This window comes from Panthera leo, chromosome A2, assembly GCF_018350215.1.
Source record: "Panthera leo isolate Ple1 chromosome A2, P.leo_Ple1_pat1.1, whole genome shotgun sequence".
Taxonomy (NCBI): domain Eukaryota; kingdom Metazoa; phylum Chordata; class Mammalia; order Carnivora; family Felidae; genus Panthera; species Panthera leo.
The window spans coordinates 155,360,260-155,430,111 of record NC_056680.1 but is presented as its reverse complement, the minus strand read 5'-3'; the positions used below and the strand labels follow the sequence as shown (position 1 = coordinate 155,430,111).

At 50.1% G+C, this 69,852-nt stretch overlaps 2 protein-coding genes across 4 annotated transcripts; one reads left to right on the top strand and one right to left on the bottom strand.

The window, feature by feature from the left end:
* The first annotated feature begins 10,902 nt into the window (after positions 1 to 10,902).
* Positions 10,903 to 24,774, top strand: TRPV6 (transient receptor potential cation channel subfamily V member 6). The gene is made up of 15 exons (XM_042926896.1): positions 10,903 to 11,151; positions 18,717 to 18,814; positions 18,964 to 19,086; positions 19,402 to 19,539; positions 19,837 to 19,935; positions 20,038 to 20,213; positions 20,585 to 20,731; positions 20,814 to 21,026; positions 21,341 to 21,427; positions 21,527 to 21,603; positions 21,816 to 21,981; positions 22,356 to 22,422; positions 22,795 to 23,063; positions 24,058 to 24,164; positions 24,457 to 24,774. Exons 1-15 carry the CDS (start codon positions 11,024 to 11,026, stop codon positions 24,734 to 24,736), a joined length of 2,175 nt encoding a protein of 724 aa, XP_042782830.1. The 5' UTR covers positions 10,903 to 11,023; the 3' UTR covers positions 24,737 to 24,774.
* A 122-nt stretch (positions 24,775 to 24,896) lies between these two features.
* On the bottom strand, positions 24,897 to 40,731 carry EPHB6 (EPH receptor B6). Of its 3 annotated transcripts, none has more exons than XM_042926894.1 (18): positions 40,654 to 40,731; positions 32,668 to 32,739; positions 32,172 to 32,371; positions 31,833 to 31,897; positions 30,892 to 31,645; positions 30,004 to 30,159; positions 29,271 to 29,627; positions 29,024 to 29,148; positions 28,734 to 28,896; positions 28,351 to 28,465; positions 28,051 to 28,103; positions 27,714 to 27,833; positions 27,351 to 27,598; positions 26,912 to 27,085; positions 26,533 to 26,682; positions 26,080 to 26,273; positions 25,804 to 25,959; positions 24,897 to 25,695 (listed from the first exon to the last, which is right to left on the bottom strand). In XM_042926894.1, exons 3-18 carry the CDS (start codon positions 32,269 to 32,271, stop codon positions 25,587 to 25,589), a joined length of 3,039 nt encoding a protein of 1,012 aa, XP_042782828.1. In that variant the 5' UTR covers positions 32,272 to 32,371; positions 32,668 to 32,739; positions 40,654 to 40,731; the 3' UTR covers positions 24,897 to 25,586. The 3 variants fall into 3 exon arrangements, with proteins under 3 accessions (XP_042782828.1, XP_042782827.1, XP_042782829.1); XM_042926893.1 differs by lacking the exon at positions 40,654 to 40,731 and adding an exon at positions 39,491 to 39,606; XM_042926895.1 differs by lacking the exon at positions 40,654 to 40,731 and adding an exon at positions 39,491 to 39,606 and having other exon boundaries at positions 29,024 to 29,136.
* Between the last annotated feature and the right edge of the window lie 29,121 nt (positions 40,732 to 69,852).

Here is a 69,852-nt window from a genome sequence, read left to right as displayed (position 1 = left end):
ATGTGTGTGTGCGTGAGAGAGAGGGAGAGAGGGAGAGAGACAGCGTGAGAGACAGAGAAGAGAGAGGGAAGGAGGAGAAGGCTGGAGGAGGAGGAGGAGGAAGAAGAGATGCGGAATATCATAAGGAAGAGAGAAAGGAGGGAAGAACCCCAGCAGCAAAGCTCTGGAACAGATCTTCCTGAACCTCTCGTGTGTGGTACCCTGTAAAGGAGCATTCGAGGTAACAGACAAGATCCCACACCTGCCCTCCGGAGCCCAGATGAGAAAGGAAAAGAAACACACACAGACATCATCATACCAGCAGATGCAGCACGAGAACTGTGTGCTGAAGGGTTAAAATAGTTGGTGGATGTTTTGTGCCGCCAGGCAGATGCCAGCTTTATTTACGGGGATCCAGAGACAGGGACGGGGAACGGGGCGAAAGGAACACTGATGTTCCTGCCTCAGGAGTTCTTTGGGTACCCCGGAACCGTGACCGTTCTCCTTCCCGTCTCCTCCCCGCTGGCTACTTTAAAAGACAGAAAGCAGAAAACTCTTGCTCCTGTGTGCGCCTCACAGACCAGAGGCAGGGAGGCACGGGAGGTTTTGTGCTCCCAGGGATCACTGGACTTCAAAACTATGTCCCCACCCAGCCGTTGGCAAAGTGTTTTTCTGACAAGTTTCTGGGTTCTGGTAAAGAATGGTGGTGTAGCCCCTGAGGGTTGGCCTGCCTGCAGCCTTGGGAAGGAAGGGCAGAGGTCGGTGTCCCTCCCTCGCGCTGCGCTGGGGAAATGCAAGATAAGGTCTGGGACAGAGACCCAGGAGAGGGGACAGCAGAACGGAGAGATGAGGGTAGTTAGCGCTGGCTCTGTAGGTGTCTGGGCAGAGACGCGCAGAGAGACGGAGCTGGACGAAGGGCACACTATGGGCCCTGGCACATCCGAGACCTCTCAGTGGACGGGGTGTCAACGGTCATTGTCAGAGGCTAATGAAGGAAAAATGAGAAATGTGCAAGGAAAGGAATACTTTGACCAGTACACTGAGTGCTGTCACACCGACAGGAGAGGCTGGGTAACGTGGCCCCTCTCTGCTGGGGGCAGGGGGGTGCAGCCAGACAGGAGCCACCTGGGGCAGGACTGGACACACCCGCCTTTGTCTGTGCCACCTCTTTGTTAACCCTGGCACTGGGGAGGCGGCAGTTATGGCCATGAGGCCCCAGGGAACGAGGCTTGTGCAAGGCCAGGCTGCAGCTGGAGGGAGTGACTGTGGGTCCCTGCTGGGGTCAGTGCCCTGCTGGGCTCCTTGGAGGGGGGATCCGTGCGTCTGTGGGCGTGCACATGCGCGGGGATGGCTCTCAAAGCACCACTCTCTACCAGGAGTTTTTCGTCCCTTCCAGCCCTTCTGTTGGACATGCTCCCCTAACTGCTTCACGACCAGGCTGTGGAGCCCTTTAGGGATGACATGGGCAGGTGAAACCTGATTTCAGTTCCCCCTCCCCGCCCCCCGCCCCGCTGCTGGAGTATTAGCTGATGACTTGTGCCATGTCCACCTGCCATGTCCCTGACAGTAATATCAGCACACATAGGAGAGCGCGTGGCTCACTAAGATCTTACTGCTGTCACGGGTTGTCACGGCAGTATCCCTGCCTTCCCCTAGTTCGCTTCTCCTAGGCTCTCGCTCCCTCTGCTGTTCCTCCACCCTAACTGAGCACCTCCTTCCGATTAAGAGATAACAAGGTCAGGGAAAGAGGCAGATAAACCAGTGACTGTGGCTCCATGAGGTGACCCGTGACCGGGTCCTTAGAGGTTCTCTCCACCCTGGGTCAGAGGGCATCACCCCCAGATGGGTGGCTGGGCCTCTCCTCCCAGGGACTCCCAGACTCCAACACCTGCTCTTTCCGCATCAACCAGGTGCAGAGAGGACAGTGGCAAATTGTTCTTCCTTTGCTGGCAGGACGAGGAAGTGTCTGCCTCCTCACCTTCTCTCTCCCTCCAAGCGTGAGCCTGGTGGGCAAGAAGACAGCCCCCCGGGGTCCCAGTGGCCTCTGTCCCAGCACCCTCTAGACCTTAGGTCAGGGGTCACCGGCTCCCCCTGAGTCCCAGGCCAGCTGGAAGGGGGCGCTCAGGGTCGGAGGGAAGGGCTTCCCAATACACACCACACCCTCCCCTTCACTCCAGCTGCTGACTCCCCACCTTTTGCAGGCTAATGAATCTTCCAAGGGCGGAAGTCATTTTCTCTTTGTGTGTGTGTGGCGGGGCTGGGGTTTAACAAACACCCTCCCTCCTCCCAAGACACACACATACACACACAGGGTTCCCTGCCACATCTCCTTGTTCCCTGGTCACCTCCCCGGCCCCTTTCTGCACACGGACGGACCCACCTCTGCCTTGGGGACCTAGAGATAGGAAGTGTACCCACTAAATAGCTTGCAATTTCCTTGGCACAGATCATTCTCCATAAGACACAATTCAGCATATATTGTACCCCAGGTACTCCGATGGGGAGAAAGAAGACACGTTGTGCTTTAACCTCATCCTGTGGGCTCTGCCCACAGGGGAGACGGGCAGGTGAGGGGCCGCGTGGATGCAGCACCATGCTTTACACAAGGGGATGAAGACCGGAGATGGAGTGGAGGTGGGACCGGCCCTGGGAGAGTGGGGACGGGCGCAGAGCGAGGACAAGAGAATGTGATTTTGAGTTGAGCTTCAAGGGATGAGCGGGAACCTATGAGCCGGATAATTAACGGGAAGCGTCCTCCCCAGCTGGGGCAGGACTGATGCGGTGACAAGGCCTGGTATAAGGGAGATGCCACAGACCCTGTTTCCTCCCTACTCAGTTCAACGGTGAGCAAAGGAGTTCCACGGAACCGTCTCTTTGGGAGGGCCGGGGGGTGTGGGGTGAGGCCCATGGGATGAACAGCACAGAAACCCACCCTGTGCAGATGGCAACAGCCTGAGGTTGGATCTGCTCTGGTGCCCCAGGTGGAGGGGGGGGGATTTGCCCACGAGAGGATAGGCTGGCGACTGAAAGGGCTCCCTGACACAAAAACAGCAGAAGAGAGGGACGAAGGATCAGGAACGGAGGCTATCACCATGCATTCGCCGTGGCCGGGAGCCCCACCGGGCTCACCCTGTGCTCACAGGGAGCCTGCATGCCAGCTCTTGTCAGCTTGTTACAGACAGGCAGCTGGGGCCCAGAGAGGGTGAGCTCCTCACCTAAGATCACATGAGTATGACTGTGCTCACTTTGTGGACGGGAGACCGAAGCTCAGAGGGGTGGACTAATTTACCCAAGACCGACTGGTAATTAGCAGTCTGACTTCGAGTCCAGACGTATCTGATCTCAAGTCCTATGCTCCTTCCGCTAGGAGATCCAGAGCCCCTGAAACGAGAGAGTCGACCGTTTTCTACTGGAAAGTTATTTCCTGGAAGTTTTGATATCAAATGCTCCCACCCAAGCAAAGATGATAAAGCAAATGACTTGCATTCATGCGACACCGTAGGGCACATAAAGTCCTTTGCGCCCATTATCTTCTCTAACCCAAATAACAACCCCTGTAGAGTAAATAGGGCAGAATTACTATCCTCATTTTACAGATAAGGAAGCCGATTCTCAGAGAGATTGTATGATTGAGGTCACAGATCTCACCAATGCAGAACAGGACAATAACTTGGGCTTTTGGGCTTTTGGAGAGAGCTGTCCTCACGATAGCTCCCTGGCTCACCTGTATGGAGAGATGGGCAAATCCAGACCTGGGGTGGAGGGGGGGAGGGGCGGGGGGGGGCGGGGCACCACCCTCTACACCCGGTCTGCAGCAAGGGCTGACTCAGAGGGTAGAACTCAGAGTTACCCGGGTGTGATGCTAGCTCATGGCACTTGCATACCTATGACAGTAAACGTTTTAGTACCTCCATTAGCCCCCCTTGACAATGTGCGCACAACCTTGAAGAACACGCTAGCACCTTCGTCATAGACTCGACAGGCAGCCCTGTGCTCTGCCGTCTCCTGCACTCTGGTCTGTGTGTAAGGATTTGGGGCCCAGCCCTGTCTGGGTGATAGTTCCTGGACTTCCCTGTAGCTTGGGGACACATCAGAGTCAGCTCTTGGGAGTTGGGAACCTCAGCCAGGCCTGAGAAGAGGGACGGGTGAGGGAGGGGAGCCAGTGATCTGAGAAGGGCCCCCAGGGCACAGTGTGAGGCTGGATCCCTTGCTAATTCCCCTGGGCCAGTGAGCAGCTCCCTATCAGGAGATTCCACCAAGTGCCCCCATACACGTGCCAGTTACCAGTGCACTCGCGTGTAAATAACTCCCACGCTCCCACGTGCACAGGGTCCTACACACAGAGGGCACCATGTGGGGGGAAGCCTGTGCCTTGTGGGCCCCGGTGGGGGCTGGGGGGGGGTACACAACAGCTAAGATCATTTTATTTGCCAGTCTCTCTTATTGTAGTGGCTGGCTGACCAGTGACCTCAGGCTCTTGGTGCCTAGGCAGGTCCAGTATTGCCTAAAAGCCTTCTGGAGAATGTTCTGTTTGGCTTCAGTCCCTCCCTTGTACCTGCTGGCCCCTGGCCCCCATGTCCCCACCTTGCTCCCAGCCTCCCACCACACCCTGTCCAGGTATCTGCCCCAGAATCTGCCTTGCCATGAGGGGAGGCCTCCCCCCGCGCCCGTCCCCGTCGCCGTCCATCCAAGCCCAGCTTTGGGAAGAGAAGCCCCAGTTCCTGCCCAGGTGTGCCTCCCAGTGTCCTGTCCCCGAACGTCAGCACATTTCTGCTCCTTCCCAGCTGCTCCTTGAGTCCTCTGTCCTGGGCTCTCAGACCGGCCCTCGGGAGGCAGGAAGCAGCCAGCTTGCTCCCCTCCCGGTGTGCGCGTGCCTGTATGCATTCAACAATCGTCCCGACTTTTTGAACAAGTCTGGCATTTTGCTTGGTTTTTATGACGGAGGCGCTGGGGCGTCTGCGTGAGCGCTGGAGCTAAATAAATAGAATTTGAAAGAGCTCTTATCACGGCCTGTTGCCCTTTCACTGAGTGTGTTGGGGTGGGGACAGAAGAATAAGAGGTGCAGGTGGGGACAAATCGGGAGAAGATTGCTGATTAAGGGCTACCCCTGAGGGCTGCTGCTGGAGAAACCTGCTATGGCTTCCAGGTTGAACCCAGGCTTTGGGTTTGGGCTTTTCGTAACAGTGATCCGATTTGGGATAATGGCTAGACCCTTTCTCCTGAGCCTTAAACCGATGCTGTTTACTCTGGGCCTAGTGGCCCCACAGCTCTCCCACCCCCAGCACGCCCCGAGCCCAGTGTGGGGAACATCACCCAGAATGCAACAAAGTGGTGGAGAGAGCCAGCCCCGCCCCACCTTGGCAGAGGACCTCAGCCTCCTCTCTGGCTGTCGGCGCTCAGGAAGTTGTCGTGGTGGGGGAGCTTGGCCCTCTCCCCACCTAGAACGTTGGGGATCCCAGGATCCTGCCATTTGTAGGGCTAGAGGGTGATCGGAAGCCAAGTGGCCCCACGTTCTGCCTGCTGACCTCCTCTCTTCTCTGCCTGGTGGAGCTTCTGCCCTAGTGATTCAGAGACAAAGACGGACACGTTCCTCCTGAGAGATAGGAGGTTGCTCTGAGCGCCACGCTTTCTGCACCTGGAAGCTGACGGGGAGCTGTCTGGGGGAGCAGAGTGTTGAAGGCAACAGGAAAACCTGAGAACTTAAGAGTCCTTTTTGCACATCGGGAAATGCAAAGGTAAGTGACTTGGCCAAGGTCTCACAGTGATTTCTGGTCCAAGTGGGGTTGGAACGCAGCCATCCTGGTTACCCGTCTTGCTCTCTTTCACCTTTTCCAGAAACCAGCCTCATGGCACGTTCGTCATATTTGGAAAGGTCTTTGAGGGCTGTATACCCTTCAGCCTCTTTCATGGTTGTCTTTAGTACCTGCTAGAGAGGAGTCCGGGGCCAGGTAAGGTGGGGTGACAGAGGGCGGGGCAGGTGGCTGAGCAGAGGGGTCCGGCTTTGGGAGGGAGAGGCCTCGGGATCTGGGGAAGAAGGAGCAGGAGGCTGGGGCAGTGTGGTCAGCGGGAGGGCTGTGGACTTTGACACCCTCCTTCACAGAGCCCTATCTCCGGAGCATCTGGCCCAGGCCATGGGCCACAGGACTCCAGCCTGTAGAGGCCTCAAGAAAAAGTTAGAGGCAGGTCAGAGCTTGGTGGGGCTCCTTTTAAAGCTTCACCTTCCAGATGGGGGGTTAGGAAACCAGATGCTCTGATGGGTGGGGGAGGGGCTGTCAACCAGGGAGACCTCTCGGGGCTGGCTCAGAAAATCTTCCATTCGAGGCAGGGTGGGAGGGGAGGGGAGAATGGCTGGCCATGGAGGCACATGCTCGGGGGTCGAGGAGGCTGCTTCCCCACAGCCCACAGCCCATATGCCCACCTTTGCCCTTTGGGCACTTTCTGCAAAGGGGTTAGCATCCAGGAGAACCAATGTCTTTGAATTTGAAAACCTGCAGACTTGTAGGAGATGGTCAGAACATATATGCACACACCATGACTGCTCTAGAATCTTGCTATGACATATTGGTTCATGTGACATAAATATTCCGTGCAGAACTACATGTGCAATACCGTGCAAATGCCTGTCTGAGGGGGTGGGGCTGGTGGCGCCATCCCGTTGGTCCTGGCCTCTGCCCTCTCCCGGGGCCCCCTTTCTACCACCAGCTCTGTCGTCCTCGACCGTGTTCCTCTGGGCTCCAACCAGATGCCTTGGAGCAGCAGACAGAGGCTGGGGGTCCTGTGCAGGGTCCCCCGTGGTGTGAGCGTTTAGGCCAGCCGAGGCTGGAGGGTGTAGGAAACAAAGGCAAAGGGTTGGGGCCCCACTTAGCAATGGGGGTGGGGGAAGGGGGCTGGGGACGAAGGCCACACTTTGGGCGAAAGTATGACCTCCTGACCTATGAAAGCTGAAGGGACTGTGCACCCACAGAACCACATGTGACTCCACTTCGTGCAGAATCACAGGACTTTTGAGTTGAAAAGGACTTTGGAGGGTTTCAAGCCCAAATCGCTGCCCAGACAGCCCCCCATCCAGTACCAGAACCCAGTGCTCCCAGCGGGGCAGGCGGCTCGACAGCCCGTCCTCCACACCCGCCAAGTCCCTGGGTGGTGCTTTGTGGTGCATGGCTCTGTGTGTGCGTGTGTGCGTGCGTGTGTGTGTGTGTGTGTGTGTGTGCGTGCGCGCGTGTGCACCTGCTGACCTGCCCTCGCTCTGTGCAGGCTTTATGAGCTGGCACACAGGGCTTGTGAACCCAGTGACTGGAACAAACTCCAAGCTGAGTGAGCAGCGGCTTTGACCCCGCTGCCCTGTGCTGGCTCTATCCCCAGCCTCTCGCCTGTTTGTCCCTTGTGGCCAGCCCTGCACACGGCAGCAGAGCCCGGGAGACACCCTCCCAAAGGGCACCGGGAGCAGGGATGGGGTGACGCAGTCAGCTGGGCCAGGAAACAAAGAGCAGAGATCAAGAGACAGAAGGAAAAGAAACCCAGGGTTCCACAGAGAGACCACTCAGAGTCATGGTCACACACACACACACACACCCCCCACACCATACACCACACACACATGCACACACACACGGACACCTTACATACACATGCACACAAATGCCACACATTAGCACACAGTCTAAGACCAAGGGAGCAGATACTACTGCAAAGAGAGCCAACAGGAGAGGAAAAACAGAGGGAAACACAGGAAGGCAGAACAAACAAAAAGAGGGACAAAACCAGAAAAAATTAAATGTATATTTTTGGCCCTCAATTAGTGGTTCTTGATGGAGAGTGATCTTGCCTCCCCCAAGGAAATTCCAGCAGTGTCCAGAGATTTTGGCTGTCACAGCTGAGGGAAGGGGATGCTACGGTCACCCAATAAGTGGCAGCTAAACATCCTGCAACGTGTGGGACAGACCCACACTAAAGAATTATTTGTTCCAACACATCAGTATTTGCAGGTTGAGAAAGCATTCCTGAAATGCACACATCGGCGGCATGCGGTGGCTACGGTCCCAGACAGGGCTCTGCTCCAGTCCTGCACGTACTGAAGCACACGTCATCTCCCTGGCCACCTCCAGCCCTGCCAGTGTGGCCCTCGGAGGGGGCTGGTCATCCCCTGCTTCACCACTGTCCCTCTGTTGAATCCTGAGGACCTAACACGGCTTCGAGTTCAAGCTCGGCCTGAGGCAGGAGAACTGGCTGGAAACCCTTGGCATGTTGTCACAGGCCAAGTGGAGCCTCCTTCCTGTCTGTCCTCGTCTCTCCCACCCCATCCCCCCGCCATGGGCCTTGGCCTCTTCAGTACCCACCCCGCCCCCCCCACGCCACCACCCCCAACGCCCTGGCGAGGTTGCAGACCAACTGCCGTGAGGCCGAAGGCAGACTGGAAGTCCATATGCTCATCCTCACATGGGACCATTGAAAGGGACAATGACTTGCTGGGGTCATAAAAGTCTCCCTAAATTTGGAGTGTAGGCAAAAGGATTTGAGAAGATGTGATGGCAAATCTCACCAAACGAGGCCAGCGGCTGTGACCACTCTCCCGTGAGCTCTAGTCTCCCTCTCACCCCCTCAGCCCCTGCATCTATAGCCTCCGGTATTCGGACACTTGAGTCAGGGATTCTGGGCTGTGGAACCAACCGCGTCCTCATGGAGGAGTTCCAGGGCGACCTCACTGCCCCCTCAGAGCCGCAATCCCTGGGAGGAACAGGCAGCATGGCTTCAAGATGTGAGTGGGCCAGCGTGGGCAGCGGCACTCAACCCTCGGCCCACCGTCCCCACGGTCCAAGCCCACGGTGCTGCGTCCAAGAACCGAGAGAACACTGCTGGCAGAAGCTTGCACTCGGCCATCTGCCCCCTCGTCTCCCTGCCCTGCGTGCCCTTGTGAGTCTGTTCTCCCTGAGGAGTCGTGGTGACCCAATGCAAAAAGGCAGCAGCAGGTGGAGAAAGCGGCGGAAGGCAAAGAAAGTCGGGAATGACGGTGTCCTCCTGCAGCCTCCACAGGACAAACACCCCTCTGTTTCCCACCAGCGGCTGGACTGGGGTCTTTGCCTGGAGCCCAGCAGTAAAGAGAAGGTGGGTGGGTCCGCCGGCAGACACACTGGCTTAATGGGCACAAAGGTCCTGGTTGAAGGTTTGGGTCCTAGCGCCTCCCCCCGACCCAACCCGAACCCACTGACCCCTGGGTGGGTGGGGAAGGCGGCTAATCAGACTGTGCTGTTTGCTCAGGGCTCTATGTCCTGGCCTTGCGCCCGACAGTAGGGACAGGAGTGCAGCTTTCCCTTCAGATTTGAGGGTGGCCCTCCTACCCCCTGCCCACAGAGACACCCCACCCCTGCGCCTACGCTTCCCCCCCCCCGCCCCCACACATACAAACCCATGCACACACGCGCACACAGGCGCATACCACACACACACACACACACACACTCCTCGCTGAATCAGAGACACGTAGGAAAAAACAGATTCTGAAGCTAGGGAGTGACCCACACATACCAGTGGCTCTAAGTGCCCAGACACCCATGCCCCAGGCCATCAGGTCCCTGCTTTGCCCCTGGACTTTGCATAAGCTGGGACTCTGGTCTCTTTCCAGCAGAGGGTTGAACTAAATGCCCGCGATGGCTCCCGGCTTGCTCCTGGGCAGTGCGACAGGGATGGGCTGCGCTCTCTGTCATCTATCTTCCCTGCTGCAAACCACCTCACTGCCCTGGGCCTCCATCCGCCCATGGGGGTGTGGGAGTGGGTCTCAATCTGGCCGCTGCCACCAATTGGCTATGGGATCTTGGGTGATTTACTTTGCCACCTTGAGGTTTATCTTTGTTTTTGTTTTTTAATCTGTAAGATGTGGACAAGAATACCTGCCCCACAGGTTTGCTGTGAGTTTCTGTGGGCCCAGAAGGCAGTCACAGTGGATAGAGGCTGCCTCTACCAGAGGTGGCCAGAGAACAGGCTTGCAATACTGGGGGCTAAACAAAACAAAACAAAACAAAAAAAACCTTCATTGTTTACCTGAAATTCCAATTTAATGGGGGCGTCCTGTATTTATTCCGTAACCCAATACATATGTTGGGGATGGGTTCTAGGACTCCAGAGTAGGAGTCTATGCAGTCCAGGGGGGCCAAATCCTGCCCACGGCTGCCCACTTTTTTGCCCTGGCCTGGGAGCTCAGAATGGATTATCCATCTCTGAGGGGCTATCGGAACAAAACAAAACATGGGTGTCAGAGGCTACATGTTTGTATGTGGTTTTGCCACCCTTAAAATGCTTACATGTACTATCCGGCCCTTTACGGGAAAAGTTTGCCGGCCCACACTTGGTTTTCATGTTTACATACCTATTTGGGGCCAGGCTAGAGATTAAAGTGGAAGAGTGAGAAAAAGCTGAGTCTCCAGGAGGGAAAGACACAGAAAAGACCCTGGGAGAGAGGTGGGCGCTACTCATTCCCTGTGGGGCCCGTCAGTCCCCAAGGCCTGCGACTCCTCCCCTCCTCCCTCAGGCCTAGTCTCTCAGGCTAGTCTGACCTGTCCAGGCCTTTCTATAAAAGGTCACCAGGTGTCCCAAAGTCCAAGGGAGGCCTCTCCATTCTTTGAAGGCCTCCCCTTCCTGGACTGGCCTGGGGGCAGGGAGAGAGACCCAGGCGGGCAGGGAGGGAGTTTACGCAAGGCCAAGGCCGCAGATGGAAGGCAGGTCGGCTGGCCTGTCTCTTTAAATCTCAGGTAATTTGGGAGGAGGGTGGGAGTGTCTGCAGGCTCGCTGGCTCCCAGGAGGAGCTCCCGGGGAGGAACCCAGCCGAGGGAGTCCCAGCTCTGCCAGGTGTAAGAACCTCAGAGCCCTCTGGAGTCGGGCTCTGGAGCCTCGGGGAGACTCCTCAGGGAGGTAGGGACCAGGGAGGTAGGAGACGGGACCTCTACAGGGCGAGGGCAGGCCGGCCCTTGGGGGTGCTGATGTGGCCCCAAGGCTGAGTCCTCTGGGGGTCTGGCCTCGGCCTCGGCCCCCCAAGGAGCCGGCCCTACACTCCATGGGGTTGCCGCTACCCAAGGACAAGGGGTTCATTCTCTGCCTGTGGAGAAAATTCTGTAGTTGGTTCCAGAGACGGGAGTCATGGGCCCAGAGCCGAGATGAGCAGAACCTGCAGCAACAGAAGAGGTAAGCCTCAGTCTGCTCCCTCGCCCCTCCCAGCCCTCCCTGCCCCCCACCCCCACCCCCGCCTTCCTCCCCCTCTCCCCCTTCCCCTCTCAGTCTTTGTTTGGCACCTCTATTTGTACAAACTGTGCTTCCAGGCCTGGCTCCTGGGGAGCATTTTGTCTCAAAGGTCTTAGCCGGTGGGGCTAGCTCCCCTGGACGCCAGGTGGAAGGGGAGGGAGCTGGCATGGGCACAGGTACCACCGGCTTTAAGATCCAGTCTAATTATGCAAGCCCTTCGCACTTCCCTAAAGGCCCGGGCCACCTTGCCGGGCCCTGGGAAGATGTGGCATCATGGAGCCGCCAGCACAGAGGTGCTGGTAGGTGGGGACAATGCCGGATGGCTGTATTCCCTGGCCCCAGAGCAGTCTGTCCTGCAGAAACACGTAATGCAGGCACATGCACATGCGGGGAGTGGATGGATGAATGACTGAATGAATGAGGCAGACAAGGAACTGCAGGCATCAGTGACCACAGAAGACAAGAGGTGGTCACGGCTGCCGTTCCTATGCATTATCGCCACCAGCAGGCATTGACCAAGGCTGAATGCCAGACACGGGGATGATTTATAACCAGAGCTGGGACCCAGCCCTGGACTTCCTTACCCTCTACGGGGGAGAGGGGTGTGGATGCTTGGCTACATACCAGATGTGCGTAGGACCCATGCTCACCTGAGAGGCTCTAAAGTTTGAGTCCCTGAAAACTTCCCTAAACTCTGATGTCCCCACCCCCTAGGAGAGAGAGGAGAGGAGACATCCCTGCGTGAGATGTCCTCTCCAAAGTGTCCGTGGGTCTCCCTACCCAGGTGCTGATGCCCTGGAAGGGAGTCCTTCTGGTGGGGTGGAGCACCCCACCAGAAGGAGCACCTTCTCAGGGTCCCTGAGAAGGCAGTTAGCACACGTCTCTTCACAGAGGAAAGCCCAAAGGTTTTGTATCTGAGGGTCTTTCTCCATCTCCAAGAGCAGAGGCCTGCCTGAGCCTGCCAGGGAGCGCCTGTGGTTTTTCTTCCTTTGCCCCAGGATTCTGGGCTGGGGGTGTGTTCCTTTTTGAGCTTTGGCTTCCCCTCTCTCACACCAGCCGCCCACTTCTCTCCCCCGGGCCTGGGAGAGTAGGGGCTGAGCGCATGTTTGACTGATGACATCTTGAGGCACAGAATGGCATTGTTGTTGGAGAATAGGCCGTCACTGGTTCCGCTCTTCCCTACCCACTCAGGACCCCGGGGCTGGGGGAGCCAGACACAGAGCACAGAAAGGCCTGGGGCTTGGAAGGGGTGGCAGAGTCGTTCTGCGTGCCAACAGGGCAAAGCAGAGGCAGGGACCACAGTCTGGCTGCTTCCACTCATCTTTTCGGCCTCTATTTCTTCTGAAGACCATCGGTGGGCCTCCTCTTGCAGCCTTGGGCCAGGAGGGCCTGATGTCACTTTGAGGGATCCCCTCCTTTCCTGATCTCCCTGCCTGGTTCCATAGTTTCTCAGCCCTCTCCTTCCCACCCAGAGCCTGGAGTATTGATTCCCCTCTGGGTGGGCACTTCCAGGAAGGACACTGAAATTGCCGGAAAGGGAAGTGTCCTAGGTTTTGCAGTCAACCGGCCTTAGGGGAGACCTGCCCATAACTGGGCAATTAGGAGATGACCATGTAAGTGGGGACAATATGACAGGTGAGGAGGTGGGCTGATGGCAGAAAGCAGCAGACGATGTAATGAGTACCTATCTTGTCTTCTATAACCCCAAACCTGTGGGGGGCAGTGCCAGTATCCCCTTGGGAGTGAGGCTGGCCCAAAGCGAGCAAGTGGTGAAGTCAGCTTGGTGCCAACAGCTCAGAGGGGCCTCTGGGTGGGGCTGGCGGATTCCAGGGAGTGGAGCGTAGTTCAGTGAGAGGGAAAGGCTCCGTGGTCTCCCCAGGATGACCAGGAACCCAGCATTCCTCTCTCTCTAGCAGATGTGTCTTGGGTCTTGGTCCCACTGCCCCCTCTGCTTAAATCCACAATGCTGGACCCAAGCTGAACCATTACCTTTTTCCCGTTTCTTCTTCGTCATCTCTCCCTGGACCTTGACTTGTCTTGTTTCCTGAGATTCAACATACTAAACCCTTATGGAGCATAAAGCACTCTGCCAGACTTGTAGAAAATGAACATGACCTCCCTGCCCTCGAGGAGCTCACGTTCTCATGGTCAAAATGCCTCAGGATGCCGCTACTTGGGTGACAAGTGAGCTTGGTGAGTGTCCTAAGAAGGGCATAAGCACGTGTCATGGGAGCAGAGAGGACGACACTGCGGTATCTGATTCTGCCTGGTGTCGGTATGCTGGGCAGCTCCCAGAGGCTCTCACATGACCCCGTTGCTGGCACTTTCTCCCTCCCACTAGATGGTGGCAAGGCAGTGAACACGGAAGGTTCTCCTCTGCTTAAATAGATAGCTGTATAAACACGTGAAGCCATGGGTCTGTGAAAAGTAAACTGGGCCTCTCCAGTGTGTTGGGACTCCCTGCCTCAGGAAGCACAGCAGACATGCATGTTGCAGGCACCTGTGCTAAAGCTGCAGGACTTGGAAGGGCGGACCGATTCCAAGTCTGCAAATAACCACTTTTCTCCCAGCTTTGGCTTCCTCATCCACTCGCCAAGAACCTGAGCGGGAGGGAGACAGCCCACAAGTGGCCAGCGTATGCACGCATGCTTCCTCCCCACACACGACTGCCTTCATCTGTGGTCACTGCTCTGGGCTGACCCCCTCCCCCTGAGAGAAATCAGGAAGAGCCATAAAACTAGAAGAACCACATAATTTAGCGGTGAGAGCCTGGGGCTAGGTTCTTGGTCAACCGTTCTGCTTTTAACTCTGTGTGATCTAGCCACAATCTGGTTGTGCTGCCTCAGTTTCCTTTTCTGACAAATGAAAGACTCATTCAGCCCACGCCACAGGGTTGTAAGGAGCAAACGTGATCATATCCTTACGACCTCTATACCCTTTTGGAAGCTGAAAAGCACATTTAACAAATGGGATTACTGTGATGAAAAAAACCAAAAATACAACAGTCAAAGGCAACACCCAACACTGGCAGGAGTTTGAGGGGCTGGGCACCTCCTTTCTATCAGGGCTGTATCCTCCTGGGAACCTGTACGCTGAGCTCCACGTCGCGTGTGCCCTCCCTTTCCCAAATGGCGTGCTCGTCTGACAGGGTGCTTGGAGACAGACCAGTGGGACCCATGTCTGTGGACATGGCTCCTGTGCCTCTAAGCCCTCTCCAAAGCCTGATCCACAGAGAAGAGGGATGGGGAAATGGCCAGTGGGGTCCCAGTCCCAGCTCTGCCTCTGACTTGTTTGGACAAGTCACCTCGGGACTCCAGGCTTCTTTCTCCATCTGTGACATGGACAGATAGGTTAGATTTCTAGCAACTTTCTAGCTCTAAAATTTTGGTCTGAATTCTCCTCCAAAGGCGCTCTGGATCTTGTCTCGTTTCCAGCAACCAAATGCAGAACTTTGCTCATGTGCACGTAGGCATGGATACATTCTCAAGAAGGAAGAGGTTGAGTGTGGGACTTCAGCTCAGGTCATGATCTCATATTTCATGGGTTCAAGCCCCGTGTCCCCACATGGGGCTCTGTGCTGACAGCTCAGAGCCTGCTTCAGATTCTGTGCCTCCCTCTTTCTCTGCCCTTCCCCCACTTTCACTCTGTCTCTCTCTCAAAAATAAGTAAAACAAAAACAAAAACAAAAACAAAGAAGGAAGAGGAGGGGAGGACAGAGTGCAGGAAACAGGGAGAAAGGGAGTGAGAGATCCTTTCTGCTGGCCCAGAGGGAATCTTAAGGAGGAGATCAGTGATTTGTTGACTATGTAAAAAATGGGTAGGTTTTGTAATATGGTTTTCACCAGTCTAATATTGAGCAAAACCATTCAATTTTATAATTATTGTTCAGCAAAATAAAGCATGCTAAATTCTGAAAACAGGTTTCATACTGCTATAAGTTCAGATTTTGTCTGTAATTTCTTTTTGCTACTTAATCAGCAAGTGCTCCAAAGGCTTTACCTTTTTGTTTCTCTCTTAAATATTTAACAATCTGTAAGAAAACACGTATAGGGAGTTTCTCATTCTTTTTAATGCGAAGAGTCCTCTTTAAAAAAAAATCGTTTATGAACAATTCAAGCTATAGGTCAGGAATTCCCTACCTTGCAGATGGACATTTTGGACAGAATAATTCTTCGTTGTAGGAGACTGGCCTGCATAAGATCCTCCTGAACAGTATCCCTGCCTTCTACCCGCTAGATGCCAGTGGCACCTCTCCACCCTACACCAGTTGTGACAACCAAAAATGTCTCCAGGTGTTGCCAAATTCCTTGGTGGGGGGGGGGGGGGGCGGGGGTGGGGGTTCACCCCTGGTTGAGAGCTACAGCTCTCAACCACCATTTGTAAATAAGAGATTCTGGTAGCGATGTTAACTAATCTACTAAATAAAGTAAAATTTCCTCCTGGAAGGGACCAAGTATAATGTAACCATTCAAACCAGAAGGTATGTTATCAGTATCTCCTCTTCCTGTCTTGGGGAGGTGCCTGGTAGAGACCTAGTAAAGACGTGTAGATTTTGCTCCAGATCTAAACGTCTGTGCTGGGTTGCTCTGGTAGAAAACACTCGTGTCTCAGGCACAAAAATTGTTGGATGGGTCTGCTCTTGTGCCTTTTTTCTGGGTCCCAAGGGTAGTCAGGTTTTGGGGTTCCGGCTGACTGCCAAGATCCTGACTGAGGGCTTTCTCTGCTGTCCCCTTGTGGCCCTATGGTGCCACTGCAAGTAATTGCTTTATCTGATCCCCTCCGAACCATTCATACACTGCCCCCTTTTTCGCTGAATTCTGGAGTTTGCCACCCAAAAGAGACCAGTTCTCTACAAACTTTGCTGGATAAGATATGGGACGTGGAGTTAAATTCGAATTTCATATAAATGATTAACAAGTTGTTAGTATGTCCCAAATGTCACATGGGACATAGTTATATTAAAAAAGTATTGGTTGGAAATCTAAAATTAAAATCTAAAGGAGCATCCTGCATTTTTATTTGGTAAATCTGGCAAGCCCCAATGGACAGTAACTCCTTGTTGTTTTCCAGCCCACTAGGGTAGTCGGCAAGGCAAGAAAAAGAGCACATAGGAATGGAGGCTTGTGGGGAACATTTGTGGCCTTCAGAGACATGTAGGGACCCAAAGGGGCGTCTGTAGGCCTTCCACCAACTAGCCTCCCCACTCATATTTTAGGAAGTAGGGAGCAGAACCCTGCACTTGGGTAAGAAACTCCCTTGGGTCCATTTGTAACTTTGCCATTAACTTTAGTCAAAATAGGCCATAGAGCCAGAAGCTAATTGAAAGAGAGCAGGGAAAGGAAACAGACAGGAGAAAGCGGCTGACCTCCGCCCTTAAGTGTCCCTTGTGTAGAGGAAAGACAGTACTAATCACAACACACAGTGAAAGATGCAAAAATAAAGGGCCAGACTATACAGTGTGGAAAACTTCCTGGGAGGGTGTGTATGTGTGTTGGGGAATAGGGCTGGCTCTAGAATATTTACAGAGGAGGGGTTTGGGCAAATTGTTGGAAAGGCAGTGGTGGTGGTGAAGGGGGTGTGGAAAATTTGCTTTGCAGCTGTGTTTGTATATTAAGCATACTGTTTTTTACTTAGATTATATGTTCGCCTAAGGTTGGCTTAAATGGTGGCCAATGGAGATAATAAGCAGGGGCAGTGAGGCCACACTACCTTCTGGTACTGCTACAAATTCATTCATTCTGCAGATGGTGGTGGAGTGTCTACCATATGCAGAGCAAATCCCTAGGCATTGGGGCTATAGAACAGAAACGAACAGGGTGAGGCAGACGCTCTGGATTCCAGGTGGAAGTTACATATGGCACAAGCCTTGGGAGAATGGAGTGTTCGGGGGCGGGGGGTGGCAGTGGTGGGGCCAGAATAGCTGGGATAAGGAGTGAATGGGAGGAGGAAAGAGGGGAAAATAAGGTCACCGAAGCTAGAAAGGATCTCTGTATTCCTTCTCCGTGGGCATTTAAGGACCCATCAGACTTTTCTTTTCTTTTTACATTTATTTATTTTTGAGAGACGGGGCACAAGTAGGGGAGGGGCAGAGAGAGAAGGAGACACAGAATCCGAAGCAGGATCCAGGCTCTGAGCTGTTGGCACAGAGCCCGACGCAGGGCTCGAACTCACAGACCGTGAGATCATGACCCGAGCCGAAGTCGGACGCTCAACCGACTGAGCCACCCAGGCGCCCCTCCCATCAGACTTTTCTAAACAGTGATGGCAATGCCATTTAGAGGGTGTACCTTGGCAGCATGGAGAAGGACGGATTGGGGGTAAATAGGGCATGGGAAACTAGCTAGAATATTTTGCAAACGAGGGGCAGAATAGAGAATGAAGACATGAACGATGAGGGTAGGTAGGCACGAGGATGTAGGGGTTGAATGTTGAATTGACAAAGCCTGATGGCCATCCAGGTGGCATGGTAACGGGGGCGGGGAAGCTGGGGCCAACACTCTGGGGGATGTGAGTCTTGTGCTCCTTCCTCCTCTCCCGATCACCCTCCCGTCCCAGCTCTTGGAGTTGATTTCCTGCCAGCACCAGTGTGTGATCTTCCATTCACATAGTTGGCCATCTATGGGTAAGTGGCGTTATTTCATTTAGATCCCATAGAAAGACCAAATGGCTCTGGGCCAAGAGAGAAATTGAACAAAGGGGGGCCCATGGGTCTTAGTTGGGCTAAGTTTTTATAGTAATACAGGTTTTTAGTTCATTGTAGGAATAAAAGTCAAAAGGGTTTGGTGAATCAGAGAAGATGATTTGTGTGTGTGTGTGTGTGCCTAAAACAAGTGAGAAGCAGACAGAAGTAGAAAGAAACTATACTCTGCTTAGGGGTCAGAACAAAAAGGATCCACTGTTGCTCTCTGACTGAGCTCTGAGGATGCTGTTGTTGGAAAGGAAGTGCCAGGATCAACGGGCTTTGCTGAGAAGGTCTGGAAAGGCAAGCATCATGCCGCTGGGGAAATCTAGCCTCTGCATGTTGACTTTCTTCACAAATATGAGGGAGGAATTCCTTGTACCCTTAGTCCATGAAAACAAGGCTTATCTCGGGGGTAATCACAGGGCACTTAGTGAAGCTAAACAGGGTTGCCCCAGAGGTCAGTAGGTCAGGAGGTGAATGAGTACTTTAACTCCTCCCCTCCATACCCGATATGCACAGATAACACACACACACACACACACACACACACACACACACGTATTCTGGTCCCAGCACTCAGGGGATGGGAAACCAGTCACTCATGCTTCTCCCACACAAGCTGAAAGGGGGAACAGTTGGTTTGGGGTAGCTAACCGGTCAAGAAAAAATCTGGCAACCCTCCGGACGCTGCTGACCTCAATTCCCTGGATCAAGTTCAGGGTCATGAGGTGCACGTGTCTGTATATGAAGGAGCCAAGCCATCAGCCCTCACTGCACCACTGGGCACGCTCACCATCGCCACCTTTCTGATCCCATTCCCTTCTAGGATCTGGGAGTCTCCTCTCCTTCTAGCTGCCAAGGAGAACAACGTCCAGGTTCTCAACAAGCTACTCAAGTATGAGGCCTGTGAGGTGCACCAGAGAGGTAAGGGGCAGAGCCCTCAGCACCCGTCAGAGCTACACATGTGGCTCCCAGTATAGCCCAGGACCTTCTGTGGTGGGCCCCTAAATGCCTATGGTCACCATGCCCCTGCCCCATGGAAGCCATACGACTCTTCTTTCTGTCAACACCAGGAGCCATGGGGGAGACAGCACTGCACATAGCGGCCCTCTATGACAACCTGGAGGCCGCCGTGGTGCTGATGGAGGCCGCCCCGGAGCTGGTCTTTGAGCCCATGACATCGGAGCTGTACGAGGGTGAGGGTGCTGGGTGTTTTAAGCCAGTCTCTGCAGTGGATTAACTCGGGACGACCAAAGAGGGCTTCGTTCCTCCCCCCATCTCCCTGTGTTCTTGTCATCCTCACCGCACACCGTTAGAACACCAACCCCCCAAAATGCAAGGGGAGAAGAGGCAGCAGCTGGTTTCCCTGGGTACCCTGCCAGACCGGGGGCTCCGTCACACCCCCCTGCCACCTCAGGCTGCGGGAGTGAGGAGGACTGGGTGTAGATATGGGAGGGACCCTTGCAGGATCCTGGGGACAGACCCCATGACTGAGGCTCTCTCTGGGCCAGGTCAGACCGCCCTGCACATAGCCATCGTGAACCAGAACGTGAACTTGGTGAGAGGCCTGCTTGCCCACGGGGCCAGCGTGTCTGCGAGAGCCACAGGCACGGCGTTCCGCCGCAGCCCCCGCAACCTCATCTACTTTGGTGAGAGCGGGGCCGGGGCTGGGAGGAAGGGACATGGGGAGGTGGGCAAGAGCAAAGGGAGGGCGGGCCGAGGAGGGCTCCGGCCCCCGGAAAAGCCGGAAGTGGCCGGGCCTTCCAGGGTTTCAGGCCAGAGCCAAGCCTCCCCGCGCCGCGTGCTCCATCCCTGCCTCTGCTTCTGCTGACGAGCGTCCCCGAGCCCAGAGCTGCCACGCGAGGGCAAGGAGGCAGTCCCTCGGGGACGCTGCCCATCCCCCAGCCCATCGGGCCCTCACGGCAGCGAGCCTTCTGTGTCCACAGGGGAGCACCCCTTGTCCTTTGCTGCCTGCGTGGGCAGTGAGGAGATGGTGAGGCTGCTCATTGAGCATGGAGCTGACATCCGGGCCCAGGACTCCCTGGGTAAGAGCTGGGGGCCGGGAGGGCAGGGGCCACCCCAGGTCGGGCAGGGCATCAGCGGGGACTTCAGCGCAACGGCCACGTGACGCCCGCGTCCTCCCCCAGGAAACACCGTGTTGCACATCCTCGTCCTGCAGCCCAACAAGACCTTTGCCTGCCAGATGTACAACCTGCTGCTGTCCTATGATGGGCGCAGGGACCACCTGCAGTCCCTGGACCTCGTGCCCAATCACCAGGGTCTCACCCCCTTCAAGCTGGCCGGAGTGGAGGGCAACACCGTGGTGAGGGACACTCCCCTGGCCCCATGGCGGCCTTTCAAAGACCCTTGGTGCCCAACTGCCCGGAGGGTGGGGCCCCTTCCTCCATACTCCGTCGCTAAATGCTCAGCCTCAGGGACCCCTGGGCGGGAGGCTTTGAGAATGTCGCTTTAGGACATCTGCTCTGGGAGCCCGGCGTTCTGTTCCCTTTGCCCGTCCTCCTCTTTCAGATCCTTATAGGGTGTGTGGGAAAGAAAGACAACCAGAAAAAAGGAGGCTCACGCAACTAACTGTCCATCAGTCGCAAGGAGCGGGCCGTAGCCCTCGTCAGCGGTGGAGACCCCCCGGCCCAGCTTCTCACGCTGACCCTCCGACTCACCACCGTGTCTTCTCAGATGTTCCAGCACCTGATGCAGAAGCGGAAGCACATCCAGTGGACCTACGGGCCGCTGACCTCCACTCTCTATGACCTCACCGAGATTGACTCCTCAGGGGATGAGCAGTCTCTCCTGGAACTTATTGTTACCACCAAGAAGCGGGAGGTACGGGTCGTAGGGTCAGAAAGCAGCTGGCGAGGGAAGTCAGGGTCTCCGAGGTGCCCGCTCTATTTTCTTTCTGCCGCAGGCTCGCCAGATCCTGGACCAGACCCCGGTGAAAGAGCTGGTGAGCCTCAAGTGGAAGAAATACGGGCGGCCGTACTTCTGCGTGCTGGGCACCATATACCTGCTGTACATCATCTGTTTCACCATGTGCTGCGTCTACCGCCCCCTCAAGCCCAGGACCAATAACCACACTGGTCCCCGGGACAACACGCTCCTACAGCAGAAGCTACTTCAGGTGAAGCCCTAGGGGCGGCTGAGCTTAGGGCAGGATTCAGCTCTCTGTCCTTCCTCAGCCCCGCATCGCTTACCTGCTCTCCAGCCCCCGTTTCGCCCCTCACCCAGCTCTCAATTACGTAGGCACAAACTCAAAGTACAGGCACACAGAAACACACATATGCTCAAAGAGCAGTTTGAGAGATCCCAGCCTACCAGGTTAAAAACAATCCTACAGGGCTGGTGACTTTATACAGGAGACACGGACTCGTGCCCAGGGACAGACAGGCAGGATGCACGGGGTCCCTGAGTGTTCTGACCCTGTTTCCCCTTCAGGAGGCCTATGTGAGCCCCCAGGATGACCTCCGCCTGGTGGGGGAGCTGGTGACCGTCATCGGAGCTGTGCTCATTCTGCTTGCAGAGGTGAGGATGGTCAGGATCTAGGGTGAGGCTGTTGGCCCCAGGGATCCAGCCCGAGCCCCAGTCTACAAGTGCCTTTGTGTCTTCCTGGCCTCTCTCCAGATTCCAGACATCTTCAGGGTGGGGGTCACTCGCTTCTTTGGACAGACCATCCTCGGGGGGCCATTCCACGTCCTCATGTGAGTCTCCTTGCTCTCCACCAATGCCCCCACTCACTCCCTGGTTTCCCGACCCCTGGACAATCACTGGAGAAAATTAACTCCAGAGATCCTTCTCCAGTGATTGTGTGCCCTTGTGTACTGAACTTGGGGAGGCCAAATGTGAGTGTGTGGGTGCAGTCCCCAGGACAATCCTGGTCTCTTCTCATTCCCCCTCTGCTCCCCACCCCCAGCATCACCTACGCCTGCATGGTGCTGGTGACCATGGTGATGCGGCTCACGAACGCCAATGGGGAGGTGGTGCCCATGTCCTTCGCCCTGGTGCTGGGCTGGTGCAATGTCATGTACTTCGCCCGAGGATTCCAGATGTTGGGCCCTTTCACCATCATGATCCAGAAGGTCCGTGCCCCCACCCCCCCCCCAAGTTTCTAGAGAAAGGTCCTGGAGTGGGGGCTGTGGCAAACATTTTTCTGAAAGACCAGATAATAGATGGAAGATTTTGCAGCCACATGTGCGTCTCTATTGCATTTTCGTTCCTTTTCCTCCTCCTCCTCCTTCTTTTTGTTTTCTCAATCCTTGAAAAATGTGAAAAGCATTCTTAGTTCAAGGGCCATACCCAAACAGTCCAAGGAGATTTGCCATGCAGCCACAGCTTGCTAACCCCTGGAGGGCAGAACTGTGGGACTTCTCGGGGCGAGTCCAGTGAGAGGCCGCAAGGGGCAGTTGCTCAGGGGACCCATGTGGAGGTATTTTCCTTCCTCTCCTCCCTTTAGATGATTTTTGGCGACCTGATGCGATTCTGCTGGCTGATGGCTGTGGTCATCCTGGGCTTTGCCTCAGGTAAATCATCTGGCAGGGAAGGGGCCGTGGGAAGGGGAGATTGGAGGAGGCTGGAGAGCCCAGAATGCCTGCGGATAAATGTGGGGGAAGCTGGGAGGGAAGACAGGGATAGGAGGCTGTCAGGTCTGAGGATGGAACATGCCTGGAGGTGAGACAAAACTGGGAGTGCTTTCAGACGTGCCTCTTGGGATCAGGATAAGCCATACTGAAAATAAGGGAATATAAGAACCCAAAGCATGGAGCATGGAGGGCTGGATGGGGACACTGGATGGAGAAGAGGGAAACAGGGCTGGAATGGGCAGCAAAGAGCTGGCCGTGGTCCAGTCTGGTATGTGGTTGCCATGGTAACTCTCACCCCCTTGGGTGGAGCAGCCTTCTATATCATCTTCCAGACAGAGGACCCCGACGAGCTGGGCCATTTCTACGACTACCCCATGGCGCTGTTCAGCACCTTCGAGCTGTTCCTCACCGTCATCGACGGGCCTGCCAACTATGACGTGGATTTGCCCTTCATGTACAGCATCACCTACGCTGCCTTCGCCATCATCGCCACGCTGCTCATGCTCAACCTCCTTATCGCCATGATGGGTGACACTCACTGGCGGGTGGCCCACGAGCGGGATGAGCTCTGGAGGGCGCAGGTGAGCCCCCTGGTGGCCGGGAGGGCTAGTGCAGGCCATTCCCCCCCAGCCAAGGAGCAAGCTGAACTCAGAAGCAGGATATTTTGACCCCACATAGGTTTAGACGGTTTTACTGCGCAGGACACAAAATAACGCAGAGTATTCGCAATGCAACGGACTAATACCTGAACAGCTGAAAAGAATTCCTCATCATTTTTCCAAAAAGTAAAACCTCAGGCTTTTCTAGAAGAATCAACAAGAAATACAACTAATGGTGGCTGAAAGTGCATTTAGGAAATCAGTCTGTAAAACCTGACGCAGAAAACTTGGACAGGTTTAAAAAAATGCTACAAAAACTTCCCAGAGGAGTGGAAGTCATCTTCGGTCAGATCATCACGATGGAGACAGAAGACCATTAAATGAGTCAAAGCACCAATTAAAAATATACTTAGAAAATAATTTCTCTCCACAAAAATAAAAATGCAAACCCCCCAAATTGAATGGCACTTTGCTGTGCTGTGTAGAAAACAGAGTTAAAAGGCCCTAGGTTGGCTAAATGGGGTTTGCTCGGGAAAATAGGTTTCCATGCACATGTCCTGATATTCGATTTCTCAGTAGGGTGGTAGCATTTATAAGTGGCCTTTATGTCTGTAGGGTCAAAATATCCTGTGGCCCTGAGGATCCCTTTCTGTCTGCTTTGCCCTCCTTCCTGTCTCCTTGGGGCGGGGTCCCTCAACCTCCTGCAGGATCTGCACGGATGTCGGGTCCCGGGGTAAAGAGCTGTGGGCTCATGTCCCATGGACTCTGTCCCACAGAAGAGGGTCAGCCAAGCTGACACCCCGCACCCCCCAGCTTGGGGGTGTTGTCCCCTCTTGGAGGCCATGAGCTCCTGCGTTTCCTAGCTACTGCTACACTGTCCTTCCTCCGCCCGACGCCCTCTCCTCTTCCCGCCCTCCTCAGTCGATTTCTCGGTCAGCACCCCACCTCTGATGGCCTCTTCGGCCCCCACACGCAGGTGGTGGCCACCACGGTGATGCTGGAGCGGAAGCTGCCTCGCTGCCTGTGGCCTCGCTCGGGGATCTGCGGGCGCGAGTATGGGCTGGGGGACCGCTGGTTCCTGCGGTGAGTTCCTGCCGGGCTGGACGGCCTCGTGCTCCCGGGGCCCTGCGCCCGTTGACCCGCGTTGCCCGGGGGTCCCTCAAGGGATCCCTGCTGTTAAGGGAGGGTCCCCGCTAGATGCTCGGGCCCCAGAAAGCCGCCGCTGAGATGCCGGCAGCCCCCGTGTGCGCACTAGCCGCAGTGGTGGGAAAAGGCCGGTCACGGTGGGATGCGGTGAGCGGAGGACACGACGCGGGCGCGGGTCCGGGCCAGCCCGTCCGTCGTCGGCTGCCTCTCACGGCCTTGCGCTCCACAGGGTGGAAGACAGACAGGATCTCAACCGGCAGCGGATGCGGCGCTACGCACATGCCTTCCACATCCCGGGCTCCGAGGACTCGGACAAAGCCTCGGAGAAACTGCGGCTGGACCACCCCTCGGGCCCCCACCTGTGTCCGTCCACCCCCTCGGTGTCCCGAAGTACCTCCCGCAGCAGCGCCAACTGGGAGAGGCTTCGGCAAGGCACCCTGAGGAGGGAACTGAGGGGGTTGGTCAACAGGGGTCTGGAAGACGGGGAAGGCTGGGAGTACCAGATCTGAGCCCACTCTGCCGTCTGGCCCCAGCAGCCGCTCTCATTTTCCCCGGGGGGGGGGGGGGGGGGGGCATCAACACGCAAAACCCAAACACCTCTCCCCAGTGGGGGAGGAAGGCAGAAGGCACCCCCCCCCCCCCCCCCGCCCCCTTGAGGAATGCAGCGGGGGAATCGCTGCCCCAGGTCCCCACTACTCGTTAGGCTCAGGGGGCCAATAGAAAGCAAGGGGGGAGGTAGCCCTCACCTCACCCCCAGCACAGGGCTGGTGCCAGTGAGGACGAGGCTGTGGGCTCTTCGGCCTTACTGAAGTACTCTGCACTGTCAGAGCAAAGCACTTTAAGGACAGGCTTGCCGCCTCTGTCCCAGGGTCATGGTGGGAAGGGGACAGTCCTTCCCAGGGTGCTCCAGACAGCTGGGTGGGGGGAGGCACGTGGAGAACAGGAGTGAGGGGGACAGGAACCGCTTTGGGGGTGGGGTAAAGCTGCTTGAGTCTTGCCACCTTCTACCTTCCAATAAAGCCGTTCCCTGCTCTGCTTCCTTGTGCATTTGGCTCTGCCGTGTCCCCTTCCGGCAATGGCCCTGCGCTCCTTCTCCGAGGCCTTCCCAGCCCTTCCTCGCAGACTCAGCTCTCACCACACTTCCAACTTGCAAAGTTTCTTCTTTCCCTTTAATGCGGGGGAGGGCGGAGGAGGGCAGAGGAGGACTAGGGAGCAAAGCGTCCAGGGGGTTGGGTGTAGTGAGGCAGGCGCCTCTCGAGGAGGCCAGGACGGAGACTGGCTCTGGTCTCGCATATCGCTCCTGGGACCTACGGCCGGGGCTGTCCAGGGCATCGCCCACGCACAGCGGGAGCCCAGGCCTCAGACCTCCACTGAGCCCGGCTGCGTCAGGTGCTGCTGAAGGAGTTGGATGTTGTGCAGCAGTTTCTTCTGGTGGCCAGCCAGGGTGATGCCCAGGGCGGGCAGGTCTCTGGTGGGGAAGGAGTGGATCAAGTCTGGGCCCGCTTCTCTAAGATCCCAGGCATGACCCCTGGCCTGGGCCCAGAGGAATCCCCACCCCACCTCTCTCCCTGCTTACTCCAGGCCGAGCTGGACCACATCACTGAAGGTGCAGAGGCCAAACTTGGAGAAGTTTTCTTGGTAGCACTCCAGTCCAATGGCCAAAAGCCAGGCCTGGGGTGAGTCCAGAGAAGGAAAGTCCAGGGCCACAGGGTTCAGAAGGGCCTGGGAAGGTCTAAGTGAGGGGAGGTGGGTGTCAAAGTCTCCCCTTCATCTTAGCCCCCTCGCCTCAGTTTGTTTTCAGTTTGTATCTACCCTCCCTGGTTGTCCCAGGCTCCAGCCCCAATCTGCAGACCTGTCCCCAGGGCCACCGTCAGCCTGTAGAGTGTCTGGCTTTCGGATCATCTTGTCAAACGCAGCCACCAGCTGGTCAAAATGGGGCCGCTGGGTACGGTCCTTCTGCCAAGTGTCTAGCATGAGCAGATGTAGTCCAGGAGGACAGCCTGGAGGTGGGGGAAGCCGGAACTCCTGTTCTATTGCATTTAGCACCTGGGGGTTGGAGGAAGACGGTGGTGATGAGAAGCTACTGCTAGTGGAAAGGAGTATCTTGTTGGTTAGGTCAGCGGGTGGGCTGGGATCAGGCGGAACATGAAGCTGGAGCGGGGAAGGGACTTAACGATATGGAAGCCAAAAGAACTTCCGGTGTGAGCGGATTAGAGACTAGAGGCTAAGAACCTATGAGTCTGTGAGGCTGGTGGATTGGAAGGATGGGGGCGGGGGATCAGCAGTGTCTAGGTCAAGAGCTCACCTCCTGGTCACTCATATCCCAGTAGGGTCGCTCTCCATAACTCATCACTTCCCACATCACTATCCCAAAGCTCCAGATGTCACTGGACGTTGTATGTTTTCCGTGAGCGATGACCTCTGGGGCTGCCCACCGAAGCATACAACTTGGGCCCTGAGGGGTGGGGTTAGAAATCACAGCAGCAATAATGATCTCAGTGGCCGCATTTATTGAGCGACTGCTATGTGCTCACATGTCTGCCCAGCGTTCTCTCCTGGATGGAGCCCTGGTGAGCCCCATCCCTTCAGACACTGTGATATGCCACGGGTGGTTCAACCCTGGGTCCCAGCTGGGCCTCCAGCGCCCTCTGGAAAAGGCTGAGCCCCCCAGGCAGTGCTCTCACCTGAGGACTGTGGCCAAGACGAGCCACTTTGCACACCAGGTGGCTATTCACCAGCACGCTGTGGGCAGAGAGGGCACGGTGCACGAAGGCGAAGCTGGACAGGTACTGCATGGCTGCGGCCACTCCTCGCTGCATGGCCACCAGCTGCAGGCTGCTGAACTGGCCCTCCCGCTGCTGAGGGGCAGGGGGGCAGAGTTCAGCCTCCAGCAGTGGGGTGGGAAGCCTTGACCCGCTGCACAGCCCAGCAGGTATCAGCATGAGAGGGAGCGGGGATTAAGGAATCAGAAAATGGCCTGGGAACGAAGGATGAAGACCAGCGGGGGTGGGGGAGCAAAGATATAGGGCTCTGTCTCCTGTCTCCGGGACAGCTGAGAATTGTAAACCTCCCCGGACCCCAGGCTTCCCCAGCCGCGCCTCCCGGCCCCCAGGCTGGACTGACCCTGAGGAAGCTGTCCAGGGGACCCAGCTCCATGAGTTCCGTCAGCACCATGAGGGGCCGGCTCTTGGTGACCACGCCCTCCAGCCGCAGGATGTTGGGGTGCTGGAACTGGCCCAGGACTGCAGCCTGGCCCAGAAAGGTCATCTGGAGGCTCTCGGTGCCTCCAGCCCACAGGGCCTGGATGGCCACAGCCTGTTCCCGCCGTCCCCGGGGCTGCAGGCGGCCCCTGCGTACTTCACCAAAGGAGCCTGGGAGGACAGGGGCAGGTCGGGGAGTATGGAGGAAGGACTGCAGGCTCACGATGTCCTGCCCCAGTTTGAAGGGATCCCGTCCCTCCCATCCCCTTCCTCTGCCCCTGCACACCTGCCCCAATGACCTCCTCGATCTTGATATACGCGGGATCCACCTCCCTGGTAAACTCCCGGATGGCCTGGCAGGGGTCCTCGTACGTGGAGGGGTCGATGTAATACTTCACCCCAAGTCCTGTGGGCAAATGGGGCGCATCATGAGGGCGCGGTGCAAGGCCAGGCTGCCCGCACACGGTGGTGGGGGGGGGGGCATGCCCTCTTACCTACAAAGGCAGGGTCAAGGGCTTCCCCTCAGCCTCAGGGGAAGCTAGCCTTGCCTGCTGTGCTCAGCCCCCAGCTCTTGGTCTGGGAGCCCCCCCCCCTTCCTGGCCCCGCCCCTCCCCACCCCACACCTGGACTGCTGTACTGCTGCAGCTGCTCTGTGTAGCCCGTCCCACGCCGCTTCCTGAGGACAAACCAGAGTCCTGGAATGACTCCCTCCCGTTCTGTCCCCCTTTCGGCCCCCACACCGGCCACCCTCCGGCCGGGGGTCTGTGATCCCTCCTTCCCACCTGGGCACGGACCCCAAGGGAAGGGGCCGGGTGGCGGGAGGTGGGCGCCGGTGGGGGTTTCTGCAGTGGGCTGCGGGGCTGCAGGACGTGGGGCTGTGCTGCGGGGTGAGCGGTGCTCGGACACGGCCGGAAGGGGCTCACCTCCGGAACACGACAGCCAGCACGGTGATGGCCGCCAGCAGGAGGAAGGCCAAGGCCCCCAGGATGGACCCAATTACCAAGGAGAGTCTCTCTGGCAGCTGGGTGGACAGCTCACCTGAGGAAGCAGCCACCCAGGATCACTCGTGGGTAAGGCCTTCCCTGCACGCACACCTACATACCCCCCGCCCCCCACCGTGCACCTGCTCAGACCCACCCACAGACCCAAAGGCCAGCCGCTCAGCCATGAGACTATCCTCAGCCTCCTGGCCCACACGATCTCTAGTCTGGAGGGTGCTGGGTGAGGGGTCAAGGCCTGGAGGGCCCCCGGGCCTCTCCTCACCATTCCCTGGTGCTGCCCCCTCCCCATCCAGGCTTCCTCTCACCTTGAGGCAGCGTCTGGAAATAGACCTTGCCCCCGTAGGGGCCGTGGCCTGCGGCAGTCCGCGCCCGCACCTGGAAGCCATAGATGTGGCCAGGGCTCAGCTGGGTCACGGTGGCCGTGTTGGTCTCGCTGGTCAGGGTGAAGGAGTGGGATTCATCTTCTGCCTGGGGGTGACAGCCGTTCACTCCCTGCTGCCCAGTCTGGCCCCTCAGCCCTGCTCCCACCCCCAGGCTTCCTGGCACCTCTCCCCCACCCCTGGCCCCACTGTGGGGCACCCCCTCTCCTCCCCACCTGGTCATAGTAGCGGAGCTGATAGTCCAAGATATTCCCGTTAGTTTGGTCTGGCTGTGGCCAGGACACCGTGATGCTGTTGGATGCCCGGCTCACCTGGTGCAATGCAGGGACTGCAGAGGGAACTGGGGTGTGGGGGGTTAGTAGGAGGGTCTCCAGGCCACCCCCCCCCCCCCCCCGGCAGCAGGAGTGGGGGAGGGGGCTGTAAGGAGGCCAGTCCAGGCGTCAGGCAGAGTAAAAGGCTCACCTGCGTGGCTGGTGCTGACATTGATGGCGGCAGCCTGGGGAGGGTCGGGGCTAAGCTCTGACACCCCGTTCACAGCCTGCACCTCCAGGATGTAGGGCACATGTGCCCGGAGCCCCCCAACTAACACTCGGCTCTCAGTCAGGCCCCTCTGGCGGGGGTCGAAGTGCACTTCATCCCTGCAGCGGCGACAGGCGCCCGGGGTGCCCGTGCCAGGCTCCTGGTGGCCTCCGCATTCCTTGCACACGACATTGAAGAGCAGGTCCCCGCGTCCCCCCAGCTCCTGAGGCAGGCGCCAGTGCAGCATGAGCACTGAGCCTTGCACCTCGAACCAAAGCTCCCGGGGAGCCGAAGGCGGGCCTGGGGAGGCCGGCGGGGGTGGGGGCAGCGAGGAGGGCCAGGGAAAGGAGTCGTTGGGGTTGGGGTAGAGGTGGGGGAGGAGGGGTGGGCATGATGGAGGAAGTTAGGAAGCAGGGGACAACAGGTGGCCCAGAGGGGAGGAGACCAAGAGCATGGGGTGGGGACCAGAAAGCGGAGGTGGGTGGGAGAAGGGGTAGGAGGTGGGCCAGTGCAGATGGAGTCAAGGTGAGAAGGAGGTGTGTAGCAGGGAGGGAGAAAATGAGGGAACAGGAGAAAAGTCACTGCAAATGCACACCAGCCCCATGTGTAGCCCTCAGGCTCCCCTTCTCTGCCGCCCCCAGTCCATTTCCACCCCCTGGGCTGGTGGGAGACTCACCAGTGCAGGGGGCCTCTGGGGGGTCGGAACCGGCCCTGTAGAAGCCCTCAAGGCAGGGGCAAACAGGCGACGCAGGGTCGGGGGCGTGGCTGCGGGCTGGGCAGGGCAAGCAGGGGGCGTTCCCAGCCATGGCCTTGTAGGAGCCCTCGGGGCAGGCTGAGGGGCAGAACCGGGTGAGGACTTCAGGCTCACTCCACTCACCGCCTCCGGAGCCCCACGTGCGTCACACAGGCATCCTCCCAGCCTTCTACTCCCCAGGGAGGTCTCTCCTTTCCTCCTCAGACCTACCCCCCACCCCCTGTTCCCTCTTTCCCTCACTCAGGCAGATTACTTCCACCAGGTGACTGGGGTGGGAACTGCATTTCCTTGGGTGGAAAAAGTGAGGTGCAGTGGGGGACTATGGACAGGACAAGCCCTTGATATAGGTGTCTGGCTCGACCGTGTAACCTCCCTCTGCAGAGGCCTTCCGCAGCCTCTACCCTGCAACAGAAGCATCCCCCTTGGCTGGTATCCACGGCCTTCTCCTACCTGCATCCTGGTCACCTGGCCCTGTGAGGATCACTTCCGAATTACATGGCATATAGGGACAAAGGACCCACCCCAAGATAACCTAGGAGTGTGATCTCCATCACTTCCCAGGCCTGCAGCCCCAGGAGGCTCAGCAATGTGGAAGTCTCCAGAAGGTTCTAGAAATTTGAGATGAGCCTATTACACCACATTTGTGTGCTTTAGAAAATAAGTCTGGAGAAAACAAGAGTCCTTTCCTAAAATAGCTTATTCCTGAACTTTTGGAGGACAAAGTAAAGTTTGGGGTATTCAGCAGAGGCGCCCAAAGGTCGGGAGACGGGTGGGGAGATCTTGGGCACGTGCACAGCGGCAGAATCTCACCTTGGCAGGCCTTGTCTCCGCGGGCAGGCTGGTGCCCTGGTTGGCAGCGGCAGCCCCCAACAGCTACCATCCACTTGCCCTCCCCATTGCAGTGCAGCCTGGGGGGGCTCCCCCCCACCTGTCCCCCACCTCCATCCTCCTCTGGCTCTGCGTGAGCCACACAGGTGCCCACGGCGGCCACCAGGGAGGCGCCTCCGGCCCCACTGGCCTGAGTCTCAGGGAAGGAGGCGAAGGCGCGGAGAACGGAGGGGCAGGTGTAGGAGAAGAGCTTGACCGCCACTAGGGCCAGGCAGGCCCCCGTGTCCTGGAAGGCCACGTAGAAGCCGCGCTGGGTGAGGGGGCCAAAGCTCCTCTCTTTGACATTCAGCTGCAGCCCGGCCCGCTGCCCAGCGCCGCGCGGGCCCACGGCCCAGGCGGAGGAGGCAGGGAAGCTCTCGTCCGCTGCGATCGTGTCCACCTTGGTCCAGCGTTTGAGGTGCCAGGAGGAAATGCTGTCGGGGCCATCGGGCTCCTCCGCCTGGCGGTAGTAAAGCGTGAAGGTCTCCCGGCAGGTGCCTCCGGCCACGCCCAGGCTGGCACACGCCCGCACGGAGAAGTGGAGTCTGATGTGTGCCCTCTGCGCTCCTCGTCGCTCCACAAAGTGTGTCTGCAGCCAGTTGTCTTGCCCGGTGCCCGGAGGGGCCCCTGCCACATGGCATGCCTCGAAGGTCCGAGTCAGGCGTCGCTGGTCGTCCAGAACGCTCACTTCATCCCACTGTAGGGAGGGCGGCCGGGGAGACACTGTTAGCTGCATGCAGAGCAGGGTAAGAACACGCGGAAGTCCTGTTCCTCTCGGGAGAATGAGTCTTACCCCATTAGTCTCTACCCAGGGCCTCCCTCCCAAGTTCCACACTCTAGGAGCAGGGTGGGGGAGGTGCACTGGGGTCAGGAATGCCACTCACCCCGCCTGGTGGGTAGGTGAGCCAGCCAATCTCGGATGTCTCTCCAGTGGTGTCCAGAAGTACCTCTGCCCAGAGATAAGAAGGGACACTCAACGGCCAAGCCTCCAGCCGGTGCTGCTAACCCTCACCACATTCCCATGAGGAAAACAAGAATTCCCCTCCCTGGTCCTTTGAATCCACCAGCAGGGGCACAGCTGTCTGCCGGGAGCCTTTCTCAGAAAGCTTCCCCATCCTTTTCCCCTTCTTGACGTCTTCACTCTTTTCTGCCTTTTCTGAATCTTTCCCATTTCCCACCCACGGTGGCAGGTAGGGAATTCTCCAGTCTCCCCTCCCTCTTACCTTCCAGAGCCAGAACTGAGGACGCCAGCCCCAGGACCCAGAGACTGCACACCATGCCCGCCACTCCGCTCCCTGACCGGGCGGCCCCCTCAGCAGCCATGGGGCATCTTCAGGGCTCCCACCATTGCCCTGGCCACCACCCTGCTCCCAGGCGGGGCTGCTGCTTTGTAAGACTGGGGGTCTGCTGCCGAACTTGTTTCCTAGGGAGACACATGGGACCAGAAGAGGCAGGTGGCAGGGAACTCCACTGCTACACAGATGGCCCAGACCCCAAAACCTGACTCTGTGTCTTGTCCGATAGCTCTCAAACCACCCCAGCACCAACCGAGGGGTAAAGGCCTGTAGGAAGCCGACTTTCTCCTGACTTGCGCTAAGTCTGCCATCTTAGAGGGCCCTGTGATGGGTCACTCCCTCCCTACTTCCCACAGGTGACCCATCTCTGAGCATCTCTTATGGCCCTCCCTTAGAGCACAGGGTAATTCTGGGCCAGTCTTACCCTTTTCTTCTGGAAGGAGCTATTTCAGTTCTTTCTCTTCATTTCCTCTCCTCTCCTCCTCCTACGGCCACCCTGCGTTGGAAGTCAGAAGATTCTTCTCATTAAAACAAGCAGAGTAGAAAGCTGCTCCTTCCCTAAGGACACACGACTCCCCCTCGCCAGCACCTCCTGACCCACATAAGACCTGGACACTCTAGACATTGCAAAGAGGCAGTGAAGCAAGAGGGAACACAGGAAAGAGCTGTGGGGTATGATGGGAGGGAGGGTGGGGGAACAGACATGAGAAGAACACAGGCATAAAGATGCCGTCTGAGGAGTGGAGAAGGGGTTGAGCTCTGGGGGACTGGCATGCCTACATTTGTGAACAGAGGTCTCCTGTCCACAAGGGGTACGCTTCTATGGCTTGCGGAAAAATAAATGTATGCCACATATAGGAAAAAATGCTTCTAGCACGCTCACAATGAGAGGACAGAAAGGGGAAACAACAGTAGCATGCCATCTTGTCCTAGGAGATGAAAAGTGCCCTGGGTTGAAGGAAATGTGAGAAACAGGCTCTCTAGATTCACGGCGCTTGTAAGTTCAAACTGGTGTTTTCTCTTGGAAGGACACTTGGCAATGTCTAGCTAGCAGCTTCACTTCTGAGAGTTTGTCCTTCAGGTACTGTATCCTTTTTTTTTTTTTTCAACCTTTATTTATTTTTGAGAGAGAGAGAGAGAGACAGAGTACAAGCAGGGAAGGAACAGAGAGAGAGGGAGACACAGAATCTGAAGCAGGCTCCAGGCTCTGAGCTGTCAGCACAGAGCCCGACGTGGGGCTCAAACTTGTGAACCGTGAGATAGTGACCTGAGCTGAAGTGGGATGCTCAAGTGACTGAACCCCCCAGGCGCCCCGGTACTCTATCCTTGGATCTGGTTGCACAGAAGTTCAAACACGGATATTTATTGCAGAATTGTTTGGAAGGGAAAAACCTGTAAAGTAACTGTTCATCAAGAGAAAGATGGTTAATAAATTATGGCGCAACCTTAAAAAAGAATAAGGACAACAGTTTATGCACTGATTACAAAAATAATTTCTAAGGGTAAGTAGTCCATGCAGAATGGTATAAAGTGTGTTCCCAATTGGGAACCTAAAAAGGCCATCCCTGTACAAGCACACCCCCACGGCTCACAAGCACATGATGAGGGGGCATGGCTGCCTCCAGGGTCACGACGAAGACCAGTGGGCTCAGACCTGCCTTTGCTCATTGGTCTAGAGATTAGTGGGGACCCATTTCTCTCCTTGTGACTGAGTCTCAAAAGTCTGCAAGTTGCATGGACCAGAGCGGTACATTCCATTTATTTCTGTGAAGAAGAAAATAAGAGGCAGGTTGTTCAAAGCCATCAAACTGAGAGAGAAAAAAGAAAGCCATTGGAAACTGGAACCTATTTCCTCCAGGACAGTCGTGGCCAGGTGATCCACACCATCATTGAAAACTGCACATTTCATACTGAGGTCAAAATCAAACTACTGCACTATTTAACTTCGATAAATAAGAAAGTCATAATTTGATTCCTGCTAATCTAATTTCTCCTGGCAACGCTGGCTGTCTTGCAAGATGAAGCCTTCAGTGTCACCCCCATGTGGTTGTCATGAAAGGGCACAGCTTTTGCAGCTGTGTGGGCTGGTGCATAATGGGTATCTGCCCATCAGCCACTGAAATTTCCCTTTCATGACACTAGAACCCTACTTGTGAGATAGAGTTTAACTTAGAGCATATAGCAAGTAAGAAGCATTTCCAAATCACCTGGTTGTACACCTTAAACTTACACGACGGTATACGTCAATGGTCTCTCAATAAACCCAGAAAAAAAAGGAAGCATTGCCATACGGCAAATGATTCCTGAGAAACAGAGGTTCTTTGCAAATACTGTCCTCAATGCTGCTAGAATCATTCACAGACTAAATGTTTCAAAGAACAGGGAGACCGTGAAGTAAAAAAGCAGGGCCCCACCACCAATGGCTGCTCAATAAATATCCTGAAGGAACTCATGTTGTGGCTGCATCCCCCAAACTCTCTGTGGCTTAATTTGGAGACATGCTTGTCACACCAAGGCAGACCAGACTCTGTCCAGCGCTATAGGGTCTTTAGGAATGTTGTTATCAAGAACCAAAAATGCCAGCAAAATGTCTTTAAACAAGGAAAGCTATTATATCATTTGCCCAGCAGATATTCTCCAAAATAGCCTCTTTCAGGCAGAAGATGGATGGATTTTGGGATATGTAACAAAGAAAAAACTGTAAGCACTGTGTCTTCTTCAACTTATAACTAGACAAATAATCATGGAGAAGGAATAATAAACACTTTGGATGCATCTCAATGAATTTTTTTTGGGGGGGTGGGGGAGACAACAAGAGGGAAGAGATATACTGCAGATCATATCAGCTGCGCAATATGGAACATTCTAGAAGATGAGGGATGGCAAAGTATTTGCTTTGATGACCCACAATACAAGCAACACAGTCGCTTGTGGCTACAATAGGGCGTGTATGCACAGCCTCAGCGTGCATCTTAATGACAACATGAAGCTGGCCTGTCTCCAGAGGATCCAGAAAAGAGCAAAAGCAAAAGCAATTAGAGAACACGTTAAAGCCACTCAGCTTCTGTCCTCAAGAGGCATCAGGAAGAAAAGAATTAAATGGAGACATTGCGTGTGGATTGCCACTTTCCAAATTTTGTACAGATTTTTGCCAAGAACAAAGATATTCATTAAAAAATGGTTGAGGATCTTCAAGTACCCAGAAGTGTCCCTTGCTGTCCGAAGGGACCTCTTTTCGATGTGGATCCAGAAGGCTGAAGGTTATAAATGAGTTCCTTCAGAAAACAAAAACTGGTTGAGTGAGACTAGGAGGTTAGGTCAATTCTCGCTTATCAAAAAAAAAGACAGATAAATTCAAGTCTTTTCCTTTTTAATATATAAAAAGAACTTGGGTGTATCTCTATGGCAAGAATAAAAATTAGGAAAGAGGAAACTTTAAGATATGGAAGAAACTGCTGTCAGCTAATTCCTACCACCGCAGATTCTTTTGAAAGAAGTTTCAAAGGCAGAAATGTAAGTGACAAGAACACGCGCTCCATCCACCTGCCTGGAATACTAAACAAGCAGGACTTAGAACTTGATTTTCAAAGGTGCCTTCAGTGGCTGAGGACTAGGACATCTTTCCGCATTTAGTCTAGGAGTGTGTCCTAGAAGCAGTCAAGGGCATCACTGTTGCAACACAGGCGGGGGTGGGGGGGTGGGGGGGGGTAGGAGGTGTGTGTGAGGGTGGGGGGGGTGGGCGGGGGGGGCGGGGTGGTGTGAGGGTGGGCCTGCTTTGGATCCCTCTAACTTCTTGAGCTTGTGAAGGGAACTGGTCCATGTTGAGCAACCCTTTAAGCCATGAAAGAGCAGAAAACTTCTCTCAATCAGGGAAACATTCACATTTCAGATGTGTGTATGGTTTGAAAAACAGAACCCCAGAAGCAGCAGAAATGTGGATGGACAATGGTAGCTCAGAAAAGAAGACTGATTAGACAAAATTTCATATGACAAAAATTGCATTCTATGACTTCACATTTTTTTTCTCAGCTTCTTTTCTACATATATCACTTTACATCGTTTTGCTATAGCAGACACACTGCATCCACAAGCCTGCTACATTTCTTTGGTTTATAAAAATAGGACAGTTCGTAGGCATCAGAATTGTGTTTTGTTTCCAGAAACTGGCAAAGACGAAAGATGTGTAGACTCTTAGCTTATAAATCATAGCTTCTGAGTTCTGTTATCTTTAAAAATGAGAGACTTAAAAATACATTAAATGAGTACATCTGTAAGAATTTAACAAATTAACTGTCCTCGAATTGAAATGTTAAATACGGTAATTTTATGAACAAACTGAGATGGCTTAATATAGTTTATGCACCTCAATCCACAAAATGAGTCTTAAAAACATTAAGTGATATAAACCTTATGAATAAGCTTGAAGGAAGGTATGGTAGAAAATACACTGAGCCGTTAAGACTGGTTCCTGTAGGAGGGAGAAATGAACGATGGTAGGTGGGGGGTTATTAACTTTGTCTTACGTATATTCCAATGGGTTTCCTTGTTACAACGAGCATATCTCATTTTTACAATTAAAACAAAATCTCATCATGACCATCGAAACAAAAAAAAAAAAGGAAAAGATTTTCAAAACCCAGACTAACCTAGCGTATGTTTACATTTGATCCTCCCCCCACCCCCTTTTTCTCTCTGGGTTTCAAAATAATCTAGAGATTTTCATCTATAAGAAGAAAGCAGAGAGAAAGAGGCAGTAGGAGTTGGGAATAAATGAGCAAAATAACTTTATCCCTGGATTTCCTTTAAGCTTCTCTCTGAAGAAGTTCAAATTGCCCCACTGACAGTACCATGCTTCTCTTACTCGGTCCTAGGCAAAGGACTGCAGCTTTCAAGGGGGGACCAAGGCGGCTGGACACTCAAGCACAAGACAAGGGCATCATCGTCACTAAGTGAGCCCAGATGGGAACATTCGGAGAGGCAAAGCAGGCTGCGGGGCCCAGCAGGGCGAGGGAGGTCCCAAGGGCAAAGGGGCCAATGGTTAATGTGTGGTGTGACAGGTCCTCACACCTGTTAGCCACAGGGTCAGCGTGGGAGGGGTCAGAAGCACAGTCCCTGTCCTCGTCCTGTTCTACAGCTGTTAAACGCCCAGGAAATTCCAGGATAATCCTTGCTCAGCTTAATGCTGCTGCCTCTACCCTTTAATCTCCACCTTGGACATGGTCTTAGTCGCTGTCTCTTGGAGCTCTGGCTGCCGGCCTTGAAAAGGATCCCCTCAGCCCTTACAGCGGCATCCAGAGCACACAGTGAGGACGTGGCTGTCCTCTGGCGCTTCTGGCCCCTGCTGCCCTGCTGAGAGAAGCCAATTTGTGGATTACCTAGCAGAGGAGAGTCCTGTGTCCCTTGAGGCCTCCAGCCTCCAAGAATGTCCCCCAGAGCACGCAGATGCAGACGAATGTGCCTCCCACTCCCAGGCTGTGGAGCTGGGGGAGGCTTTTAAGATGCAGGCAGTGTCTGGGAGTGGCAGACAGCCACTTAGACTGAGCCACTCTGGCTGTGCAGGGACCACGGACACACGCATGGCTTTGGAAAAGGGCGGAAGGGAGATGTTGGTGCTGTCAGTACGTGTCCGCGGGAGATGAGTACATGGAAGAGTGTAGAAGTCCCCAAGAGCCAGGACTAGTGCCCGTGGGAGCAAGTGCGAGAGCGTGTGAGGCAATGTGTGTGAGGCGAGATGGGTGCAGGGCAGCACGCGTGCTGGGAGGAGTGCGTGTGCGTGTGTGTGCGTGTGTGTGTGAGCATGCACATCAGAGCAGATCCAGAGTGCTCCTCATACTGATGCCCACGAGCCCTTCTCCTCACCCTGGGTCTGTCCCCACTCTACCCCCAGTGGGCCTGTCGACCGCTCTCTACCCCAGGAGTCGCTGTTGCCGAAACATCTGGGCTGGGAGAGTGCGAGCTGAACAGGAAAGAAGAGAAAGGGAAACCAAGGCTGCCTCAACTCCCCAACCCCGCCAACCTGCCTCCACCTAGTGGGAGGGAGTGCGGCAGGGACATGGGACCTGGGGCCTAGCTCAGGAGAAGGTGAGGAGCTGGAAAAGCGGCCGGCAGAGAAGAGGAATGTTCCAGCCCTTCACATGCTCAGACCGCTGGTGCCTGTTGCTCCTAGGCACTCTGGTGACATAATCGTCACTGCCAGCCATCTTCTTGAGCCCTGAATGAACCAACAGACTCCCAAGGAGTCCCCTCTCTAGGCCACTAGGTAGGTACACAGAAGCCCCCACCCTCGCCTTCCTGCAAGGAAAAAGGGCCACTGCTCTGAAAGAACCAAGCAGCCCCTCAGAACAGCACCTTCAACAAACGACAAGTCGCAATCAGGCAATGCCCATTACCTGGACATCTCCCCGCACTGCCAACAGTTCCACAGCACCTTCCCACCCAGCCAGCATCTCCCCTTCTAGAACCTGAGTCAAGTTCTCCTGGCGGGTGGAGGGCCTGGCCCCGGTTTAACTTATTGGGAACAGGCCCAGCCGCTTCTCTCCACCGGCACCGCCAGGGACATTACAACATCAGCTATGCTGGGCCCAGGCCAGCTCCCCCAGGGATGGGAGGAGCGAGGGTGCCAGACAGCCAAGATTGGAGGGTGGGGGTGGGGGGCAGGTAGGGCCAAGCACCCAGATGCAAAGCGAGGGGGTGGAGCTGGGGCAGAAGCAAGCAGCAGACTTTGGTTGCAACTTGGGGGTTACGGGGAGCACGAACGGAGCCTTCTCTCCGCTCCACGGCTTACGGGTGGGAATGGGGGTGGGGGAGCCGGGGGCAGGCGTGGGATCAACGTCCTCGCCCCTCCCAGCTCCGTGGGGATTGGAGAGATGCCACGGGAGTCAGAAGGGTGGGCGATCCTCTTCGGAACGCTGGGGGCCCGGCTTGGCGAGGACCCCTACATCAGGACCCCCAAGCCAGAGCCAGAGCAGAGCCTCGGGAGACACAGTGGGGGATCGCAGCAGCGAGGGTGACAGTGGTGTCAGTGATGGCTGGTCAGAGGTCGGGCAGCCAGCGTGGACAGTTTCGCACCCCTCACGAACCCACCTTCGCCCTGGGGAAGGACACTCAGCACTCCCCCAGGGGGCCCCCAGGATCTGCAGAGGCCCGGTCTGGAGGGCCCCTCTACTTTTGCAAACCTGGACGCCTCTGTCCCCAGGCACACCGCCCCCCCCCACCCCCTCAACGCCGCCTGGCACCCCGGGGCTCACCTTCCGCCGGCCGCAGGCTCCGCAGGTCTGCGCCCCCCACCCTCCGAGGCCCCGCGGTGGAGCCGCGGCGCCCGCGTCTCCGCTCGGGTGCGGGGACCCCGCTGCCCGCGGCCCGGGTCCGCTCGCCGCCGCGCGTCTCCGCGGTTCCGGGGCGGCCGGGGGGCGGTGGCCGGCGGCGGGGGCTGCTCTGGAGGCGGGGCGCCCGGGGATCGCACGGGGCCCGCGTCGCGCTGGCCGTCGCCGCGCTCGGTCGCGGGTCCCGCCGCCCGCTGCTCGCCTCTGGAGCGGCGGCAGGGGCGAGCGCAGCCCGGCCCGCCCCCTCCGCGTCCCTCCCAGCCCGGCCCGCCCCTCTCCGGCCCCTGCGGCCGCCCTCCTTCTCCCCTCTTCCGGGGAGCCGAGCCCGCCCTCCCGGCCTGGGCGGCGATGCGCGGGGGAGAGCGGGGTGGAGGCGCGGGGCTCGCCCTGGGCCCGCCTGTGCGCCGGGGCGGGGGCGCCTCCTCCTCCCGGCCGCGCGCGGCGGGGGGACCCGGGCGCCGGGGGAGGCGCGCGCGAGGGGCCCGGAGGGCGCGGGCGGCGGGCCGAGGTGTTTAGACCCCCGGGCCGGGCGCGGGCTCGGGTCCCCGGGAGCGAAGCGCACGGGCGGCCGGCCGACGCCCGGGGCACCGCGGGGCACGGCGGGGCAGGGCAGGGCAGCGCGGCAGCCGGCCCGAACGCCCGCGCCCTCTCCCCACCCCTGCTTTTCGGCTTCAACTCTAGGAACTAAACCCGCTGTTTTAGTTCCTACTCAGGTTTAAACTAAGGTGGGCGTGAGCTGCGAAGAAGAGAAAGAAGGAAAAGAAGGGGGTGGAGGGAAAGACAAACTGAGAAATCTCGGAGGGTACGGGGGTGGGGTGGGGATGGGTAGGCAGCAGTGGAGCGGTGGCGGGGGGGGGGGCGCATCTGGGTTATGAAAGTGTCTGTGATCTAGCCTTAAACTCTTCCGCCTCTTCGTGACCCTGGATCTTGGTCAACGTTGGGGCTGCTGACTCCACCCTCCCCAAAGGGCTGGGAAGCCTGGGTCTGAAAGGGGAAGTCCAGATGTAGGTGCCTGGCTTTGCATTGCCCGGGCAAGTCGTGCACCCCTGGGTGGCTCCACCTCTGCCCGCTCCCCAGGGAGAACCTACCCACAGAGATCTGAGGCGTTGGGAGGTGCCTGGAAGGTTGGAGGAACCGAGGGGGCGCCGCGAGGAAAAATGTTTCCGCCCACCCCGAGCCTCTCCTCAGACCGGGGACAGGATTTGGGGGGTCTATTGTTCCGGTCCTACAGCGCTGAGCCGGGGCTTTCCCACGAAGTGCTGCTACCACCTGCTGGTTCTTTCAAGGAACACAGGCGACTGGTGGAAGTCCCTCTGGCCTTTCCCCCCTCCTTCCCGTATCACCGGGTGGCATCTCAGTTCTCCCACTTACTTACTTCGTTTATCCAAGACGAGGGAAAGCGCTAGCTAGCTGCAAACGGGCTGATCACAAAAGTGGTACTTAAGGAGCATTCAGAAACTGAGGAAAATTGTGAAAGAGATCTGTGAGCCAACAAGCACAATAAAGGAAACAATGCAACTCATTAGAAGGCACCTGGGAGAAACAAACCGGCTTTAATGAATTGGCTGAGTGAGTGATGGAAACTGAAAGGCGACTGAACTAGTCCCCACTTGGCAAGGGGGTTGTTCCCTCTCGATATCTGCAGTCAATTAATAAGCCTAATGATGTTGAATGATTCTGCATTTGGGCAGCTTGGATAAGTCCTCTTGCACCGGTGAGCCTCACCAGATCTTGTTTCTTCCCCTTGCTCTGAAATCCAGTTGGTAGAGAGCTGCTTTCATTTCCTTTCCAAACCAGGCATCTCCGAGGCCTGGAAACACTTTTGTGAAGAAACCTGAATTTACATTGTATGTGATATTATATAACTCATTATCCTAGTTACAGTAACAACATGACTGCCAGAAAGCTCTGGGTGCAGTGGAAACTTTTGTTTTTTTCTTTAAAGCGCAGGATTAAATTATGTTAAAAGCAGCAACAAAACAAAAACAGAAGTTACTTTATAAAACCCAGAAATTCCAGTAGTAATTTGCAATGCATGGTATATGCTGACAGCATAGTAAAAATATCTGTTCTTTTCTATTGCCTGATATATCCCATTGTTAACACTGCCCATTAGGTGCCTATGATCTGAAATTAAGTTTTTGTTGTGTGAGGCTTATGTAATGAGTATTTTTTCTCTTGTTGATAACATTTGGGAGGGGTCCAATCTTCAGAGAAAGCACCCTTGTACTCTGCAAGCAAAGAGGTGATTCCGATTGGCCCTGTATCATCATCTGTGTGTTAAACCACGTTTTAAAGGTAGGTGGAGAGCACAGAAAGCATTGTTAAGTTATGCTGCCATCTGCAGCTATTAAAAAGCAACGTAATGAATCTCTTTTTAAAGTTGAACATAAATCTTTGCCATAATTTGTTCAGTGCCTGGCACACATTGGGTGCTCCGAAGTGTTTTAGAATAAGTGAATCAAACATAATAGTATTTAAACTTGTTCTGCACTGGGGGCAGGACCTAATAACATTTGTGGCTCACAGAATTCATTATCTTGGGACACAGCCCTCTATCATGTAAATCTGGAGCCAGATTACAAAACTCCAGGTGGCTTGGAATGGATCTTTGATTCTGCCTCTTTTCTTGTTCTGTTTTTGCCTCCTTCTCAGGCTTTCAGTACCCAAGGATGCTCAATTTCTTCCTTCTTCCTTATTTCCCTTTAGGATGATGGATGCAGCCTATGTTATTACAGACAGCTTTATAAGTAACTTCTGGGATAAGCATTCTAGTAAAAATCAATAAAGGAATTTGCAGAGCCCCCAGATCTCTCATACCAAGACATTAGTTATTTAGTTACGGTTCCAGATACAAAACCCTACAGGGGCCCAGTCACTTCCCTGACCTGTCCCGAGGTCCTGTGGCTTTTTTAAAAAAAATTTTTTTAATGTTCATTTATTTTTGGGAGAGAGAGAGAGAGAGAGAGAGAGAGAGAGACAAAGTGCGAGCAGGGGAGGGACAGAGAGAGAGGAAGACACAGAATCTGAAGCAGACTCCAGGCTCTGAGCTGTCAGCACAGAGCCCGATGTGGGCTCGAACCCACGAACTGTTAGATCATGACCTGAGCTGAAGTCAGATGCTTAACTGACTGAGCCACCCAGGCAGGTGCCCCAAGGTCCTGTGGCTTCTAAATACAGTCTTATTTGCCAAAAGCTGGTGTCTGGTCTCTAAATATTGTGCCCCATAAAAATGCCAAGTGCCCATTTATACAACTCATACTTTTTCTCCCCGTTCAGAAACTTCTAGAGTGTTCTAGGGTTTTCCTACAGTACAGGTTTGTTTGAAGGACAAACCCAGTTTGCAACTGACTTTTAGACCAATGGTGATTGATATCCTGGATGCTCACTGAAAGTGAGTGATCTTCAAAGTTTCCCCATGAGAGCCTTACACTATGACATTACTTTAACCAAGCAATAATCAAAAGACATTCAGAAGTGTCAGTGCGCAGAGAGAAAAAGGAGGGCTCTTGTCTCACAACAGAATGTTTTCTCACTTAGAGACTGACTTCAGCTGCATGACACGGCAGCAGTGCTGCACAGAACAAGTGCAAAGTCGCAGGGCGGTGGTTTAAACAAATGGAGTGATTCAGGAATACGGGGGCAGCTCCTGGTCAGCAAGACTTAGGCTCCTGCCTTCCATCTTTCAGGCGATGCCTCGTTCTCCGGGTTCTCAGCATGTCAGCACTGCTCCAGCTATAATGCCTGCTAGCTCTGGTCAAGAAGAGGATGGACCCAGAACCAAGAGCAGAGCTTTGGCTGCGTTAGCACCTTTAAAGAACCTTTCCGGAAGGCCCACCCGCTGACCTGTCCTTGTATGTTATTGGCCAGGGTTGTGTTGCATGACCACCCCTACCTGAAAGGGACAGGGCAGTGTGTGCTTCACCAAATAAAACTCAAGTTCTGTTTGTGAGAGAGGAGAAGAGAGAGAAGTTTAGGCGACCAGCAGCCTCTGCTACGAATGAGCAAAGATGATCACAGTTTCATACGATTTCCTGCAATCTGTAAAGACAGAAGCTTTCTGTAGGACATCCTTGCTGGTATTTTCCCTCCAGTCCCTCATCCTCAATACGTATTTTTAAAGTGCTCAAAGGTGATTCCTAGGAAAGTTACTGTAGTGAATGGAAATGCTAAGAGCTTCCTATCACTAAAATAATTATGACCTCATCTCAAAAGAAAAATAACAAATCCTCCGCAGTTACTCATAGAAACAATCAGAGTTGCAAGCATTACGCATTTTAATAAGAATTCGGGCAGCCCCCACCGGCAGGACAGGGTTGATGCGGGCTCCTCTCGCCACACTGCGTCTTCCCTTTGTCAGCTTGGTCTTCGTTCTTCAGATCCAGACAGGATGTGAGGCACGACATGATGCCCCAGATGGAGCAAATGATGCCTACTCTGCTCTTCCAGTCAAATGCAGTCTTGTCCTCTCGCTCCAGTCCCAGATAGCGTTCTCTGAAAACACCCTCACGACCCCACACAGGAAAAGTGGCCTGTGTTCCTGCAAGATCTGCCTCCAGCTCTAGACGGACATCTAGAAACAGCATCTTCTGTTTCCCAGGCTGCTGGGTGTTTCCTGGGCTTACCTGACAGCTCTCTATCTCTACATTTATCCGGGATTCTGGAATCTCTCACATCAGACCTTGAAGCACCAACAAAGGGAACAAGTCGCTACCAAGAATGAGTCAACAGCACCATCCACAAGACTTGAGCCCTTTCAAACATATGAGGCAAAGTTGAAAAGGAAGAGCAGTGTCAGGTTTTAAAGAACAAGTCTTCCCCTTATATTCATACCGAGTTGAGAACAGATCCGAAAACTATTTTAAAAGGTTGGAATAAAAAGGGAGTGAGGAAAAAAAAAAAAAAAAAGGAAAGCACAATAGCCAAAATAAAATCTTAGTCATGCAGAAAGAAAGAAATGACAAAACTCTGGGGAAAACAAACCGGTGAAATATAACCTATGAAGCTGGAAGGCTCAAGATATGAGACCTAAATCAATTAGTTTTTAAATAACAGAGAAGGTAAAAGGTTTGGAAAATACAGTAGGAAACCCTAACCTTAAAATGATAGTTCTGGGCGCGCCTGGGTGACTCAGTCAATTAAGTGTCTGACTCTTGATTTTGGGTCAGGTCATGATCTCGCGGTTTGTGGGATCGAGCCGCACGTTGGGCTCCATGCTGACAGCATGGAGCCTGCTTGGGATTCTCTCTCCCTCTCTCTTCCCCTGCCTTGCTCATTCTCTCTCTCTCCTCCCCCCTCAAAAATAAATAAATAAACTTTAAAAATAACAATAATTCTGGAATGGGAAAGATCAAATACACAAGACAGAAAGAAAGTACAAAATTAACACAATTTATTTTAACATCTGGCACATACTAAGTACTTAACAAATATTTATCAAATAGTTGAATTAAGGGGCTCCTGGGTGGCTCAGTCCATTAAGCATCCGACTTCGACTCAGGTCATGTTCTCATGGTTTGTGGGTTCGAGCCCCACATTGGGCTCTGTGCTGACAACTCAGACTCTGGAGCCTGCTTCAGATTCTGTTTCTCCCTTTCTCTCTGCCGCTCTCCTGCTCACACTCTGTCTCTGTCTTTGTCTCTCTCTCTCTCAAAAATAAATAAACGTTAAAAAATTAAACATAGTTGAATTAAAAAAATCATGAGACTGAAAATTCGGAGATTTTGCTATTTTCTAAGCACAGCTGATAAGCAAAATCAATGCCAATATACATTCTGGAGAAAGTTTTCCAGTTAATGCCTTTTAAGTTTACACACACACACACACACACACACACACACACACACACACAGAGTTTGTATTTAACAATAGTTAAAATCAAGATCCTTTCATATTTTTTCTCTGGGGCATTGATTAATGAGAAGGTAGTAGAATAACACCTTCAGAGCTTTCAGAAGAAAAGTGTAAAACACTTGATGAGTTTCTCAAAAGCCGTTCTCAGCCCTTCTCTTTAGCTCCCCTCAATGTTGAGGTGAGGGCCTAAATAACTGCCCTCCTGGTCTTTCTTTCAATTAGGGGTGGATGCCAGGCCTGACTCTGGTTCTCGAGAAGAAAACAGACTTCTGCTGGCAGCACTTGTGAGAACGCTTTTGGCTTTCTATGAAGAGACACAGATTTGGCTGATGTGGCTTTCTCCTTTGTCGCATCTTGAAATCTTCTGTTGGACGTTGTATTGGTCTCCTATCAATGCCATAAAAAAAAAACTTAGTGGCTGAAAACCACACAAATGTATTATCTTACAGTTCTAAATTTGGGTCAGAAGTCCAAAATGGGTCTGAACTGGGTTAAGGAAAACAAACAAACAAACAAAACAAAACAAAACAAAAAAACCCCTCAAAGTATAGGAGGGCTGTGTTCCTTGTCTAGGCTCTAGGGAGAATCTTTCCTTGCCTTTTGTAGAGCAACTTCTGGGGCCACTGCATTCCTTAACTCATGGTCTTTATCCTCAAAGCCAGTAATATCGGCTGAATTCTTTTGCTGACTCTCTTCCCTCTCCCTCTTCCACTTATGATTATAGTGGGTCCACCCAGATAATCCAGGATCATCTCTGTATCTCAAAGTCAGGCGATTAGCAACCTTAATTCTATCTGCAAACCTAATTCCCCTTTGCTTTGTAAACTAACATAACGTCCTAATTCCAAGGATTCGGATGTGGATTTTTAGGGGACCTCCCATTATTCTGCCTACCACAGACATGATGGCTGGAGCTTCAACATCCCTATTAGCAACGGGGCCAAAGCCAGAAGCTATGTACTCTTTTTTTTGGTTGTTACATGAGAAGAAAAAAAAAAATCTGCAATTGTGGTTTTTGTTACCTGTAGCTTCATACCTCTCTACTGGGTAAGGACTCACACATTATATCCCCAGCCAAAGGTTTATTCTTTTTAAACATCAAGCTGGGGTCATTCTCAGATCTGCAAATTCTTGGAACACTTACCACTCAAGACTGTTTTCTAGTAAGGCACACAACAAATGTACTCTGAATAATCAAGAAATGAATAAGGAATTGCATTCTTTATTAGGGAGGTTGTGATTGAGAAAAAGTGGTTGTAATCAGTGAAACTATCTAAAATTGTAGGATAAGTAAAATACAAAACAAAATATAAACCTGCAAAACACTAATAACAGGAAAATTAAGTAATTGAGGGTAATTATGGCAACAAAAGTAAAATGCTCAATGTAAACATAAAAAGAAAGTCTTTCTTTTTTTTTAAGGAGATTTTAAACTCCCGATTAGCAGCACGCAAAATATGAAAGAGAAATGACAAAGGTAGAGATGTCATTGGTGTTAATTTCATTCATGCCCATCAAAGGAAGTCAAGAGCTATTGTTGGCATAATTAGGCAAAAATAACTTTAATGTTTTAAGATAATCATGTAAGATTATCTTTAAAATAGAGTGTTAAGGCTGCACACCGTAGATAAAAGCTAAAAGCAAATGGACATATTTCATTCATCTAAGAAAATATAGATAAAAGATAACAAGGAAGCATTGAAATACAGAAAGGATAATTAAAGTGACAGATGTCAAACCTAGTACAATAGCCTAATAAGCATAATATTCTAGAACTATTTCTATGGTAAGTCAGTGGAATAAGTACATTATGAATTTTCTTCATGTAGTAAGCAACAGAAAATCTCTTCCAATTTTATAATATAATTAAATGAGCTATTGTCTTTTCCATGTCTGGAAATATTTATATAAGTGAGACAGTGTTTGGGGGAACTTGACCCTTTAATTTCTCAAATGAAAATGGAATTATCAGTGGTGGTACAAAATAATAGTTTTAGCATTGAATATATAATTTTGAAATATTTAAACCATGGAATTAAAATACACATACACATACACACAATTGGAAGAAGAAAATTGCCATCCTTTCCCTGTTCCCCACCTCCCTTCCGCCTTTCTCCTCTCTTATCCCGCACCCTCCTAACCCAAGGAATGATAGGAAGATGATGTTGACTTGTCTATAAAATTGATTAGGCTCTTATAAGCAGTAACTTACAGGCTTCATCTGAGTCTTTGTGTAGCTAAAGTAGCAATCACGTAAGGAGATAAAACTTAGAGATGAGATCTCTTTTTATTTATTATAAACCCAAGAGGATACAGTGTGAGATGGGAGATGATTTTTTTTTAAATCATGGTATATTAACATTCAGATTCAAACAAAATATAGTTTAAAGACTTTAATCACTTGAAATTAAAATATGAAATTGTTTATTTCCATATTGGAAGATAGAGTAAATTTCTTAACCGGATTATATTCATTCATTCCGTTCAAAGTAGATTAATGACACAGAGATATTTGATACATAAAATGTTAAACAAAACTAGTGTAGGGGCGCCTGGGTGGCTCAGTTGGTTAAGCGTCCGACTTCAGCTCAGGTCATGATCTTGTGGTCTGTGGGTTCAAGCCCTGTGTCAGGCTCTGTCCTGACAGCTCAGGGCCTGGAGCCTGCTTGGGATTCTGTGTCTCTTTCTCTCTCTGTGCCCCTCCCCTGCTTGCATTCTGTTTCTTGCTCTCTCAAAAATAAATAAACATCAAAAAAAATTTTTAAACAAATATTAAAAAAATCATCCTTAAAAAAAAACTAGTGTAAATTACAGAAATTTCCCATATTAACTCTTATTAAATCTCTACTGACAATACTAACTGCCCCCTTCTTCCCTCCCACAAATCTTTTTATTTCCTCAAAGCAGCTTTGCTAACACTGTCCTCCATAACAGAGTAATTACTAATTTTATTACGGGCAAGGTGGGCTTCCCTAATTGTTAGGTAATTAGATTTTTCCTCCTTGTAATTTTGTTCTGTACTATCTATGGGAATTAATGTTTGGCCTTGTGAGCTGTGCTTTTCTGAATCACTCCAACCTGTTGGATACTAGAAGAAAAAAATGGCATGTTAATGACTCATGTTGGTTGTAAGATGAGGAAGGAGAACGGATTTAGTGCCACCCTGTATTATTCTCTCAGAGACCCCAGAGTAAATAACTCAGGATGTCCCCCAAAAGAAATTTTAAACACCAGATTAACTTAATGTAATATGTGTAAGAGGAATGGAAAAATGAGATATTAATGTTTACATTTCTTGAGAAGAAAATCATACTTTTGCTCAAACTAATCTTTCTACCTAGAGGGATTTTCTCTCTTTGTCATCTAGTTCTCTCCTGTTGATTCTTAAAATCTCATCTCAGAGCCCAGAAATAAATCCTCACAAATATGGTCAACTGATTTTCAACAAGTGTGTCAAGACCATTGGATGAGGAAAGGACAATCTTTTCAACAAATACAGTACTGGAAAAACTGGATATCTACTTGCCAAAGACTGAAGTTGGACCCTTACCTTACATTAGATACAAAAATTAATTCAAAATGGGTCAAAGACCTAAACGTAGGAGCTAAAACCATAAAAATCTCAAGAAAACAAAAGGGAAAATCCATGACATTGGATTTGGCAATGATTTCATAGACATGACACCAAAACCATAGGAATCAAAAGAAAAAACAGATACATTGAACTTCATCAAAAGTAAGAACATTTGTTCCCCAAAGAAGAGATATGGCCAATACAGATGACGAATAAGCACATGAAAAGACACTCAACATCATTTGTCAATTAGGGAAATGCGAATCAAAACCCCAATGAGATACCACTTCACACGTGCTAGGATGGCTATAATTAACAAAATGGACAACAACAAGTGTTGGTGAGGATGTGGAAAAATTGGAACTCGTGGATCACTGATGACAATGTCAAATAGTGCAGCAACGATGGAAAACATTTTGATGGTTTTCTAAAAAGTTAAACAAAGAACTACCACCTAACCCAGCAAGTTCATTCCTATGTATATACCCAAAATAATTGAAAGCAGGGACTAGAACAGATATTTGTACATCATGTTCATAGCAGCACTATTCACAATAGTCAGAAGATGGGAGCAATCCAAGCATCTGTCGATGATAGATAGATAGATAGATAGATAGATGATAGATACCAAAAATTGGTATATACACATAATGGAACATTATTCAACCAGAAAAAGGAGCCACATTTCGATATATGCTACAAGGCTGACCTTGAAAGTTTTAATTAAGATATGACTTGTTGAAATAAGCCAGATACAAAAAGACAAATAGCTTATGATTCTAGCTTTTTAAAAATTTTTATTCATTTTTGAGAGAGAGAGAGAGAGAGCGTGAGCGCAATTGGGGGAGGGGCAGAGAGAGAGGGAGACACAGAATCTGAAGCAGGCTCCAGGCTCTGAGTTGTCAGCACAGAGCTCGACACAGGGCTCAAGCCCACAAGCTGTGAGATCATGACCTGAGCTGAAGTCGGACGCTTAACCCACTGAACCACCCAGGTGCCCCATGTATAATTCTAGTTTTATAAGGTATCTAGAACAGACAAATTCATGGATGCAGAAAAATAGAATAGAGACTACCAGGGGCTGGGAGAAAGCAAGGAACGGTTATTATTTAATAGGTACAGAGTTTGTGTTGGGAGAGATGAAAAAAATTTGGATATAGATAGTGGTGATAATCACACAGCATTGGGAATGTGTTTAATGCCACCAAACTGTGCTTCAAATGATAAATATTAAGTTGTATATATTTTACTACAATAAAAAAACCCACCTCAGCTCACAGATTGCTGTTTCAGGAAAACCTGAAATCCTATTAAAGTCACTCATGGAGTCTATGCTTTACTCTCATCACATTTACTCTGGTTTGTAAATATGTATTTACTTGTGCAGTTTTTGAGAAGCTCTTTCTCTCCCCCAGGACTGTGTGCTCCATAATGATTTCCACATCAGACTCTGTTGCTTTTCTCCCGACAATGTCTAGCCCATTGGAATAATTCAGTATAAAAGCTGCTATTGGATCAATTTTTCTAGTATTAAAGAAGGGCATTAAAATACAATCTTTTGTATTTTACATACATTGCAAATATTTAAATCTTTTGTAGCCATGACATTTGTGAAGTTGACTAAGTTTAATAGGTCATATAAAAATATAATTTAGCAAACATGGCATGATGAGGCCACACTCAAACACAGATAGAGAAACAGTCTAATTATTCTATTGTTACATCACATAATTACCCATGATTAAATTATAGATTGTAGAAGGGATAATTATTCCTAATGGCTTCCAAGAGCCATCATTTTCTTTCATTTGAATCTGGTAGGAATTGAGGGAGGTAGCTGTCCAGCAAAAGACATAGCAACACATTCTGATTTTCGGTAATTCATTCTGCAGACGAATAACCATGGCCAAGGAAGTTTCCTCTGAGAGTCGATGTGTCTTGGGATGGATTTCAAATACACTAGCAGAGTAGGAAGTATTACAGACTTTTATATCTAATGATCTACAATAGCTTTTGACACAATTGCTGATAGTTCAAGGGATGAACAACAAAAAAAGAGTAAGGCTTTCTCCTATTTTACTTTTTTTTCATTTCTTGTTTGACTAGAAAGTTTAAGATTTTAGGATAGCTTCCTCGGTGAATGCCTTAGATTCTGAACACCCAGAAGAATGTTGACAAAATGTTCTTCTGTCAGCATATTTACAAAGCAATTCTCCTTCCAAACACCCTTTTTCTTTCTCTTTCCTTCCTTCCTTCCTTCTTTCTTTCTTTCTTTTTCTTTCTTCTTTCTTTCTTTCTTTCTTTCTTTCTTTCTTTCTTTCTTTCCCTTTCTTTCTTCTTTCTTTCTTTCTTTCTTTCTTTCTCTTTCCCTTTCTTTCTTCTTTCTTTCTTTCTTTCTTTCCCTTTCTTCCTTCCTTCTTTCTTTCTTTCTTTCTTTCTTTCTTTCTTTCTTTCCCTTTCTTTCTTCTTTCTTTCTTTCTTTCTTTCTTTCTTTCTTTCTTTCCCTTTCTTTCTTCTTCCTTTCTTTCTTCTTCCTTTCTCTTTCTTTCTTTCTTTCTTTCTTTCTCTCTTTCTTCTTTGTAGTAGTGATAGTGCTACTTACAACGGGGAATTTCTGTAGTTTACACTAATTAAATTGAAGTGATTTTACCATGTGTCTGTTCATACTAGATCTGCTTTGTTAGTGGTAAGTGTATTCTCCGGTTATGTCCCTTAGTCTGTTTTTCCAAATGAAAACATTTTCCTGCCTTTGTAAATAAATGATTAAGGACTTTAAGACTGTTTTTGTTGAGACTGATAAGTTTGTGTATGATTATGATGTGTGCCTTTCTCTGTGATCTAGGGTTTTTCCATCTGCTAAATGCCATTGAATAATTTCAAAAAAAGGCTGCTAAGAAACTGGTTGGCAGAGAGACAACATTCAAGCAATAGAAGTTAGTATAATATGATAGAGAATATTTTTGGTTTTTCCCTCTTAGCAGCTGCTTTGAATAGTCTCCTTGGGGAAGGTTGTTTTGTTTTGTTTGAAGGAAATGTGTTGGTGAGCTGTGGCGGTGGGGGGAAGGGGTGATTGCAGTGTGCAGGATCCTATACTGCAGGATGCTTCCGTTAACCCAGTGCTAGTGGGGTTGACTGTTATCCCTGACTTTTTTTTTTTTTTGGCTGAGTATTGTATGCATATGTAAATTTGGATATAGGGGCCAGTGAGCCGGACTGAACTGTTTTACATAATAGAGGGATGGGTGCTTAGGGGTTTGTGTTTAATTATTTTTCAAACAGCAATTGGATGGAAATTTCCAAGGGGAAGGGCAGTCAAGGGGATCAAACTTCCTTTCTTCTCAGTAAAAGGTATTGGTGGAAGGAGATGTGGTTGTCAACCCCACTAATTAGGGCTGCTGGCTTCCTCAGTGGCTGGTGGGTAATGATTACAGAGAAATTGGTGGCCCATCGGTGGCCACCTGAGGCTGGATCCTCCACGGGCTCCTAATCTACCAAAAATGAGAGTGTATTGTGGTCATAATTATTACTGTCCCTGGGGGAGGAACTTATGTCTACCTTCCAAGAGTCTTGTGGGAAAATCCATGAATGATTATTTCTGTATTATTTGAGATATTAAAAGATAACTATCTTTCTAATCTCCTGATGAAGAAAAGTGTAAACAAACCAGGTTCCTGAAGAAAACATTGGTAGTATCTTGAAGGCAAGGATGCAATGACCCTGAGTTACTTTTCTGTAGATAATGATTATTATCTATGAATTAAGGCCTCTGTTCCTTTCCCCCAAAATGTGAAAATCACCATATACCTTTCCTGAAGAGCCACTTAGAGATTTTCATGTGGAATCTGAGATCGAAGGAAGAGGACCTGGGGAAACAGAAAAGACACAGTGAAGCTGGAAGATGAAGGGAGAAGAGAGGCAGAGACAGAGAGAGACAGAGAGAAGAGATTCCAGGGGAAACCATGTGACCAGTCTTCCCCAGTGTTTGCAGTTATAGATAACCTGTTGTCACCTCCAGGTCAAGAAGCTTAATAGACAGGAATGTTTATCTATCTCTTTTCTCTTTACTGACTTGATGTAGATGAGTAGAAGAATCCTGGAAGTTACATTGTTAAAAAGGCAGGTGGGGAAAAAACAACTCCTCAGCCTCTGAATTACTGCTTGGAGAGAGGACTCCTGTCAACCAGAAACCACCACTGAGGACTTAACATAAGCAAGAAATAAACTCCTACCGTGCTTGTGCCACTATGAAGTTTGGAGTTTGCCTGTGACAACAGCCAATGTGTTCTGCTGGTACCTGGAGGAAAGAGATTGTTCTTGTGGGTGCTGGAGTCATTACATCAAAAAAAGTAGTTAATTACCTGAGTCGTATTAAGAGGCCAGGAGATGGAACAGAAGTTTGAATCTCGGCATCTGAAACCCACACTGTTAGGGCTCCTCCTATAATGTGTATGTTTCTGTGTTTTGGAGAAGGGAGAAAAGGAAAGCATTAAATAATACAGAACACATCTGCCTGGGTTCTGGCTTCTGTAACTGGTCATGAGGTTTAAATTTCTAGTCATTGTGACCTTCTTCAACTCTCCATTCCTACCCTCTCCAGCACCTTAGCAGGAAAGAATTCTTTCTTGGGATGAATCACATCTTTGTTCCCAGAGGTGCTGAGTCTGTGAGGTCCCAGCTTCATTGGGTTGCGGCAGCTTTTGTTACCTAGGAATATCGGACAGAGGAACACATCCCAGGGAATTCTCTGGGTTCCAGGCATAGTCCTGCTTGTCACTATTATGCAACAGCCACCAAATTTCCCTTTGGTCACGGAGATCATTCATTCAAGCTGAGATAGTGACCACCTGATGAAAATATGTCAGAAACATTTACCCGTTATTGCTTACCTTTTCCCCTCATGTTTTCCACCTGTCCTGGGTGTTTGCTTGCTTGAGGTCTAGATTTTTCCAGTTTTTCTCCTGAAATTTTCATGTAATGTCCATGAACACTTTCTTATTCTTTGATTTTTGTTTGTTTGTTTTTATGTTATCTGTTTTCTAATGAATGAGCGCAATAGATCCTGAGACTTTCCCGAAGAGAAAAAAGACACTTACAATTTAAATCAATGTCCTTGTCTTTTCTCTGAATGATCTGTTTCCTGAAGTCCATATTTTCTTTGATTGCCTTGGTCTTTCTCTTTTATGAAATTATGTTACTACATAAGTAAGAGTAATTAATGTAACTTGTAACAGTCTTCCAATTTTTAATACCTCAACCCAATAGAAGTCTCTTTGTTTCCTTTTCTTTTCACATGAAGGCCAATGCATATTTTCCTGGTCAGGAAGCTCACCTGGGCATCTCTCCTAAAAGAGGTGACTCAAAGATCCAGGATGAGAGTGCCCACACCCTCCCATGGTTGACACAAAAGGTGGGGAGGGGGGGGAATCATGTGTTGGAGATTTGGAGTTTGGGGCCAAACCTGGAGACGTCATATGCTTCTGCTCACATTCCACTTTTCAGGACTAGTCATCTGGTTCCATCTAGACCCAAGGGGACAGGGAAATGTCATTTTCCTGGAGTCCCAAGAGGATAATAAAGTGGTTTGATAAATCTATAACATTCTCTTTACCACAGCTGCTCTCTTGTTTAAACAAAATATCTGCTGACACTCAGTTATCCAACCACATTTATGAAAAAAAAATGGTGGTGATTGCCTGGAGCTGACTCACATTTCTTCCGAAGTGGTGGCCTCTTCCCTGCACGAGAAGACCGGCCACACGCGCTCTGTTTGTGGGCGTGGTGGGTGGGCTGGCAGCCTTCACTGGAAGATAAACAAGCTGGCAACCTCTTCTCTGGAAGCCAGTGCCCGTCTTAGGTCAACACTCTAATTCTTTTGCAGGATGTTTTTCCAGCTTCGTGTTCTAGACATGTTCTCTAAACATATTCATACATGTGGAGGTCAGGAAGGAGACTCTGACCCAGAACCCATTGAATAGAAGTTCTTCCACCAACCGTGTTGCTTGAAGTTCTTTCTCATGTTCTGGCTATGTCCCTGTGGATGCAGGGACTTTGTAGAATGGCCCTGTCTCACTTCCTGCTTTCTCTGCTACCTGTGCTAAGGCGTGTCTCTCTCCATTCTGATTTATGTATCACTTTGGCCATAGCTAGTTCTGATCTTTCAGAAACGCGTAAGATCTTGTTTTGTTAATATTTTCCTTTCGGTATTCAGCAGCCATATTAACTTCTTTTCTTTTGTGAGTCGTTACTAATACCTGTACCTCGGTAGTTCATTGCTTTTTGCTTTTTTCACAGTGAGGAGCGGTAAATGATATTTTTTTCAATCTATCATCTTAAAGTAAAAGCTATACATTTTTCACGTAGCAATAAATGGTTTTGCATGCCAATATAATTATTTTCTGTATCATTAAATAATCTCCTAAAACAAGTCTTGACATATGAACATTAGTCCATTTTGTATACTATAATGTGCCTTCTAACTTCCTCTGGTTGAACATTTAGCTTATTTTAGTATTGTTTTTGACAATTATAAACAACTCTGCAATGGACGTTCTTATACCTGGGATGTTAAATTTCTGATGATTTTCTTATATCACACTCCTGGAAGTGGGATTGTTGACTCAAGGTCTTTGCCTTTTTAAGACTTTACATAGGTATGCAAATTGTTCTCCAGAAATACCATACTGTCATATAAGCCCATCGGCTGTGCATATGATCATTAAAAAGCTTTTTATCAATTTATTTATACGGGTAACACTTACTAATTGGGCACCTTGGTTTCCTCAGCTGTAAAGTATGGTCTAGGTACTGGAAGTCTTGTAAAGATTAAGACATATACCTCATGCAAACATACGTAATCACAATATAGTACACATACATAATACAGTACACAGCAAATTTTGTTTTGTTTTATTTTATTTTTAAAGATTATTTTGACAGAGACAGACAGACACACAGACAGACAAAGGGAGTGTGGGGGAGAGGCAGAGAGACAGAGGGAGAGACAGAATCCCAAGCAGACTCTGCACAGTCAGCACAGAGCCCAGTGCAGGGCTGGAACCCACAAACTGGGAGATCATGACCTGAGCCGAAATCCAGAGTTGGACGCTTGTGGGACCCCATAAATTTTGTTTTAAAAGTAAATTATTAAAAAAAAAATTAAAGAACTAACTGGCTGTCTTTCAGGGGTGTTATGAGGATTAAATGAGATAATATATGTGAAAATACATAGATAATATATGTGAAATATGTGAGATAATATATGTGAAAATATAGAAGTGGTACATACAGAGTCTATAAGGGCAAAGTGTTATTGTTCACTCTCCTTCTAATCCAGGCTTCTTGAATGCAAGAGTAATCTAAATCCCAAACCCCTAGCTAGGACACGGGAAAGCAAGCAAATCATGTGCACAGGCTCTGAGGCTGGGGGTGGCAGGACTCACCCATCACTAAAGAAGATCAAAGACACCAACAAAGGATTGACCTCAGGAAATTTACTTCCCCTTGGCCAAGCATTCAGATTTCTTTTTGATTACGGATTTATCTGAGCATCTGTGTGTGAGCAACTTATCCACCAGACTGCCATTGTTTCCTCCCTATACTCCATCCCTGTGGCTAAGTGATTTTCTGCTCACCCCCACTCCCAGGGGGTGGGGTCTTTATATGAATATGACCCAGGGACAGAGGGGACACATTTCTGGTTCACTCAAGAGCTCTGGAGGTCTTGATAATAGTTAGCAAGAAGGAAGGGACAGAATTTTGAAAAGAATAAAGAGGAGAGAACCAGCATAATAAACTGTGGATATTTAAAGAGATAGTCTTGGATATGGAAAGGTGAATATAGAATTATTAGACAGGTAGGTCCAGAAATTATAGAATGAAGAGAGCTTGAGTTGAACAGGTGAAGTGACTATCCAGATGTGCTTCTGCCTTGAGCTTTTCTGTAAATTTAAGGTCTTTGGGATGAAATATTGCCTGAATGGAACATTTTATGTTAAAAGCCTTATTTTCGTCTTCCTCTTTTCTTCCTTTTCCCTCTGCTTTCCTGTCTGGGGTGCATCCTAGTCAGTGAAATGACACCATTGTTTTACATCAACGGTCAGCTCTAAAATACATTTGACTAGGAATGAATGCCACTAGACTCATTCACGTGATCCTCGTGTCCTGCTTTGTTTCCTACATCTGTGCCTGGAAATCAACTCTGAGCATCTATCTTCCAAGTGTTGTCTTGTGAAGTAAATGAGGTAGGCAGGTGTCAAAAACAGGAGTGTCCTTTTTGGGTTTATATCAATTAGGTTATGCATTCTTCTGCCTGTAGGAGATGTTAAATAATCAAACAAAACTTTCTTGTTTTAATTTACATAGAAGAAGCCCAGAGTGAGGCAGCAGAGAGCTGGTAAAAAGACTGTGGGGGTGGTTTGGGCAAGAAAGAAGTTTATTCTCTTTTGCACGAAAGCCTGAATGTCAGTAGTTCAGGGCAGTTGTAGAAGCTGCGCAGAGCCTAGGACCTGGAACAACTTTCTGCTTTGTGTCCCCAGAGCACTCACTCGTGGTCCAAACGTGAGTGAAGGCATCCCGCTCAGTCACCAAGGAGCAGAACAAAGAAAGGGATCAACTTCCTTTTAGGACTGTCAGTGGAAGTTGCCTACCACACCAGAGCTTACATCCCTGTCATATGATTCGCTATAAGCAAATCTGGAAAAAGTGCTTTTTTAATTCCAAATTTCCATCTGCCCAACTAAATTTAATTTTGGTTTATTAGAGAAGAAAAGTAGAGAACAGATACTGGGGGACAACCAGCAGTTTTTGCCACAACAGAATCATTTACTGGTAGACCGCAAGGAGAAATAAAGGGAAAATATGACAGTTAGCCAACCCGTCTAAAGAAAGGAGAATTCTGATTCCAGTGAAACCAATAAAAGTTATACAAGAGAGTAACTGTAATTATGCCTGTATGACTTTGCAGTAAACAATTATTTATGAATTCGTGATAACAAACACTATTTTAACTTTTCAGCTTTGAGAGTTAACTTTATAGACAAAATACATAATACTTGGCCATGCTACAGAATAGAATGTGGATGGTGTCAGCCTTCACAATGTGACAGTGAAATTATAGATGACAAAGGTAGTGCATGGGAGGAAGGAGAAGAAACAAAGATGAAATTTAGGGTACCAGGGATATCACATTATGAAGTGAGGAGTCTTGGGATAGTATGGATTTTTAAGGGATAAAGGAATATAGATTATAAGGATGTGCCAAGTGTGAATATTGTTTACAGGTACAAAAGTAATTAATAGAGAATTTATGTAAACAATAATGTAATTATGGGAGGGTATTGGGCTCAGTTAAGAGAAGGGATAAGTAAACTAAATATTCATCTACGAAGACTGTACCACCACACTCTGGTTAGGTCTCCCTTCCCAGACGAGGATGTCCATTGTTTAATATGACTGCAAGGGGGCCATTCTACAGACTGAGGAGATAGAGAGCAGGGTGTCTCCATGATCTGAGTGGATAAGATAAAAGTTATATGCTGGATGAACGGATGAAGGAATGCAGAAATGAGTGAGTGGTTCCTAATGCAGGAGAATTCCTCTTGTTCAGGTGGATGCATCAGATTAACCAGTGGGATATAATAAACCGTCTGAGCCACCTGTACTCCTCATATGACTTTCCAGTTATCGTCTGCCTTCCTACAATGCCTTCTCCCAAGGGAACTAAGTGCTGCCTAAAGAGCAGTTCCCCAGAACCCACAATGATTTTATTTTTCATTATTGAATTTTAAATTCACAGGTTGGCATTCTAGCTTATCGAGCAACCTTTGATCTTGAATAGCCCATGAGAGACTGATCCACCTTTTCTGTGCTGGTATGAATTTATGAGCCTGGAAAACTTGGGATTGCAACTTGGGCCACAAGAACTTCACTGGGGGTATGGTGGCACCACAGAGAGATCGTTTGGTGGTCACCAAAGCAGATCTCCTGGAGATGTCCTTACCCTATTACTTCCTTCCTGTCATCTACCTAGTGTTTTTTTTAAGGGAGTTAAACCCTTACTCTCATAAAACTGGGGGAAAGCTGGCTTCTTTGAAGTTGTCTTCTGCCATTGACCAACTGATCCCTTTCTCTGTCCTTCTTGGACATTCTGTGAGTCCTTTCACATGTCTGTTTGGAGCCAAAGCCTCCTTACAGGGGGGAATACTTTCCTTGTTGCCAGCCACTCCTGTCTCAACTACCCCTTATCTTAGGTTCTCAGGCCCTAATTTCTCACTCCATGAATGCTTGGGTTCAAGTCCTGGCTTCACCCCTACCAAGCTATGGGTGTCAAGAGACAAAAATTACTTAACTTTAGGACTCCTTATTTTCATCCATAAATATAATGGATTAACCTTAATGAACTATGAGGACCTCACCATTGTGGGAATTAATGAATCTATGGGCTCATAGGCAGACTTACCTAGACAAACAGTTCCCAATGTAATCAACTAAAGAGATGATTTTATTTTCGCATACATTTAATTCAAGGGTTCAAAAATGACAGTAATTGTTTTGTTTATTTATTCTAGAGACAATAGCTAATACTTGGTGATAATTTCCCATGTTAGGAGCCAAGCGTTCTCCCTCTTACAGGCCCTGGTGACCACTGCCGCTCCTTTAACGAGATCCTCGTGATCACATCCTCCCCAGATCTTCTCTTAGGTGCCTGTGTTTGCTGCCCTGCCTTTAGTTGGAAACTGCTCTGAAGGCCTGGCCCTCTGCCCTCTGCTGATGTGGTTAGCATCACTTGCACCAGCTGCTTTCTTGCTTCTTCCCTCCCTCCCTCCCTTACTCCTTCCCTTCCTTCCTTCCTTCCTTCCTTCCTTCCTTCCTTCTCCTTCCTCTTTCCTTCCTTCTTTCCTTCCTTCTTTCCTTCTCCTTCCTTCCTTCCTTCCTTCCTTCCTTCCTTCCTTCCTTCCCTCCTTCCTTCCATCTCCTTCCTTCCTTCCTTCCTTCTCCTTCCTTCTTTCCTTCTCCTTCCTTCCTTCCTTCCTTCCTTCCTTCCTTCCTTCTCCTTCCTTCTTTCCTTCTCCTTCCTTCCTTCCTTCCTTCCTTCCTTCCTTCCTTCCCCTCCCCCCCATCCCTTTCTATCTATATTCGGCACATTTGGGTTACATTTTATCTAGTCATATATATGCCAGAAGTCACTAACTTATTTATCTATATTGAGCACATCTTATGAATACTGCCAATGTCTCGCAAACTACTTACCTCTACACTTAATTTCTCTGCTTGCTTTCTTGTCTCTCTAACAGATTCTAATGTTCCCATAGTGTTAGATATGTAACGTATGGAAATGTTAGATATGTGCCATTTGTAGGTAGTATGGCACATGCACATTACAAATTATGTTTTAATGCCTTCTCCCTTGGTTTTTCATTCCACTGATATTTTTGAAGTCTAGACCAGTTGTTCTACACCACCTTCTTTCTTTATCTTCTTATCCTTTACTTTCCTTGGACTTGGGACATTGTTCAGAAGAAATATGGGAGTTCACCTGATCTAGACCAGCCTCTGCTATTAGTAAAAATGCCACAACAGGGGCTTCTTCTTCATGTTTTTTTTCTTCTCTAATTATTGTTTCATTAAGCCTAGAGGTAGTGGCCACACCTAGGGCTTTTATGAAATATGCAGAAGCCAGCTCTCCTTTTCTCTCTCAGGGTGTGTGTGTGTGTGTGTGTGTGTGTGTGTGTGTCTGTGTGTGTCTGTGTGTGTCTTGTTTTATATATAATCAGCAGACTGTTTCTGTGGCTATGTCCTTAGAATCTTGTTTTGTATCTAGGATCATAGACTCTGAATCATTCAAAGAATAGGCATGATGTACTTAACATTTTTAATGAATTGTAGTTAAGGAGATATTATTGGTCATTTAATCAAATCTTCCGTCCATTGTTTGTTGACGCTATCTTCTGGAGGTGGTTCTGAGCATGTTGGCTGATCACTCTCATCCAGGGGAACATGCTGTCTATAACAATGCCCTCTGCATATAAATATTTAGGAGGAGGAGGAGAAGGAGTATTTTTGTAGTCTGATTCAACTCACTTTGAACTTTTTTCTCTTTCTCATATTCCCTGATCTCTTCACAATTCTTCCTTTGAGCATATTTGGCTTCGCTGAGAGACGCTTAGTCCACAAAGTCATTTAGTAACCCTGGAATTCTCAGTTTCTGTGAGATTCCCCTGTCTTTCAAATACCTGACATTCTTAACGCTACAAACGTATACGCCAGCAGAAAAGTCAATCTTGTTGCTTTGTCTTTTGGCTGTCCAACACTCTCGTGAAGAGGAGAATTAAAAGTACTTCATCGCTTGCCTCCAACCCGAGCTTTTTCTTGGTTCTCTATCCTCGGGGGGAGCAAAAGCAAGCATTTACCCCATGTGGCTCTTTGGAGTCAGACTACCTCGGGTTGGCCTCTACGTTCAACTACCCGCTCATCTGGTGGCCGTGGCAGAATTGTATAAGTCCGCTGTGCCTCAGCTTTCTTACCTGTGGAGTGGGGTTAATAAGAAAAGCCCCTGGAACGCAAGGTCTTTGTCGGGATAGAGTCCTTAAACATCTCGATGCTGAGAACGGTGCCCGACGAAGCGTAAACACTAACAGGCGACCGGGAAGGCCTCCGTGCCTCTGCTCAGCGGCAGTGTTGAGTCCCTGCTGTTCTCGCTCCATGATGAGGATTAATGCAGTGGAGTGGATTGAACACACGAGCTTTGTAGTCAGTCGGCGTTAGACCAGCCCAGATGATGCCTGTGTTGTGTGACCTTGGGCAAGGGATTTAGCCCCCTGCTAGTTTTTTTTTTTTTAATATATGAAATTTATTGTCACATTGGTTTCCATACAACACCCAGTGCTCATCCCAAAAGATGCCCTCTTCAATACCCATCACCCACCCACCCCCCTCCCACTCCCCCATCAGCCCTCAGTTTGTTCTCAGTTTTTAAGAGTCCCCTGCTAGTTAAATGGAACACCAACTACCCCTCGGGATGACTCAGCTTTACTTTCGGAGCAGTAATACGTGAAAACAACTAGCTCGCACCTGAGGCCAGCAACTCCTCACTCTGTGTTATCTGTTAGAAAAAAGAAATTGCCCATGCCCTATACCTCTTTAATCCAGCAACGAAAACACTTGTTTGGGGGATTTCTTTGTCCTTTATTTTCAGTGTGCCTAGGCAGCTTCTTGTGCTTCCTAAGACGCTTTCTTTAGTAAGTCTTTACTTTCCGGAATTGTTTCCAACTCGCCTCTGTCTCAACTTGTGTCAGTGAGAGAAACCCCATTATCACGGAGGACCTAACTTTCAACAGAGCGCAGTGAGGGCTGAAGCCGAGGCGTAAGCGCGGCTTTGTCACATCCTCCCAGCTCCCAGGGATGCAGTCAGGGATAAACATCCCTGACGGGTCACGTAATCATTGCTACTGACGTGACTCATCACAAGTCTGCAGTCTCAGGGTGTGCGGAGAGATGGGGTGCCCTGGCCTCTCCCATCCTGAGCTCGAGTTTTCCACTTTGGGGCACCTGGCTCTGGGAGGGACAGCAGCCGGGCGCCCGGCTTCTCCTTCTGCCTTTCCTCTGAACGGCCGTCCTTTGTGCCTCCTGCCCAGCTTTCCGTGACCCAGGGAAGCCACGCCTGGAGCCCAGGGCACCCTCTTCCACCGCGGCGTGACTCGATTGTCACCCTCCATCCCCTTGGTAGCACACAGGCTCATCCCTGTCGCTGTTGACTCTATGTGGCTGGTGTCTGCTCTGTTGTATATAGTTTTCTCTTTCTGTCAACCGTGTCTCGACATTGGCACCTTTGCCCCATCTCGCCGTCCTCTTTGGCCACCGCCTCTCCCGCTTTTCTGTCCCCTGGCGAGCTCTCAACAGCAGCCCGGCAGGAGTGGCCCCGGAGGGTGGCGGGCGCGTCTCCCACCCTGCCTCCGCTCATCATCATCTCAAGTCCACACTCCTCTCGAAATGGTGCTCTGCGGACCCCTTTCACATTCTAGAGATTCGGTGGCTATTCCTGTTCTTTTCTCCAGTGCCCCTCCCCGCCCCCACGTCCGTGTAGGAGCTCACTCTCTCTAGTGCGGAACCCCTCAGGGTCTTAAATCTCACACCTCTTGGGCCAAGCACGGATGCCTTTATTTTACAAGACAGTTTGTCCTCAGCATCTTTTCTCTCGGCACTTCCCATCCACCTATTGTCTCTCCCTGCCTTGGATCATTCGCTCATGCCATCCCTGGTGCCTTTCCCCTAGGCACCTCCAGCTGGACCACCCCTCGTCCTGTGAGTGTGAACTATTCTGGCACCTTTTTTTAGATGCTTTCCTCAACAGGTTTTACTATGGACTGAAAAAAAGAAGATGGGGTTCGAGCCTAATGACCTCAATTCATTTAGTTCCCTGCTCAAAATAAGCGGAGTGAGACTCAGGCTCAGTCAATGGTACTCGGTAAGTGTTACATAAATCCCTCTGCCTCCAAAAACACAAACCCTGCAAATCAAAGTCTCTCTCGACATTTCCCTCCCCTGCTTTATCTTTCAGAAGCGACTATCATTACCAGTCTGGTGTGCATTTTTCCAGCCTTTTATCTCTCTCTTTATTTGCATCCCTCCCTAACATATAAGCCCCAGGGGAATGTATAGCAGGCAATCCATTACTACTGGTTGAATGAATGTGTCTGTGTGCATATGCACACACACGTACAGAGAAGAAGCTGCTTTGTGTATGTTTGTGAGTGTGTTTTGATATAATTCATATTGCTTTATACATATTATTCGGCAACTTGGTTTTTTTTTTTTTTTTTCACTTAACAGCCTATCTTGGGACTATTTCCATGGTACAACAAATTGCTTTATTTCATTCAACAATACTGCTGCATAGTATGGTATGTTATGGATAGTTATTTCCCATTCCTTTACGGATGGATATTTATGTGTTTCCTACGTCTTGCCACTTATAAGCAACGCCGTAACATAAATCCTAGCAAAACTTACTGCCTGCAAGTACGTGTGTTTTTACGGAACTGTTTCTTTGAAGTGAATCGTTCCGTCAGTGTTATGTGCATTTTTAGTAAACATTGCCAAATTACCCTCCACAAAGACTACTGCAGTTTACTTTCCAGCTGTGAAAACTGAGTGCATTTCCCCACATGCCCACCAGCGTCAGATATTACTGATTCTTTTCATTTTGCCACTTTGATGAGTGAAATGGTGTTTCTTTGTTTTTTTAAAGCTTCACATTTCACCGATCATTAGATTAGGCATCTATCTGTACGTCTATTGACCCTCCTCGTTGCACGTCTATCTGTTAGACATTTTGTGTTTTTTTTTCTCGTATTTCTTGGGCCTCTCCTGGGGCCCAAGAATTAATTGCCTTGTACTTGCCTTGTGTCTCAGTGACCTTCTCTCTTCAGCCTCTTCCATTTTCCTGTCTTCTCAGATTTCCTCCTCTTGGCTTTCGAACATACCCAGATTGCAATTTCCTTGGGATAAAAGACTTGCCTCAACGCTTCTGCCCCCCTTAACCTCTCCCTGTTCTCTCTGCCCGCCTGCTATCATTCGGGAATGTTCACATCCACCGCCCTGCCCTCACCACCTCTCATCAATGATACCAGTGGTTTGACTCCAGATTTTATTGACCTTTTTATGGCCTTTTAAATATTCTCACCCTCTCTTTCTGGCCACCATCTCCTCCTGGCTCCCAGGTGCCATCCCATTTTTCTTCTTACTTCTAGGACTACCTGCTTCCTTTCTCAAGCTTTTTTTTTTTTTTTTTTTTTTTTTTCCTTTCCTTTGTCAAAAAGTCTGGATTTTCAGCAATTCCTGTTTTTGGAATTGTGTTTGTTCTTTTCTCTCACTTGTTACTTTGGCGATCTCACTTGTTCCAGACCTTTCAATTATTATCTCTATGTAAGTACTCCCCAGTCAGTCCTGATATCTCACTAAAACTCTGGTCTTTCACTTGGACTTTTCCCTGATGAATTGGGCCACCGTAACTTCAAGATCCGAGCACTAAATTATACTTACCACCCTCCCCAACGATCCTTGTAATTTTACCAATTTTTGTGGGTAACAACAAGGAGAAAAACCTTATTTTCTAACCAGCAGAATTCTCCCTAGATGGAGACTTAACTTTGTCTACTAGAAGTTTGATGAATCGCTTTCAGTGAAGGGGGACAGGGGAGTGGTTAATGCCAGAAACCATGAAGCGTGTGTAAAATGAAGTGATGATGGAACTGCTTTCCAAGGCAAAGCTGACCCACGGTCCCACTTTTACAGGCTACTCTCTTCACAACCTGAACTGTCTGGGACAGTAATGAGGATGGCTGTGGACAGAAGAGGGAAAAGGTAGCTGGCATCCAGAATGGAGATCTGGCAAAAGAACAAGCACATTTAAGAGAATTTTATGAAGCTTTTCACTTGGTATGGAATTATAGATTTACACTATTTTTCCTTTTTTTAAAAAATGTATTTATTTAAAAAAATTTTAATGTTTTTATTTTATTTTTGAGAGAGAGAAAGAGAGAGAGAGAGAGAGACACCAAGCATGAGCAAGGGAGAGACAGAAAGAGAGGGAGACACAATCTGAAGCAGGCTCCAAGCTCTGAGCTGTCAGCACAGAGCCTGATGCGGGGCTCAAAAGCACAAACCGTGAGGTCATGACCTGAGCTGAAGTCAGACACTTAACCGACTGAGCCACACAGGCTCCTATTTTGAGAGAGAGAGAGAGAGAGAGAGGGCAGCGGAGGAGCAGAGAGGGCAGAGAAAATCCCAAGCACACTCTGCAATGTCATTGCAGAGCCTGATGTGGGGCTTGAACTTACAAATGGTGAGATCATGACCTGAGCCAAAATCTAGAGTCAGATGCTTAACTGACTGAGCCACACAGGCATCCCTAGATTGATACTATTTTTCTATTATGAAAGGTGTTGCTCTACTGTTTTCCTTCTTGCATTGTGTTCATCAAGAAAACTTCTGCTTCCTTCTCTTGTTCCTCTGTATGAAATGGTCTTTATTCTCTGGCTGCTTTTAAGATCTCTATAACAATGTTTTTTTTAAATTTTTAATGTTTATTTTTGAGAAAGAGCGCGAGAGAGAGAGTGACAGAACACAAGCAGGGGAGGGGCAGAGAGAGAGGGAGACACAGAATCTGAAGTAGGTTTCAGGCTCTGAGTTATCAGTGCAGAGCCTGACATGGGGATCAAACCCACGAACCGCTAGATCATGACCTGAGGTTAAGTAGGGCGCATAACCTACTGAGCCACCCAGGTGCCCTCTCTAACAATAGTTTTGAGCAATTTGATTGTGGTATTCTTGGGGAGGGATATGCGTGTGTGTGTGTGTGTGTGTGTGTGTGTGTGTGTGTGATGCTTGGGTTTTGTCAAGCTTCTTGGATCTGTGGGTTTAGAGTTTTATCAAATTTGGAAAATTTTCAGTCATGATTTCTTGTAATTTTTTTAATGTTTATTCATTTTTGAGAGAGAGAGAGAGAGCGTGAGCAGGGAAGGAGCACAGAGAGAGGGAGACACAGAATCCGAAGCAGGCTCCAGGCTCCAAGCTGTCAGCACAGAGCCCCATGCGGGGCTTGAATTCACGAACCTGAACCATGAGATCATGACCTAAGCTAAAGTTGGATGCTTAACCGACTGAGCCACCCAGTCTCCCCTTGTAATTTTTTTCCCTTCTTTCCATCACTCTTCTTTTGTAGGGGGGACTCTAATTACAAGTATATTAGGACATTTGAAGTTGTCCTATACCTCACTGAAGGTCTGTTTATTTTTCAAAAATTCTTTTTCTCTATTTCATTTTGGTTTGTGTTTAATGCTATGTTAGTTCATTAATAGTTTTTTTGTCTGCACTGTCTGATAGGCCATTCATCTATACCAGTGTATTTGTTTTTCATTTCAGATGTTGTAGTTTTCCTCTCGAAGAGTTTGATTTGGGGCTTTTAAAAAAAGATCTTCTATGTCTGTACTTAACATGCTACATCTTCCCTATAGGCTCTTGAACATATGGGATAACTTGTAATAGCTGTGCTAATATCTTTGTCTTTTAATTCTCGTATCCGTGTCAGTTCTGGGTTAGTTCTTATTGATTCATTTTTCTCCTCATCGTGAATTATATTTTTCCTCTTCTTTGCATGCCTGGTAATTTTTTTTATGGCATACCACGCATTGAATTCTACTTTTGTATTGGGATTTTTATATTCCTATAAATATTCTTGGGCTCTATTTTAGAACACGGTTAACTCACTTGGAAACAACTTGGAAACACTTGATTCTTTTGTGTCTGGCTTTAAATATTTGTCAGGTGGGACCAGACCAGCATTTAGGCTAGGGATAATTATTCTCCACCCCTGAGGCAAAACACTTCTGAGTTCTCTACACAATGCTCCGTGAATTTTAAGGTTTTCTGATCTGGCTGGTGAGAATATGCACTATTTCTGGCCCCATGTGAAATCCAGTCACTGTTCTCTTTAATCCTTTTGGATGGTGGTGTTTCCCGTCTCAGATAGTTTCTTTGCATCTGTGCTCTGATCAGCACTCTGCTAAATACTAACGATGTGAAGATCTCTCAAATTCTCTTTCTGGGTGGCTCTCCCTTCGCAGCTCAAAGGGGTTGCTGCTCTCCGCCTGGGTTTCCCCCCTGTTTGCCACAGCCCGGAAATTCTCTCAAAGGAGCAGCTCTGGCAATTATAAAATTCACCTGACTTTTCCTGTTCTTTCTTGCCTGATGTGTAATGTCTTAACCGCTATTGTTTTTTTTTTTTTTTTTGAACATTTATTTATTTATTTATTTTGAGAGACAGAGAGAATGAGTGGGGTAAGGGCAGAGAGAGGGAGAGAGAATTCCGAGTAGGTTCTGCACTGTCAGCACAGAGCCCGACATGGGACTTGAACTGATAAACCTTGAGATCATGACCTGAGCTGAAATCAAGAATCCGACACTTAACCAACTGAGTCACCTATGTTCCCCTAACCACTATTGTTTGTTTGTTTGTTTGTTTATGTATTTGAGAGAGCGTGCAAGTGGGGGAGGAGCAGAGAGAGAGGGGGACAGAGGATCCAAAGCGGGCTCTGCGCTGACATCAGAGAGCCTGATGTGTGGCTTGAACTCACAAACCATGAGATCATGACCTGAGCAGAAGTCGAATGATTCACTGACAGCCACCCGGAGACCCCCTAGCCACTATTGGTTTTTATATTTTGTCCCTTACTTCATTTTGGTTGGCAGTAGAAAATAATTTATTTTTTAAAATATTTAAAAAATAAAAATGTCATTTTTACATTTATCCCATATTTAGTATTGACATTTCATCAGTCATATTTTGTAGCTGGCTTGCAGTTCATGAGACCCAAATGTTAAATATTCGCAAATATCATGTGCTAGTCGTTAAACCATAGACGGCGTGACTTTGGCCCTGGAGGAAATATTTATGTTCACGATATTAGTCAGTGCTGTACATGTAAGCTTTTTCCCTCCTTTTTCATCCTAGCCCCCAGCCTTCCCTGACAGCTGCCTTACCGACTCCATCTGGACTTTTCTATTTTTTTCATTCTGCCTGAAAGATATCCTTTAACATTTCTTGTAGTGTGTATCTCCCAGTTCTGAATTTTCATTTTTGCAAGGCTTTTGCAAGATCTTTTCACCGGCTCCAGGGTCATTGTGGGTGTGATCAGTTGAGTTAGGATGAGGTCCTAGTGGAGCAGCGTGGGCTCCTGATCCGAGAGGACTGGTGTTCTGAAAAGAAGACCGCCATGTAAGGGGGGATGTGCAGGGACAGCACCATGTGATGACAGGGGCAGAGTTGGAATTTCGGAGGTAGCTACCAACCAAAGGAGCGCCAAACATTGTCAGTAAGCCAACAGAGGTAGGAACGGGCAAGAGAGAATTTCCCTCCACATTTCAGAGGGAGCATGGCCCTGCCGTCATCTTGATTTTAGACTTCTAAACTCCAGAATTGTGAGACAATAAATTTCTGGTGTTCTAAGCCACACAGTGTGCAGGACTTGGTTACAGTGGCCCAAGGAAACTAATACAGGGGACTAATTGGATACCAGTTTCTTCATCATAGAGGGAAGCAGAACTCTCCAAACTCCTTTACCATTTGCCGTCTGAATGACTTTTCCACCTCTTACCTTCCTTGGTGGATATAAGTTATCAGAAGGCAAGTATCACATCTTATTTATTTTTGTGTTTTCCATAGCACCTCTTTAATGTTGAAGTTAACATGCATGTAAGTTGGCAATGAAATTTGGGACCCCAAGTATGGGTAGGCAAAATAATGTTATTTTCTAAAGTTAATATCATTTTATTTTATTTTTATTAAAAAAATTGTTTTAACATTTATTATTTTTGCGGGGGAGAGAGAGACAGAGAGACTCTGTGAGTGAGGAGAGGCAGAGAGAGGGAGACACAGAAATGAAAGCAGGTTCCAGGCACTGACTGCCAGCACGGAGCCTGACATGGGGCTCGAACCCACGAACCATGAGATCATGACCTGAGTCGAAGTCAGATGCTTAACCAACTGAGCCACCCAGATATCCCAATACAATTTTATTTTTAAGTCCCCATTCCATCGGGATACACCTGGTTTATTTGGGGGTTTGTCAGGTAGGCCATGCTTTTCTCCTCATCCTTCTTCCTGGTGGTATCTAAGTTATGGAGAACTTACAAAGTGTCAAGGAATTGGAGTGCCTGGGTGGCTCGGTCGGTTAAGCGTTCCACTTCCACTCAGGTCCTGATCTCAACAGTTCGTGAATTTGAGCCTCGCGTCAGACTCTGTGCTGACAGCTCACAGCCTGGAGCCCGCTTCGGATTCTGTGTGTCCCTCTCTCTCTGCCCC

Coding starts and splice junctions, on each gene's coding strand:
- TRPV6 (XM_042926896.1), top strand. CDS start 11,024: ATGGGGTTGCCGCTACCCAAGGACAAGGGGTTCATTCTCTGCCTGTGG. Junction 18,815..18,963: donor CTGTGAGGTGCACCAGAGAG/GTAAGGGGCAGA, acceptor TGTCAACACCAG/GAGCCATGGGGGAGACAGCA. Junction 24,165..24,456: donor GGGGACCGCTGGTTCCTGCG/GTGAGTTCCTGC, acceptor TGCGCTCCACAG/GGTGGAAGACAGACAGGATC.
- EPHB6 (XM_042926894.1), bottom strand. CDS start 32,271: ATGGCTGCTGAGGGGGCCGCCCGGTCAGGGAGCGGAGTGGCGGGCATG. Junction 28,104..28,350: donor CTGGCTGTCGTGTTCCGGAG/GTGAGCCCCTTC, acceptor GTTTGTCCTCAG/GAAGCGGCGTGGGACGGGCT. Junction 26,274..26,532: donor GGGATATGAGTGACCAGGAG/GTGAGCTCTTGA, acceptor TCCAACCCCCAG/GTGCTAAATGCAATAGAACA.